This window comes from Oncorhynchus masou, chromosome 24, assembly GCF_036934945.1.
Source record: "Oncorhynchus masou masou isolate Uvic2021 chromosome 24, UVic_Omas_1.1, whole genome shotgun sequence".
NCBI classification, from domain to species: Eukaryota; Metazoa; Chordata; class Actinopteri; order Salmoniformes; family Salmonidae; genus Oncorhynchus; species Oncorhynchus masou.
Genome location: NC_088235.1, coordinates 91,759,154 through 91,831,242, shown reverse-complemented (window position 1 = coordinate 91,831,242; position 72,089 = coordinate 91,759,154). Strand labels below are relative to the sequence as shown.

Genomic DNA, 72,089 nt, shown 5'->3' with positions numbered 1-72,089 from the left:
TGCATATAATGAGGAGATGTTCATGTCTCCGCCCTAACAATGGGAGTTGTTGTCCCAAATGTTGGAAGGCAAGCGACAAGTTTAGTTCTGCATATTTGGGTGAGAATGATCCCTCTCAATTCGCCTCTTCCTCTCTTCTGAAACTATTCAATTCAATTCAAGGGCTTTATTGACATGGGAAACATATGTTAACATTGCCAAAGCAAATAAAGTAGATAATATACAAAAGTGAAATAAACAATAAAAATGAAGTTCCAAAAGAATAAAGAAATTTCAAATGTCATTATGTCTATATAGAGGGTTTTAACAATGTGATAGTAGTTAAAATACAAAAGAGAAAATAAATAAACATACATATGGGTTGTATTTACAATGGTGTTAGTTCTTCCCTGGTTGCCCTTTTCTTGTGGCAACAGTTCAAATTGTGCTGCTGTTATAGCACACTGGTATTTCACCCAGTAGATATGGGAGTTCATCAATATTGGGTTTGTTTTCAAATTCTTTGTGGATCTGTGTAATCTGATGGAAATATGCATCTCTAATATGGTCATACATTTGGCAGGAGGTTAGGAAGTGCAGCTCAGTTTCCACCTAATTTTTGGTCACTATTGGTTAGAGCCTGTAAGTAAGCATTTCACTGTAAGGTCTACATCTGTTGTATTCGGGGGCGCACGTGAAAAATAAACTTTGGTTTGATTTGATAAAGCATCAGAGCGAGGAAAACAGCGCCCCTCTGTCTTACTATATGTAACCCATGTATCTGATGCTGTCTGGACAGAAATAGTATGACAGGACACACTATTTTTGTCCAGACAGATCAGATACATCGTCTTGTCTACCCATACGGAGACAGAGGGGCACTGTTTTCCTCGCTCTGATACTTTATCTGAGATTGATGCATCTTTCTGTCTTTCTATCACGCCTCGGTCAAACCAATGATCAATATTTCAATATTTTATTTGGACGGGCAAGGAGATACGCTAGGGTGGGCCAGGCCCCTAACTCCCACAGATAATTCCAGCCATGCTCACAACTATTGCTCCAAAGCTTTAGCACCTGAGACTTCACAACATGTAAACATTATGGAGTAAAGTACATTTGGGCAAAGTATATTTCAGATGTTCAAAAGTTAACCAAAAATACTTTAACATTTATTTTTTGGGGTAAACAATGTGTACCACACACATTAAACACACAACAAACATATGTGTGACTTAAAGTCATTTTATGAATTGTAGGTTTAAAAACTGAGCAAATATATAAATGATCCCCGTTTCTCAAGCATAAAACTGTAAGTGCTTTTTGTATCTAAGAATGACTTATGCAATACCTCCCTCTGGTGGATTTACTTATTCACACATTCTAAAAAAAACAATTCATACCCATTGTTGAAACTATAATTTTGACAGCTAAACAATAATCAAAATTAAAAATGTGCATTTATAATGACAGATACATCATCTGAATGAACTTACCTACTGGATGTTATCCTTGTATGGGGAAACTATCATGCTCCCTAGAGGCCTTATCTGAGACTGTATTCAGTGTATTCTGTTTATGAAATTGTGTCATGGGGGTTATATGAAGTGGAGTGACAACACTACATCCATAACCAATGTCAGATACAACAGCATTATGTTCAAATATTTGAGACTTGGTTGTACAAAGTGAATAGGGGTATTTTTTATTTTTATGTTTTGCGGCAAGGTTCATGTAGTATGGTTTGGTAGGTCGTAGTATGGTTTGGTTGGTCGTCATGTTGTGTAAGCTGGTCTGTAGTTTGTTTTTTTGTAGTCCACTGAATTTGTAAACTATAGGGCACTGTTGGGTCATGAGTCACTGGTCATTTGTACAAGGCAGACAGGTAAGGTGGAAGCGAACCACTCTATTTCGTCCCTTTGTTATATCAGCATCGAGGGGGTGACCTTGACAATGTATTGTTAAAATGAGAGGCTGCCTGGATCTCGAATTTAAAGACCCTTGCTGCCTTCGGTCTAAACATAGCAGTGTTTGTCATTATATCCTGATGAAGACAGCTTGTCTGTCGAAACGTTGATTATTAGGTTATTCAATAATTACCTTTGAGCTCCAAGAATGTGCGGCTCTCCTTCTTTTTCAAGTGTTCTACTCAGCTCGCCTAAACATGTGTGTGTTTCTTTCGCCTACAGACAGGTGAGGTGACCAGGAAGTAGCATGCACAGGTATGGAGAGCATCATAGAGATAGATAGAGGACTCATCTTTATATCTGTGCCATTATAGCATCTGTGACAGCATGGGCAGCGTCATTGAGGCTTCAACCCATAGGAATCCCACCCAGGCGACTACTTTTACTACTTTAAAATGGTGTTGCCCATGCTAAAACAAACTTTAGGCCACTAGAGACATCTATCATTCTCTATTGGAACGCATACAGTTCTTACCTTTGTAGTCGCTAACTATATACCTCAATGTGGCTAACCTAGTCAAAAGTTTCTGATAGCCATCCTAGCACAGTTGGGATTGCAAATGTTCATAAATGCGTGTAAATGCTTATTAGCAAAGATTAAAACATAGCAATAATTCCATACAGGCAGCTGTAGGCCTAATTACCGCTGCAAGAAAATGGTTCCATCCAATGTCCATGTTCTAATGATTCAATCTCCTCGAGTGGTAAGATCTTACACTACATGTAAGAGTATGTGGACACCTGCTCATCGAACATCTCATTACAAAATCATGGGCATTAATATGGAGTTGGTCCCCCCTTTGTTTTTCTAACAGCCTCCACTCTTCTGGGAAGGCTTTACACAAGATGTTGGAACATTTCTGCAGGGACTAGCATTAGTGAGGTTGGGCTCTGATGTTAGACCTGGCTCACAGTCGGTGTTCCAATTCATCCTGAAGGTGTTCGATGGCGTTGAGGTCAGGGCTCTGTGCAGCCCAGTCAAGTTCTTCCACACCGATCTTGACAAACAATTTCTTTATGGACCTCACTTTGTGCACGGGGGCATTGTCATGCTGAAACAAGAAAGGGCCTTCCCCAAACTGTCGCCATAGAGTTGGAAGTACAAAATAGTCTAGAACGTCATTGTATGCTTTAGCATTAAGATTTCCCTTCAGTGGAACTAAAGGGCCTAGCCCGAACCATGAAAAACAACCCCAGACCATTAATCCTCTTCCACCAAACTTTACAGTTGGTACTATGCATTTGGAAAAGTAGCTTCTCCAGGCATCCGCCAAACCCGCATTCGTCCATCGGACAGCTACGTGGTGAAGCGTGATTCATCACTCCAGAGTCCAATGGCAGAAAGCTTTACACCACTCCAGCGGCTTGTGTGCGGCTGCTCAGCCATTAAAACCCATTTCATGAAAATCCCAGTGAAATATTATTTTGCTGAAGAACAGTTCTTGTGCTGACATTGCTTCCAGTGGCAGTTTGGAAAACAGTAGTGAGTGTTGCAAGATCAAATCAAATCAAATTTATTTATATAGCCCTTCGTACATCAGCTGATATCTCAAAGTGCTGTACAGAAACCCAGCCTAAAACCCCAAACAGCAAGCAATGCAGGTGTAGAAGCACGGTGGTTATGAAAAACTCCCTAGAAAGGCCAACACCTAGGAAGAAACCTAGAGAGGAACCAGGCTATATGGGGTGGCCAGTCCTCTTCTGGCTGTGCCGGGTAGAGATTATAACAGAACATGGCCAAGATGTTCAAATGTTCATAAATGACCAGCATGGTCGAATAATAATAAGGCAGAACAGTTGAAACTGGAGCAGCAGCACGGCCAGGTGGACTGGGGACAGCAAGGAGTCATCATCTCAGGTAGTCCTGGGGCATGGTCCTAGGGCTCAGGTCCTCCGAGAGAGAGAAAGAAAGAGAAGTAGAGAGAGTATATGTGGGGTGGCCAGTCCTCTTCAGGCTGTGCCGGGTGGAGATTATAACAGAACATGGCCAAGATGTTAAAATGTTCATAAATGACCATTATGGTCGAATAATAATAAGGCAGAACAGTTGAAACTGGAGCAGCAGCACGGCCAGGTGGACTGGGGACAGCAAGGAGTCATCATGTCAGGTAATTCTGGGGCATGGTCCTAGGGCTCAGGTCCTCCGAGAGAGAGAAAGAGAGAGAGAAGGAGAGAATTAGAGAACGCACACTTAGATTCACACAGGACACCGAATTGGACAAGAGAAGTACTCCAGATATAACAAACTGACCCTACAGCACTCTGCTCTCCTGTTCTGTGAGGTTGTGTGGCCTACCACTTAGCAGGCTGAGCCATTGTTTCTCCTAGACCAGTGGTTCTTAACCTGGGTTCGATCGAAGGGTTTCGGCAGAGGTCTAGACACACATCCGATTCATATGATTCGTGATGACACGCTCCGCTTGGCCATCATTGGCTGCAGGTGATCACGCTACATCCCTTGGCCTATCTGTGCTGCAGGGAATTTGGTGTGCTCAGTAGTCGACTTGTGACTATCGTGATGGTACGTCTTGTGAGTTCTTTCTTAATATTTTAATCCCTTCATACTTACTATGTCGAGCAAAAAAAGAAAGTGGTCGGACGAATATGTACAATATGGATTCACATGTATAACGGAACGTGATGGGAGTCAGTGTCCTAACTGCATGATTTGCAATGCCAAGTTGAGAAATTCTAGTCTAGCACCGGCAAAACTAAGAGAACACTTCCTTAAGCTGCATGGAGATGGAAAATACAAGAACACAACGCTCGCTGAATTCAAGGTGAAGAGAGCCAGATTCGATGAAAAGGCTACTCTGCCTGTTCTCGGCTTTGTACCCATCAACAAACCGATCCTCACAGCATCGTACGAAGTTGCTTACCTGATCGCAAAGCAGGGCAAACCACCCACCATTGGTGAAACACTCATAAAACCAGCTGTGTTGAAGATGGCGAATATGATGCTGGGAAAAGAGGCTGAAGTTAAGTTATCCCAAATTCCTCTTTCAAATGACACCATCAGCGACAGAATAGAGGATATGAGCAAAGACATCTTGGCTCAAGTAGTTGCAGATCTGATTTCAAGCCCGGCAAAATTCAGCCTTCAACTCAACGAGACCACAGACGTTTCCAATCTAAGCCAGCTTGCTGTATTTGTGCGCTATGTGAAAGACGACGTGATAAAGGAAGATTTTTTATTTTGTAAGCCTCTTACAACAACAACTAAGGCAGCCGATGTGAAGAAACTTGTGGATGACTTCTTCAAAGACAACAATCTTTCGTGGGATATGGTTTCTGCAGTTTGTTCGGACGGAGCTCCAGTCATGCTGGGAAGAAAGTCTGGTTTTGGTGCGCTAGTGAAAGCCGATGCACCACACATAATTGTTACGCATTGTATTCTGCGCAGGCATGCGTTGGCAACAAAAACCTAGCCTCCAAAACTGGCAGAAGTATTACAAATTGTAGTGGAATGTGTGAACTATGTGCGAACTAGTGCTCTGAGGCACCGCATCTTCAGTGAACTGTGTATAGAAATGGACTCTGAATTCGAGGTACTTCTGTACCATTCGAACGTTCGGTGGTTATCCCGGGGACAGGTGCTGAATCGTGTTTTTGCCGTGCGTGTGGAATTAGCCCTGTTTTTGCAAGAGCACCAACATTGTCATGCAGATTGCTTTAAAAATTCATTCTCATTTTAGCGTACTTGGCCGATATCTTCGCAGCTCTCAATCATCTCAATCAAAAGATGCAGGGCGGTGGAGTCAACACCATCGTAGCGGAGGAAAACCTGAAGGCTTTTCAAAAAAAGCTACTGTTATGGAAACAACGAAAAGAGAACAATAACTTTGCAAAGTTTCCCCTGCTGAACGACTGTGTAAGTAAGATCGAAGATGTATCTGGAATTGGAGACATTTCTGTACCTGCGGAACTGAAGCAAGCAATTGCTACGCACTTAGATGAGCTTGCAAAGTCTCTCGACGGATACTTCCCTACAAGAGAGTCATATCCAGCATGGGTGAGACAGCCGTTCACATTTAGTGTTGAGACAACAGATGTCAATGATGAATACCTCGATGAAATCATTGAAATTCAGCAGAGCCAGGTTCAACAGCAACTCCTCAGAACAACAACGCTTTCAACGTTTTGGTGTCAACAAATGGTAACGTACGCTGTTAATGCTAAGAAAGCTCTGGAGATTTTCATACCGTTTCTTACAACATATCTTTGCGAGCAATCCTTTTTGAGGATGCTGGACATAAAAACGAAGAAAAGGAACAGACTTTGTTGCGAAAATGACATGAGAGTGGCACTTGCCAAGGTGAAGCCGCGCATTTCTGAACTGGTCTCTGAAAGACAACTGCAGAAGTCACACTGATTTGCAGTAAATATTCATTATTATGTTTTTGTTTTTGTGTGAAAATCAAGTTTTGATGATTTTGTTCTTTGAACACAGTGATGTTGATGCACAGTTCATTTTGTGCCCCAGTCAAATATATACCTATGTTTTGAATTTGAAAAAATCATTTTATTTTTCCAATTAAGAAGGGTTCGGTGAATGCGCATATGAAACTGGTGGGGTTCAGTACTTCCAACAAGGTTAAGAACCACTGTCTTAGACTTTCCACTTCACAATAACAGCACTTATAGTTGACCTGGGCAGCTCTAGCAGGGTAGAAATTTACAAACTGACTTATTGGAAAGGTGTTATCCTAAGACGGTGCCTCGTTGAAAGTCAATGAGATCTTCAGTAAGGCCATTCTACTGCCAATGTTTATTTATTGTTTATGGAGATTGCATGACTGTATGGTCGATGTTATACACTTTTTGCAACGACTGTGGCTGAAATAGCCAAATAGACTAATTTGAAGGGGTTTCCACATAATTTTGTATATATACAGTGCATTAGGAAAGTAGTCAGACCCCTTGACCTTTTCCACATTTTGTTACGTTACAGCCTTATTCTAAAATGTAATAAATAAAACATTTTCCTCATTAATCTACACACAATACCCCATAATGACAAAGCAAAAACAGGTTTTTCGTTTTTTATTACTGCAATATCACATTTACATAAGTATTCAGACCCTTTACTCAGTACGTTGTTGAAGCACCTTTGGCAGCGATTACAGCCTTGAGTCTTCTTGGTATGACACTACAAGCTTGTCACACCTGTTTTTGGGGAGTTTCTCCCATTCTTCTCTGCAGATCATCTCAAGCTCTGTCAGGTTGGATGGGGAGTGTTGCTGCACAGCTATTTTCAGGTCTCTCCAGAGATGTTTGATCGGGATCAAGTCCGGGCTCTGGCTGGGCCACTCAAGGACATTCAAAGACTTGTCCCGAAGCCACTCCTGCATTGTCTTGGCTGTGTGCTTAGTGTCATTGTCATGTTGGAAGGTGAACCTTTGCCCCAGTCTGAGGTCCTGAGCACTCTGGAGCAGGTTTTCATCAAGGATCTCTCTGTATTTTACTTCGTTCATCTTTCCCTCGATCTTGACTAGTCTCCCAGTCCCAACATGATGCTACCACCACCATGCTTCAACGTACAGACGGTGCCAGGTATCCACCAGATGTGACACTTGGCATTCAGGCCAAAGAGTTCAATCTTGGTTTCATCAGACCAGAGAATATTGTTTCTCATGGTCCGAGAGTCCTTTAGGTGCCTTTTGGCAAACTCCAAGTGGGAATTGTCATGTACCTTATACTGAGGAGCAGCTTCCGTTTAACCACTCTATCATAAAGGCCTGATTGGTGGAGTGCTGCATAGATGGTTGTCCTTCTGGAAGGTTCTCCCATTTCCACAGATAAACTTGGGAGCTCTGTCAGAGTGACCATCAGGTTCTTGGTCACCTACCTGACCAAGGCTCTTCTCCCCTGATTGCTCAGTTTGGCTGGGCGATCAGCTCTAGGAAGAGTCTTGGTGATTCCATAATCAGACATTTTTTGGTACCCTTCCCAAGATCTGTGCCTCGACACAATCCTGTCTCAGAGCTCTACGGACAATTTCCTTCAACCTCATGGCTTTGTTTTTGCTCTGCCATGCGCTGTCAACTGTGGGACCTTATATAGACAGGTGTGTGCCTTTCCAAATCATGTCCAGTCAATTGAATTTACCACAGGTGGACTCCAATCAAGTTGTAGAAACAGCTCAAGGATGATGAATGGAAACAGCATGCACCTGAGCTCAATTTAGAGTCTTATCGCATAGGGTCTGAATACTTATGTAAATAAGATATTTCTGTTTTACAGTTTTAATACATTTGAAAAGATTTCTAAAAACCTGTTTTCACTTTGTCATTACTGGGTAGTGTGTGTAGATTCATGAGGATTTTTATTTGTTTAATCCGTTTTAGAATAAAGCTGGAAGGGAAGGGGTGTGAATACTTTCCAAATGCACTGTAGTGTACTTTTGTAGGCTAAACGCGACAATGCAAGTTTACAAACTGACAGTAGATGAAGCGAGGCATTTCCTGATAAAAACTAAATAAAATTCAAAGTTGAGTTAGAAAACAAAGAATAAGTAGCTGGTAAATGAAAAAGTCTATGTGGGATCCTTGGGATGTCATCCCATTGAAGTAGAAATGTAAAACGGTGATATGTTTTGACACGTGCACACTAGGGGCAGCATCGCAACGTGAAACATCGCTTCCCATTTTAGTGTACATTAGCAGGGGACACCTTTAATTTTCAATAGAAGGAAAGCAGTGCGAAGCGGAGTGGGCAGGGACCGTTGGGCGGTGCGAACGTGGCGTGGGAGGCTCTGATAAAGTACAGCATTTCCAAACTTTATGCAAATCACCAGTGCCGAACGCTGGGCAATGTCCAATCATATCGAGTGGATCCTATGACGAATTTGACGCTCTGCGACCCAACAAGGGAGACTTTCTTCAGCAAAGATGGCTGAGAAAAATACTAGGATGGTAACATATGTAAGTAATTGTAATGTCATAATGAATCATGCAAAAAACTGTAAAGTTGAGAGGAATATGTTAGTTAATGTAGAGACAAACGATTATACATACAGTACATTTAAATTTATGAAAAGCGCTATTTAGAAAGCTAGCTGACTAGCTAACATTAGCTAGCTTAATGGGTGTTTCAACATGAGTAGGAAATTGTAATTTGTGTTATTTAATGTTTTGGGACTCCTGAGAAAAGGCTATCATCTTCTGTGGAGTTTGGAGTGTGACTGTTTGAGGTTGTGGACAGGTGTCTTTTATACTGATAACAAGTTCAAACAGGTGGCATTAATACAGGTAACGAGTGGAGGACAGAGGAGCCTCTTAAAGGTCTGTGAGAGCCAGAAATCTTGCCTGTGTCACGTTCTGACCTTTATTTCCTTTGTTTTGTCATTATTTAGTATGGTCAGGGCATGAGTTGGGGTGGGCAGTCTATGTTTGTTTTTCAATGATTTGGGTATTTCTATGTTTCGGCCTAGTATGGTTCTCAATCAGAGGCAGGTGTCATTAGCCTGGGTTTCACTGTGTGTTTGTGGGTGATTGTTCCTGTCTCTGTGTTTGCACCAGATAGGGCTGTTTAGGTTTTCTCACGTTTATTGTTTTGTTAGTCTATTCATGTATAGTCTTCTTTATAAAAGAACCATGAATAGAAACCACTCTGCATTTTGGTCCGCCTCTCCTTCAACTCAAGAAAACCGTTACAGCCTGTTTGTAGGTGACCAAATACTAATTTGCAAATAAATTCATAAAAAATCCTACAATGTGATTTCTGGATTTTTTTTTTCTCATTTTGTCTGTCATAGTTGAAGTGTACCTATGATGAAAATTACAGGCCTCTCTCATCTTTTTAAGTGGGAGAACTTGCACAATTGGTGGCTTACTAAATACTTTTTTGCCCCACTATAGATGCATGTGCACGCATATGTGAATGTGTAGGTTGTGACATTAGCAAGGATTGCATCACAAACAAATACATGAATACCACCTGAAGCTTGATGATGTGTATCTGATCACTTGAATCAGATGTGTAGTGCTAAGGCAAAAAATAAAATGTACACCCCTTTGAGTCCCCATGACCAGTACTTAAAGCCACTGCTCTTCATTGGGACCTCTTCATCTGCAGACAGGCTGTCACATCTCTTTGTATTTGAGGACAGAAAATATCACAAGATACAGGCTTAATTATAATTAAACAGCACTGAATGTGTTGCTATTATCTCTGTCCTCAGTTTTTCTTTCTAAGGACTGGAACACTAACTACACTATATATGACACCAGAGGAAATGGCTGCCGTTTTACGGGCTCTTAACCAATTGTGCTATTGTGTGGGGATTTTCGCGTTATTTGTAACTTATTTTGTACATAATGTTTCTGCCGCCATCTCTTATGACCAAAAAGAGCTTCTGAATATCAGGACAGCGATTACTCACCTCACACTGTACAAAGATTTTTTTTCTTTCGTCAAATGCAAAATATTTACTTCAGACACCCGGCAATGCCCAAATCGCATGAAAAAGAGACGGAGATATCGGGGATGTAAGTCGTGGTGCTTTGTAAGGATCCAATGGCGAGTGAGTAATCCCCCTCTACCATCAGTCCTATTAGCGAACAAGCAATCATTGTATAACAAAATGGATGGGCTCTAATCAAGACTATCCTACCAACGGGACATTATAAACTGTAATGTCTTATGTTTCACCGAGTCGTGGCTGATTGACGACATGGCTAACATACAGCTGGCAGGGTTTTTGGCCCATCGGCAAGATAGAACAGCTGCCTCCGGTAAGACAAGTAGTGGCGGTCTGTGTCTATTGTTAAATAACAGCTGGTGAATGAAATCATATATTAAGGAAGTCTCAAGGTTTTGCTCGCCTGAGGTAGAGTAGCTCATGATAAGCTGAAGACCACACTATTTACCAAGAGTTTTAATTTATATTTTTCGTAGCTTTCTATTCACCACCACAAACCGCCGCGCTCCTGGTGGCAACGGACTTTATTGCAGGTAAACTTAAATCTGTTTTACCTCATTTCTACTAGCATGTTAAATGTGCAACCAGAAGAAAAAAACTCTAGAACACCTTTACTCCACACACAGAGACATGTACAAAGCTCTCCCTCGACCCTCCCTTTGGCAAATTCGACAATAACTATATTCTCCTTATTCCTGCTTACAAGCAAAAACTAAAGCTGAAGCTACAGGACTAGTTTTGCTAGCACAGACTGAAATATGTTCCGGGATTCTTCCGATGGCATTGAGGTGTACACCACATCAGTCACTGGCTTCATCAATAAGTCCATCAGGGCATGACAATGCCTAGTCACCCTCAGCAGACTGAAAAAATTTGGCATGGGTCCTCAGATCCTCAAAAAATTATACAGCTGCACCATCGAGAGCATCACTGCCTGGTAAGGCAACTGCTCAGCCTCCGACCACAAGGCACTACAGAGCGTAGTGCTTACGGCCCAGTACATCACTGGGGCCAATTTTCGTGCCATCCAGGAACTCTATACCAGGCGGTGTCAGAGGAAGGCCCTAAAAATTGTCATTGACTTTCCTCCCTGCTACAGCATGGCAAGTGGTACCGGAGAACCAAGTCTAGATCCAAAATGCTTCTTAACAGCTTCTACCCCCAAGCCATAAGACTCCTGAACAGCTAGTCAAATGGTTTCCCAGACTATTTGCAATATCCCCCCCCATTCTTACTCTACTGCTGCTCTCCATTTATTAACCATGCATAGTCACTTTACCTCGACATACATGTACATATTACCTCAATTACCTCGACTAACCGGTGCCCCCGCACATTGACTCTGTACCGGTACCCCCTGTATATAGCCTAGCTATTGTTATTTTATTGCTCCTTAATTATTTGTTATTTTCTATTTTTCTTATTTTTATTTGATTTATTTTTTACTTCAGTTATTTAGTAAATACTTTAACACTTTTTTTCTTAATAAATCCTCTTGATACTACCCATCCCGTATCCGGGATCGTGAATACAGCCTCAGGCTCATTACCATAACGCAACGTTAACGATTTCTGAAAATCACAAATGAAATGAAATAAATATGCCTGCTCTCAAGCTTAGCCTTTTCTTAACAACACTGTCATCTCAGATTTTCAAAATATGCTTTTGAACCATAGCAAATCAAGCATTTGTGTAAGAGTATTGCTAGCTAGCTTAGCATTTAGCGTAGCATTTAGCACGCAACATTTTCACAAAAACCAGAAAACCAAATAAATAAAATAATTTACCTTTGAAGAATCAAATCATCAAATCAAATTTATTTATATAGCCCTTCGTACATCAGCTGATATCTCAAAGTGCTGTACAGAAACCCAGCCTAAAACCCCAAACAGCAAGCAATGCAGGTGTAGAAGCACGGTGGCTAGGAAATCTCCCTAGAAAAGCCAAAACCTAGGAAGAAACCTAGAGAGGAACCAGGCTATGTGGGGTGGCCAGTCCTCTTCTGGCTGTGCCGGGTAGAGATTATAACAGAACATGGCCAAGATGTTCAAATGTTCATAAATGACCAGCATGGTCGAATAATAATAAGGCAGAACAGTTGAAACTGGAGCAGCAGCACGGCCAGGTGGACTGGGGACAGCAAGGAGTCATCATGTCAAGTAGTCCTGGGGCATGGTCCTAGGGCTCAGGTCAGTTGAAACTGGAGCAGCAGCACGGCCAGGTGGACTGGGGACAGCAAGGAGTCATCATGTCAGGTAGTCCTGGGGCATGGTCCTAGGGCTCAGGTCCTCCGAGAGAGAGAAGGAGAGAATTAGAGAACGCACACTTAGATTCACACAGGACACCGAATTGGACAGGAGAAGTACTCCAGATATAACAAACTGACCCCAGCCCCCGACACATAAACTACTGCAGCATAAATACTGGAGGCTGAGACAGGAGGGGTCAGGAGACACTGTGGCCCCACCCGAGGACACCCCCGGACAGGGCCAAACAGGAAGGATATAACCCCACCCACTTTGCCAAAGCACAGCCCCCACACCACAAGAACTTCGGATGTTTTCAATGAGGAGACTCTCAGTTACATAGCAAATGTTCAGTTTTTCCTGAAAGAATCTTTGTGTAGGAGAAATCGCTCCGTTTTGTACATCAAATTTGGCTACCGAAAAGAACCGAAAATTCAGTCACCAAAACGTCAAACTTTTTCCAAATTAACTCCATAATATCGACCGAAATATGGCAAACGTTGTTTAGAATCAATCCTCAAGGTGTTTTTTCACATATCTCTTCATTGATATGCCGTTCGTGGAAGCCTGCTTTCGTCTCAGAATCCCATGGAAAAATACCAGCAGCTGAAAATGACGCAACAATTTCGACGGAGGACACCGGGCGGACACCTGGCAAATGTAGTCTCTTATGGTCAATCTTCCAATGATATGCCTACAAATACGTCACGATGCTGCAGACACCTTGGGGAAACAATAGATAGGGCAGGCTCATTCCTGTCGCATTCACAGCCATATAAGGAGACAATGAAAAACAGAGCCTCAAAAATCCTGCTCATTTCCTGGTTGCAGTTTCATCTTGGTTTTGCCTGTAGCTCCTGTTCTGGGGCACTCACAGACAATATCTTTGCAGTTCTGGAAACCTCAGAGTGTTTTCTTTCCAGAGCTATCAATTATATGCATAGTCGAGCATCTTTTTGTGACAAAATATTGCGCTTAAAACGGGCACGTCTTTTTATCCAAAAATGAAATAGCGCCCCCATAGATTTAACTGCATTGGGCTTGTAAGTAAGCTTTTCACTGTAGGTCTACACCTCTAGTATCCGGTCATGAGACATATAACACTTATGTTGATTTAATTTGATTTTGAACTACACAAAAGTACCTGCCATGTCAGAATAGCTTACTCTCTTCCTTCTTTAACAGCTGGGGCTACTATCCTTTCACCCGTTTACATGGTTGTTCGCTAGCTACCTACACATGCATTTTGAGTTTGTGTTTAGCTAGTTAATATTTACTTAGGTTGCTGGTCATATTTAATTCACTTAGCTAACTAGCTATACAGTATGTAAAGTTGGCTACATAGCTAGCTACAGTTGAAGTCGGAAGTTTACATACACTTAGGTTGGAGTCATTAAAACTCGTTTTTCAACTACTCCACACATTTCTTGTTAACAAACTATAATTTTGGCAAGTCAGTTAGGACATCTACTTTGTGCATGACACAACTGATTTTTACAACAATTGTTTACAGACAGATTTTTTCACTTATCATTCACCCTATCACAATTCCAGTGGGTCAGATGTTTACATACACTAAGTTGACTGTGCCTTTAAACAGCTTAGAAAATTCCAGAAAATGATGTCATAGCTTTAGAAGCTTCTGATAGGCTAATTGACACCATTTGAGTCAATTGGAGGTGTACCTGTGGATGTGTTTCATGCCAACCTTCAAACTCAGTACCTCTTTGCTTGACATCATGGGAAAATCAAAAGAAATCAGTCAAGACCTCAGAAAAAAAATTGAAGACCTCCACAAGTCTGGTTCATTCTTGGGAGCAATTTCCAAACGCCTGAAGGTACCACGTTCATATGTACTAACAATAGTACGCACGTATAAACACCACGCAGCCGTCATACCGCTCAGAAAGGATTAACGTACTTTTGTGAGAAAAGTGTAAATCAATCCCAGATCAACAGCAAAGGACCTTGTGAAGATGCTGGAGGAAACAGGTAGAAAAGTGTCTATATCCACAATAAAACGAGTCCCATATCGACATGACCTGAAAGGCTGCTCAGCAAGGAAGAAGACACTGCTCCAAAACCATCATAAAAAAAGCCAGACTACGGTTTGCAACTGCACATTACGACAAAGATCAACCTTTTTGGAGAAATGTCCTCTGGTCTGATTAAACAAAAACAGAACTGTTTGGCCATATTGACCATATTTATCTTTGGAGGAAATAGGGTGAGGCTTGCAAGCCGAAGAACACCATCCCAACCATGAAGCAAGGGGGTGGCAACATCATGTTGTGGGGGTGCTTCGCTGCAGGAGGGACTGGCATCATGAAGTAGAAAAACAATGTGGATATATTGAAACAACATCTCAAGGCATCAGTCAGGAAGTTAAAGCTTGGTCGCAAACGGGTATTCCAAACTGACAATGACCCCAAGCACACTTCCAAAGTTGTGGCAAAATGGCTTAAAGGACAACCAAGTCAAGGTATGGGAGTATCCATCGCAAAGCCCTGACCTCAATCCCATAAAACATTTGTGGGCTGAACTGAAAAAGCGCGTGCGAGCAAGGAGGCCTACCCACCTGACTCAGTTACACCCGCTCTGTCATGAGGGATTAGCCAAAATTCACCCAACTTACTGTGGGAAGCTTGTGGAAGGCTAACTGTAACGTTTTAAAGGCAATGATACAATTTAAAGGCAATGATACCAAATACTAATTGAGTGTACGTAAACTTCTGACCCACTGGGAATGTGATGCAAGAAATAAAAGCTGAAATAAATCATTTTCTTTACTATTTTTCTGACATTTCACATTCTTAAAATGAAGTGGTGATCCTAACTGACCTAAAACAGGGAATTTTAATTGGATTAAATGTCAGGAATTGTGAAAAACTGAGTTCAAATGTATTTGCCTAAGGTGTATGGGAAGGGTAGCTTAGTGGTTAGAGCATTGGACTAGTAACCGAAAGGTTGCAAGTTCAAATCCCCGAGCCGACAAGGTACAAAATCTGTCGTCCTGAACAGGCAGTTAACCCAATGTTCCTCGGCCGTCATTGAAAATAAGAATTTGTTCTTAACTGACTTGCCTAGTAAAATAAAGGTAAAACATTTTAAAAAATTACCTTTGCAGCTCATTTGAGTTAGCCTGCGCTAGCTAGCTAATAATGCATTGTTTTTTTTACATTTTCAAAATGTTTTTACTTAGTTGAATGGATATTCCCAGGCATGTGGACGGTTGTAGACAGGGCAACAATATTTGTTTGTCACCAGAGGGGTTTAGAGCATATACCTATTTGCCTGTGAATAAATTCATGAAATGGAGAATGTGTTAAACTATTTACCCATTTAATAACCAGACCTACATACACACTTGCTATGCTGAATTATTGATGCACAACTGAACTTGTTGCTATATACTGCGAGTAGGGACATCCCAAGAATCCGGGATAGCACTAACCCTGGTCAAAGCCTTCGAAAAACAGAAGTGATGTCTTCCAGGGAAACTAACCTCTGACCCCTTCTCTCACCTACCAAACTATAATACCAATCACTCTATTAAAATGTTTAGTTTAACCACCATTTTTACCATGGAATTTATTTATTTTTTACATTTATTTCACCTTTATTTAACCAGGTAAGCTAGCTGAGAACAAGTTCTCATTTGCAACTGCAACCTGGCCAAGATAAAGCGTAGCAATTCGACACATACAACAACACAGAGTTACACATGGAATAAACAAAACATACAGTCAATAATACAGTAGAACAAAAGAAAACAAAAAGTCTATATACAGTGAGTGCAAATGAGGTAAGTTAAAAGGAAATAAATAGGCCATGGTGGCGAAGTAATTACAATATAGCAATTAAACACTGGAATGGTAGATAGGCAGAAGATGAACTTAAAGCTAGTGAGGGAGATGTGAGTCTCCAAGCTTCAGAGATTTTTGCAATTCGTTCCAGTCATGGGCAGCAGAGAACTGGAAGGAAAGACGACCAAAGAAGGAATTGACTTTGATTAACTGTGTGTGTGTGACAAACAGATACTAAAGGAAAGAAAGGAAAACAGATTTCCAGACAAGAGACACTATTAAATCATTTATTGAAATATAAATCATCTGACTGTACATAATGCATATTGAAACATGAGGATAACTTCTGAGTATTAGGGCTAACTAACTATATTTACTGTAGCATGGATTATACTTCAAGAGCCAAAATAAGCCCTTCCTCTCACATCAAATACAAGGACAATAGAAAAAAGTGCAACAGTTTTAAGTGATGGCAGAGAAAGTCTAAGTCCTGCCTGGTCTCATAGAGTAGACGTAACATAGTAGATGTAAATCCGGGATACCCAAATTAGTATGATATGTTAAGTTTGGTATGGTTACATATGACAGAAGGTTACGTATGAAAGTAGGGTGGTTGGTCTGGGTGGATGGTCGGGCGTTGCAAATGAATAGCATGTTAGCTAACCTTAACCCTTTAACCTAACTACTAACCCCTTGTCTAGCTAATGTTAGCCACCTTGCTAACATTAGCCACAACAAATTGGAATTCGTAATACGTACAAACTGCATATTCGTAACGTATCGTACGAATACGAATTGTACTTCTTAACATGTCATATGAATTGGATAATGGACATCCACAAATTACCACATACCGTATACGAAACATAACATATCATACTAATCAAGTGTTTTGTAATAGCATTTACTATGTTACGTTTACCCCTGAGTCCAGGTTGCACAGTCAACCATAAAGACAGACAGAGAGGCAGTGAGGACCGTTAGTAGAAGATACTGCAAGATTAAACATTAAACATACACATAATGATGTATGATATCACGTTATATATCTCAACTAGTGTATTTTACATGGATAGAACACCCTACTGTTGTCTCTTTCCAGGATGGCAACATGGCTGTAGATATAACATTAGCTAAATCACAACAACACATACATAATGTCCTCTCTGATTTGGAAGATGATGTACTTCTTCCAGCTTCTTGGCTTTGAGAAGCACAGGAGCTGTCAAACAACCAAATCAGATGACTATGTGGTTTTTCTCTCTGGTTCTCTTCCATTATCTGCAGCAAATAATGCTCTGTGTTTATTATTAACATAAATGCATTATTATTATTACAATGGCATAATCTCAAAGCTTGAAAAATAAATGTTCTTGCATGCTGTACTAACACAAATGTATTTTCGCCCAGGTTCAATGTCACTCATACTTAGCTTGAGTTCATTTTACAATTTGAATAAAACATATTCCCATTTCAAAATGTACATAAATGACAGATTCCAAGATGTAACAGATATTATTATTATTATTATTTTTGTAATATCCTAATGGTTGTTGAAAGATGGGTTTCACATGTTCAAATGGAGCTGCACATAAGTTGCATATAATACTGGCATGTTACCTCCAGTTCTTCTCTCAAATATAAAAACACTCTACCACTATTTACATTACAATCCAACTGGGGCCTTTCCTAAACATACCTCTGTATGTGAAAGAGAGACAATGGTTTACATATTGGTGTACAAATGTTGTCTTTTGGAGAGTGGTAAAGTTACAAGCCAGGTGAAGATAGCTGTATTCTTCAATTAAAACCTACAGTGCCTTGCAAAAGTATTCGGCCCCCTTGAACTTTGCGACCTTTTGCCACATTTCAGGCTTCAAACATAAAGATATAAAACTGTATTTTTTTGTGAAGAACCTGAATCCAATCGAGAATCTGTGGAAAGAACAGAAAACTGCTGTTCACAAATGCTCTCCATCCAACCTCACTGAACTCGAGCTGTTTTGCAAGGAGGAATGGGAAAAAATTTCAGTCTCTCGATGTGCAAAACTGATAGAGACATACCCCAAGCGACTTACAGCTGTAATCGGAGCAAAAGGTGGCGCTACAAAGTATTAACTTAAGGGGGCTGAATAATTTTGCACGCCCAATGTTTCAGTTTTTGATTTGTTAAAAAAGTTTGAAATATCCAATAAATGTCGTTCCACTTCATGATTGTGTCCCACTTGCTGTTGATTCTTCACAAAAAAATACAGTTTTATATCTTTATGTTTGAAGCCTGAAATGTGGCAAAAGGTCGCAAAGTTCAAGGGGGCCGAATACTTTCGCAAGGCACTGTATATCATCACCTTCCTCAACCCATTATTCACGCATGCACACACACACACACACACACACACACACACACACACACGCACACACACACACACACACACACACACACACACAACACGACTTCAACACTATCAATAAGTTTGCCGATGACACAACAGTGGTAGGCCTGATCACCAATATTAATGAGACAGCCTATAGCAAGAAGGTCAAAGACCTGGCAGTGGTGCTAGGACAACAACCTCTTCCTCAATATGAGCAAGACAAAGGAGATGATTGTGGACTAAAGGAAAACGAGAACCGAGCACTCCCCCATTCTAATCGTCGGGGCTGTAGTGGAGCAGGTTGAGCGCTAGTGTGTACGGCCCAGTACATCACTGGGACCAAGCTTCCTGCCATCCAGGACCTCTATACCAGGTGTCAGAGGAAGGCCCTGAAAATTTTCAAAGACTTCCTCGCTCCCAAGTCATAGACTGTCTTCTGCTACCACACGGCAGGAGGTACCGGAGCGCCAAGTCTAGGTCCAAGACGCTTCTAAACAGCTTCTACCCCGAAGCCATAAGACTCCTGAACATCTACTCAAATGGCTACCCAGACTATTTGCATTGCCACCCCTCTTTTACGCTGCTGCTACTCTGTTATTATCTATGCATAGTCACTTTAATAATTCTACCTACATGTAAACTCAGCAAAAAAAGAAACATCCCTTTTTCAGGACCCTGCCTTTCAAAGATAATTCGTAAAATCCAATGTAAACGGTTTAAACACTGTTTCCCATGCTTGTTCAATAAACCATAAACAATTAATGAACATGCACCTGTGGAACGGTCATTAAGACACTAACAGCTTACAGACGGTAGGCAATTAAGGTCACAGTTATGAAAACTTAGGACACTAAAGAGGCCTTTCTACTGACTCTGAAAAACACCAAAAAAAGATGCCCAGGGTCCCTTCTCATCTGCGTGAACGTGCCTTAGGCATGCTGCAAGGAGGCATGAGGACTGCAGATGTGGCCAGTGCAATAAATTGCGATGTCTGTACTGTGAGTCGCCTAAGACAGCGCTACAGGGAGACAAGACAGACAGCTGATCATCCTCGCAGTTGTAGACCACGTGTAACAACACCTGCACAGGATCGGTACATCCGAACATCACACCTGCGAGACAGGTACATGATGGCAACAACAACTGCCTGAGTTACACCAGGAACGCACAATCCCTCCATCAGTGGTCAGAATGTCCGCAATAGGCTGATAGAGCCTGGACTGACAGAGGTAGGCAGGTCCTCACCAGACATTACTGGCAACAACGTTGCCTATGGGCACAAACCCACCATCGCTGGACCAGAGAGGACTGGCAAAAAGTGCTCTTCACTGACGAGTCTCGGTTTTGTCTCTCCAGGGGTGATGGTCGGATTCACGTTTATCGTCAAAGGAATGAGCGTTACACCAAGGCCTGTACTATGGAGCGGGATCGATTTGGAGGTGGAGGGTCTGTCATGGTCTGGGGCAGTGTGTCACAGCATCATCGGACTGAGCTTGTTGTCATTGCAGGCCATCTCAACGCTGTGAGTTACAGGGAAGAAATCCTCCTCCCTCATGTGGTACCCTTCCTGCAGGCTCATTCTGACATGACCCTCCGGCATGACAATGCCACCAGCCATACTGCTCGTTCTGAGCGTGATTTCCTGCAAGACAGGAATGTCAGTGTTCTGCCATGGCCAGCAAAGAGCCCGGATCTCAATCCAATTGCGCATGTCTGGGACATGTTGGATCGGAGGGTGAGGGCTAGGGCCATTCCCCCTTGAAATGTCTGGGAACTTGTAGGTGCCTTGGTGGAAGAGTGGGGTAACATCTCACAGCAAGAACTGGCAAATCTGGTGCAGTCCATGAGGAGGAGATGCACTGCAGTACTTAATGCAGCAGGTGGCCACACCAGATACTGACTGTTACTTTTGATTTTGACCCTCCCTTTGTTCAGGGACCCATTATTCAATTTCTGTTAGTCACATGTCTGTGGAACTTGTTCAGTTTCAGTTTATGTCTCAGTTGTTGAATCTTATGTTCATACAAATATTTTACACATTTGCTGAAAATAAACGTCAGGTTTGCTGAAAATAAACGCAGTTGACAGTGAGAGGACGTTTCTTTTTTTGCTGAGTTTACATATTACCTCAATTACATCGACTAACCGGTGCCCCCACACATTGACTCTGTACCCCCTATATATGGCCTCGCTATTGTTATTTTACTGCTGCACTTTAATTATTTGTTACTTTTATTTTTTAACTGCATTGTTGGTTTAGGGCTTGTAAGTAAGCATTTCACTGTAAGGTCTGTAAGGTCTACCTGTTGTATTCGGGCACGTGACAAATACAATTTTATTTATATAAATACACACACTACACTATTCACTACAAAAGTATGTGAATATCTCATTACAAAATAATGGGCATTAATATGGAGTTGGTCCCCCTTTCCTGCTATAACAGCCTCTACTCATCTGGGAAGGCTTTCCACTAGATGTTGGAGCATTGCTGCGGGGACTTGCTTCCATCCAGCCACGAGTATTAGTGAGGTCGGGCACTGATTTTGGGCGATTAGGCTTGGCTTTCAGTCTGTGTTTCAATTCATCCGAAAGCTGTTCGAGGGGATTGAGGTCAGGGCTCTGTGCAGGCCACTCAAGTTTTTCCACACCGATCTCAACAAACCATTTCTGTATGGACCTCGCTTTGTGCATGGGGTGTCGTCATGCTGAAACAGAAAAGGGCCTTCCCCAAACCTTGTCATTGTATGCTGTAGCGTTAAGAGTTCCCTTCACTGGAACTAAGAGCTTAGCCCGAACCATGAAAAACAGCCCCAGATCATTATTCCTCATCCAACGTTATAGTTGACACTACACATTGGGGTAGGTAGCATTCTCCAGGCATCCACCAAACCCAGATTCGCCCGTTGGACTGCCAGATGGTGAAGCGTGATTCACCATTCCAGAGAACGCGTTTCCACTGCTCCAGAGTCCAATGGCAACGAGCTTTACACCACTCCAGCCGATACTTGGCATTGCGCATGGTGATCTTAGGCTTGTGCGGCTGCTCGGCAATGGAAACCCATTTCATGAAGCTCCCGACGAACAATTCTTGTGCTGACGCTGCTTCCAGAGGCATTTTGGAACTCAGTAGTGAATGTGGCAACCGAGGACAGACGATTTTACGCGCTATGCGCTTCAGAACTCTGCAGTCCCATTCTGTAAGCTTGTGTGGCTTACCACTTCGCGGCTGAGCCGTTGTTGCTCCTACACGTTTCCACTTCACAATAGCAGCACTTACAATTACCGGGACAGCTATAACGGTGCCACGTTGAAAGTCACTGAGCTCTTCAGTAAGGCCACTCTACTGCCAATGTTTGTCTATGGAGATTACATGGCTGTGTACTAGATTTGATACCTGTCAGCAACTGGTGTGGCCGAAATAGCCGAATCCACGAATTTGAAGGGCTGTCCACATATTTTTGTATATATAGTGTGTACAAATATATAAATGCAACATGTAAAGTGTTGGTCCCATGTTTCATGAGCGGAAATAAAAAATCCCAGAAATGTTCCATACGCACAAAAAGGCTCTTTTTTCAAATGTTTGTGTACAAATTTGTTTACGCCACTGTTAGTGAGCATTTCTCCTTTGCCAAGATAATCCATCCACCTGAAAGGTGTGGCATATCAAGTAGCTGATTAAACAGCATGACCATTACACAGGTGCACCTTGTGCTGGGGCCAATAAAAGACCACTTTAAAATGCGCAGTTTTGTCACAACACAATGCCACAGATGTCTCAAGTTTTAAGGGAGCGTGCAATTGGCATTCTGACTGCAGGAATGTCCATCAGCACTGTTGCCAGAGAATTGAATGTTAATTTCTCTACCATAAACTGCCTCCAATGTTTTTTTGAGAATTTGGCAGTACGTTCAACCGGCCTCACAACCGCAGAACATGTGTAGCCACACCAGCTCAGGACCTCCACATCTGGCTTCTACAGGGGGGGGGGGGGGGGACGTTCTGATTGATTGGGATTGATTGGGCCTGGCTCCTATGCCCTCCAAGGCCCACCCATATGAAATCCATAGATTAAAGCCTAATCAACTCATTGAAATTGACAGATTTTCTTATATGAACTGTAATTCAGTGAAATCCTTGAAATGTTTTTTCCCCCCCAGTGTATGTATGTGTGTGTATATATATATACACACGCACACACACTTAGGCTCCCAAGTGGAGCAGCAGTCTAAGGCACTGCATCTCAGTGCAAGAGGTGTCCCTACAGTCCCTGGTTTGAATCCAGGCTGAATCACATTCGGCTGTGATTGGGAGTCCCATAGGGCAGCACACAATTGGCCCAGCATCGTCCGGGTTTGGCCGGGTTAGGCCATCATTGTAAGAATTTGTTATTTTAACTGACCAGGCAAGTCAGTTATATATACATATATAGCTGACTTGCCTGGTTATTCAACCAGGCAAAAAAAAAATTGTACTGCTATTGACAACATATGCCATATGGGCAAGTACAAAAACATGTTTTTTAATCAGTGTATTGCTACTGATTGTGCCAGCATCAGATATACTGTAGTACATATTCTGCAGGTAGGTGAGTTGTGAAGTACAGCTGTCTGTTGTGTAGCTGGCCTCATACTGGTCTGTTTGCTGGCACTGGTGTGATGTGGTTTAAATAGTGGGTCTGTCTGTAGTGGTTCTGCATGGCTGAGATAAACTGCCCGTCATTCTGGGTCTTTGACTTTCACGCCTGATGCATTCTGATCCCTCCATCCATCCTTGCTTATGATGCTGTTCGGAATGCCCATTACAATAAGGTTTTATACGTTTATATAAAAATCTTCCTCCATGTTTCTCCTCATGTGCTCTTATTCCCATCCAACACTACCGTTCCATAGAGACTCTGTAACCACATGGTAGTGATGAGTCATTAGTGTAGCATCCATCCATGCTGCTCGTCCCTCCAGCCCCACAAGGGGTGCTGTCAGTCTGGTGAGGAAAACGGCAGGCGTACCATGATCTGGCCACAGACTCGTCCAAGCCATGAAGTGGTTTTGCTCTGTCCTCCTGAGAGGAATGGAGGTGTATGGGCGGAGGATGAGGAGGGTTCGAGATAGGGGGTTGCGAGGAGGGGTCTTTGGGTGGTCTGAGAGTCTGTGTTCAGGTGTTTTTCTCCCCCCTCTCTCCCTCTCTTTAGCAGACTTTTGGCTTCTCCAGGCCTTTCACAGAAAACTGTCTTCCACCAGCTCTGAGTCCAAACACATCTCATCCAACAGGCTGATGTCCTCCAGGGTCTCTCCTTCTCTCTTGGCCAGCGTGAAGCTGGAGCCTGTCTCTATGGCACTCTCTTCAGATGTCTGAGAGCTTCACAGGACAGAGAGGAACAGGTCAGTGTTACTAAACAGTTAAGTGAGTGATAGGGTATAGTAAACAGGAGGCGACCATTAAATAAATATAAAGGATATCTACAGTGCCTTGCGAAAGTATTCGGCCCCCTAGAACTTTGCGACCTTTTGCCACTTTTCAGGCTTCAAACATAAAGATATAAAACTGTATTATTTTGTGAAGAATCAACAACAAGTGGGACACAATCATGAAGTGGAACGACATTTATTGGATATTTCAAACTTTTTTAACAAATCAAAAACTGAAAAATTGGGCGTGCAAAATTATTCAGCCCCCTTAAGTTAATACTTTGTAGCGCAACCTTTTGCTGCGATTACAGCTGTAAGTCGCTTGGGGTATGTCTCTATCAGTTTTGCACATCGAGAGACTGAAATTTTTTCCCATTCCTCCTTGCAAAACAGCTCGAGCTCAGTGAGGTTGGATGGAGAGCATTTGTGAACAGCAGTTTTCAGTTCTTTCCACAGATTCTCGATTGGATTCAGGTCTGGACTTTGACTTGGCCATTCTAACACCTGAATATGTTTATTTTTGAACCATTCCATTGTAGATTTTGCTTTATGTTTTGGATCATTGTCTTGTTGGAAGACAAATCTCCGTCCCAGTCTCAGGTCTTTTGCAGACTCCATCAGGTTTTCTTCCAGAATGGTCCTGTATTTGGCTCCATCCATCTTCCCATCAATTTTAACCATCTTCCCTGTCCCTGCTGAAGAAAAGCAGGCCCAAACCATGATGCTGCCACCACCATGTTGGACAGTGGGGATGGTGTGTTCAGGGTTATGAGCTGTGTTGCTTTTACGCCAAACATAACGTTTTGCATTGTTGCCAAAAAGTTCAATTTTGGTTTCATCTGACCAGAGCACCTTCTTCCACATGTTTGGTGTGTCTCCCAGGTGGCTTGTGGCAAACTTTAAACAACACTTTTTATGGATATCTTTAAGAAATGGCTTTCTTCTTGCCACTTCCATAAAGGCCAGATTTGTGCAATATACGACTGATTGTTGTCCTATGGACAGAGTCTCCCACCTCAGCTGCAGTTCATCCAGAGTGATCATGGGCCTCTTGGCTGCATCTCTGATCAGTCTTCTCCTTGTATGAGCTGAAAGTTTAGAGGGACGGCCAGGTCTTGGTAGATTTGCAGTGGTCTGATACTCCTTCCATTTCAATATTATCGCTTGCACAGTGCTCCTTGGGATGTTTAAAGCTTGGGAAATCTTTTTGTATCCAAATCCGGCTTTAAACTTCTTCACAACAGTATCTCGGACCTGCCGGGTGTGTTCCTTGTTCTTCATGATGCTCTCTGCGCTTTTAACGGACTTCTGAGACTATCACAGTGCAGGTGCATTTATACGGAGACTTGATTACACACAGGTGGATTGTATTTATCATCATTAGTCATTTAGGTCAACATTGGATCATTCAGAGATCCTCACTGAACTTCTGGAGAGAGTTTGCTGCACTGAAAGTAAAGGGACTGAATAATTTTGCACGCCCAATTTTTCAGTTTTTGATTTGTTAAAAAAGTTTGTTAAATGTTGTTCCACTTCATGATTGTGTCCCAGTTGTTGTTGATTCTTCACAAAAAAAATACAGTTTTATATCTTTATGTTTGAAGCCTGAAATGTGGCAAAAGGTTGCAAAGTTCAAGGGGGCCGAATACTTTCGCAAGGCACTATATCTTGTTTGCCGGATGTTTGCATTTGATAAACAGAACTAGCACATGTTAGGTTGTAAAACAGTGTTATCAACCAATACCACATATAAGAATCTGAGATTGAAGATACACATATCTGAGATTAAGGTGGTAGCCTACCTGTGGCGGTTCCTCTTGACATACTCATCATCAGACAGAGGGTCCAGGTCGGGGAGGGGGATAATGTAACCGCTGTCAGAGCTGAGGCGCTGCTCGTCGAAGCCACTCTCCCTGTCCTTCAACTTGTCCTGACTCTTATAGGTGATCCCAATGTAGGTGTCATCACTCTCCACCTGGACCCTGGTCACTGCTGGATGGTCGCTCTTCAGGAACTCATGGCTTGCCCTCTCGAAGCACTGCACAACAGAGCAAAATCCCAAAGAACATTAACCTACAGTATCGAGGAGCATTGAATCATGTCTACAGTACCATGCAGAAAACTTAGCTATATGTCTAACATTTAAAAAGAACAGAGTGATGTGCATGTAAATAAACCTGGTACCTCCCATACAGTAGCATCCCCTTCATAATCACAAAACATACATCACTTCAACTCATAAATCAACCCTAAAACAGATGTATCAGTTGAACCAGTTAAACCAGCTGTCAGTGGTGTGTGTTCTCACTCGGTCAGCCTGGTGGTGATCTCCCGTCCCACCCCACCCTAGCCCAGCCAACCCAACCCCAGCCTGAGGTACTAAAACAGGAGCTAACTCCTCCACTCTCGTGGACCAGCAAAGCAGAATAGTGGGGGAGGAGGAGGTTTGATGTGCCATGTGTGTCGTGCTATTTAATAGGCTCATTATAGTTAGCCTAGCCAGTGAAGTGGAGGTGGAGGGGAGACCTGGGGCTGCTGCTGCTGACTGCGTCATTACTGTGGTTGGGGCTGGTCACTGAACGCCAGCTGGAGCATTAGCACTCTAATCATCGCCAGAGCTGGGCTTTAATACGGAAATGCACAGTACTCAGCGCCCACATAAACAGCCTCAACTGGCAGAGCACACAGAAACACACTACACTGGCAGCGTTGGGGAAAGTGGTTGGAGTTTGTGAGCCTGGTTTTAGATGAACTTCACTTTGTTAGTACTGTAGAACTAAAACAAGCCCCAAGGCTAGGGGGAGCGCACTGGCTAGGAAAAGTGTGAGAAAGGTATGGAGAAAGAGTATGGTTGAAGCACTTACTCCCTTTCTGTGTAAAAATAGAATAGGTCAGGTAAGGTAAGGTAAAAGGGGGATGAAACTGATTAGAAAGGACAAGAAACATTAAGAGGGAGGAGTAGGTCCAAACGTTGGAGGTCAGGGTCAGGAATTAAAGAGAGAGGGACATTAGAAAGCAGGGGTGAGGAACCCTGGGAGAGATTGTAAGGTCAGAGCTCATACTGAAGAGACGCTCACCCTCTTGTAGCCGGAGGGCAGCAGTGAAGCCACACTCTCACTCAGGCTGAGGAAGGAAGGCCTCTTCTCAGGCTCACTGTTCCAACACTTTATCATCATCTCATACCTGGAGGAAGGAAAACACCCTAGTTAAACAGAGAGAACGGGACAGACAATACAGGGAGTGAAATGCCATGGTATAACAGTCATATAATTGTATTGTATATCACAGTTTAGTACTGTGCATTCACAACAGTAGTAGCGTTCCATAGTATTTGCATGACATATGGGACAATGTTATCTGATCCAGTGTATTAAAAATTGTTTTGGCATAAAAAGTGTTTCAACATAATGTACACAACACAATGTAGAATTATATAAAAAATATATGTACATACACATCAGCGGGGGCGTGCTCAGGTTTGGCCATCCTGTAGCCACTCTTGATCTTGTTGTAGAAGCTGGAGTCCACTACCATCCCTGGGTATGGGGTGCCACCTTCAACACAAACACACTGCCATCAGTACACCAGCAAACAGCAGTAACACTGCCAACACTGTATCTACACTTGGATCTGGAGTCAGATGTCTCCTTAACATGCTTCTCAAGATGTGTCTTTGTCACAGATTTGGGGTCAGCTTCACCTAGAGAGAAAATCTCCCAGAGGAGGATGCCGTAGGACCAGACATCACTGAGGGTGGTGTACATGTTGTCAAAGATACTCTCAGGAGCCATCCACTTCACTGGCAGGAAGGTCTATGGTCAACACACACAGCAGATGGATCAAACACACAGCACTCATATAACGGACACTACAATAGTGGAACATAATGGAGTGCTAACATGAACAAGCAGGATACATGTCTATGCTTAGGGGACACAAACAGCCAGTATGGTCATAGAGAAATACTAACACTGCCTTTGGAGACATAGTTGTTGTCATGCATGATGTCTCTGGCCAGGCCAAAGTCACAGATCTTCACTATCTTCCCCTGAGAGAGCAGGACGTTCCTAGCAGCCAGGTCCCGATGCACACACTGTACAGCAAAACAGACACAGAGAGAATTCATTTCATCTCAATTCAAAGAAACTATTTGTATGTTCTCCCTTTCCATTTATTCATTCTTTCCTCCTCATGTTTTACAGGGTGGCTTTATATCAACAGGCCAGCCTAAGAGACAGCCTTGACTGACCACTCCTGGCCAGGGGATATTCAGGGATAATAACTAGGAGGCTGTATGAGGAGCTTATAGCTTCTTTTTACCCAGTGTAATTCCAGCCTACTGGGTGTTCTATATAAAGACCTGGCCTGTCTCCTGAGCAGGGAGCTCAGCCTTCGCAGGGCCGCTTATCACACAACCCCTGATTTAGCCAACCTCTTGGCTTTCACAGCTGTCATCAAGCACAACAGCAGCCCACAACCTGCCTGCCATCATTACTGTGGTTACCACTGGAACATACAGACGGCAGGGTTGACGTGGCAACCGACCCACTCCCTGTTGTGTACCAACAGAGAGGTCAGAACAAGCTTGCCAGTGACACGAGCTTCTGCTAAGCCAAAGGAATCATGTGACCATCACTTCCTTCCTTCGTTGCAAAGTCAGGCCAATAAAAGATGGCTATGGCATCCTAGGCTCACTTCTGAATCTCTTGTTGATATATTCTGGAAATTCCCTAGGTCTCTCCTGAGTTAGGTAAATCAGCTTCTAGTTTTCTTGCACCTTATTTGAGTAATAATCTAATAAATGTTGTTATAGTGGATGTTTGTTTTGATTCTTTTTACCTTTATTTTAATAGGGAATACATATTGAGACCTAGCTCTCCTTTACACATGCGCCCTTTATATACACAACATAAATATACACATTATACCCAACCTACATATATACATTAAAATACAAAAACACAGTCATGGGAAGCACAAATAAAACATCACAAATGACAAATAAAAAAGTTACATTCCTCCACAAATAAGTCCCCAATCAATACTTTAAATTGCCCGAACGGCACCAGAACATCAAGACGAAATGTACAGCCTGTTTTGGTGCCTCTGGGGCAATTCACAAAGCTGATTGAGGACCTTATTACTGATGAATGCATTTTGTTTTTTATGACTGTGTTTTTCTTTCTGCTTACATTTTGTATTTATATTTTGATGTGTGTAATTTCTGTAATTCAGGGCTCATCTGTAAAAGAGACCTTGGTCTCAGTATAGCTATTGTATTGTATGACATTGGCCTGTTATCCCCAGCCCACTGCACTGACCTAACATCATGTCCCACTGATCTCCAGTCATTCCCAGCCCTTGGTCCCACTCACGTTCTTAGAGGACAGGAACTCCATGCCTCTGGCCACCTGGTAGGTAAAGCTGAGCAGGTCTGTGGTGCTGAGGCCCTCGTTGCCGTCTTCTGACAGCAGGCTGTCCATCTCATTATCTGGATCAGAAAAACACACATATACAGACATTTAGCTTCAGTCGGTCTATGAGTGAGTGAATAAAGTGTGTGTTTGTATGTTTACGTGCATGTAAATATAGAACTGGCTGCTGTAACCTGGCTTTTCCTAATGGGAGGGAGAAATACAACTGCTACAATTACCCTCTCTATATAATTACAGGCTGGACCCCTCAACCAACCCAACCAGCGCTGACTAAAACCCTGCACCGAGAGAGAGAGAGAGAGAGAGAGAGAGAGAGAGAGAGAGAGAGAGAGAGAGAGAGAGAGAGAGAGAGAGAGAGAGAGAGAGAGAGAGAGAGAGAGAGAGAGAGAGAGAGAGAGAGAGAGAGAGGGAGAGAGAGAGAGAGAAGAGAAAGAGAGAGAGAGAGAGAGAGAGAGAGAGAGAGAGAGAGGGAGAGAGAGAGAGAGAGAGAGAGAGAAAGAGAGAGAGAGAGAGAGAGAGAGAGAGAGAGAGAAAGAGAGAGAGAGAGAGAGAGAGAGAGACTGTCAGACTATGTACTCACCACCCTTCTGTGATGGTGGGTGGTCATATTCAGACCTCTGGATGTCAGAGTACTTGGAGGCATCACTCATCTCCAGCATGGGCACGTACTGCGTGGTGTCTGCCTGCTTCATTTCCATGTAGTCCCCTTTACCACTTTCAAAGGACAGGATCACATAGCTGCAGGGAAGGAGGGAGGGAGAAGGTTGGTAGAAAGACAACAACCATGGTAGAATCACCATTCTCAAAGAACACCCAATGTATATACTGAGGTTCCCCCTACAAAGGGTGCAGTTGATGGTGTGGTCATTTTGAGATGTGGTCATTGTAAGTAATCTGTCAACACAGATCAGCAGAGCAGACAGGAACAGGCAGGCCTCTCCCACTGTTTCCCCCATGCTCGTGTGCGCGCCTGTGCCTGTGTGCGTCCGTGCCTGTGTGCGTCCATGCCTGTGTGCGTCCATGCCTGTGTGCGTCCGTGTGTGTTTCTGCAGCTAATTCTGTCTCTTTACCTCCTGCTGCTCTCGTCTGCAGGGTTTATGCCAAATATGTCCAGGTCTTTCTTGGTCTTCTCTGAGTGCAAGCTGAGGAAGTTCTCTCTGTTCTTGTGCAGGTAGTTGACCAGGTCTCCATAGAAGCAGTACTCAGTGATGATGTAGGTGGGGCCTGCATGGGAAGAGAGGAGAGAGAAAGAGACACAAGTGTCAGTTTGCTGGCTTAACTTCTCAGAGGCTCATGAAGGTTATAAGCTACGCCAAGACGGCAAGCCTTTACACTCATAAAAACACTATTAAAATACCACACCCACCAACGGCCCAGAGAGTAATGGCAACTGCCTTTCTTGACTGTCAAAACCATATGTGTGTGTGTGAGCATATCTGCAGCGGCGGAAAAAGTACCTAATGGTTACACTTGAATAAAAGTAACGATACCTTAATAGAAAATGACTCAAGTAAAAGTGAAAGTCACCCAGTAAAATAAAAGTATCAAAAAGTAAAAGTATAAATCATTTCAAATCCCTTATATTAAGCAAACCAAATGGCACCATTTAAATAAATAAAAATGACTGATAGCACACTCCAACACTCAGACATAATTGACAAACGAAGCATTTGTGTTTAGTGAGTCTGCCAGAGGCAGTAGGGATGACCAGGGATGTAGGCATTGGACCATTTTGCAGTCCAGCTAAGCATTCAAAATGTAAAGAGTACTTTGTAAAAGTAATAGTAGTCAAAAATATAAATAGTAAAGTACCCAGAATAGTCAAGTAAAGCACCCAAAAAAATGACTTAAGCAGTACTTTAAAGTATTTTCACTTAGGCACTTTACACCACTGCATCTGTAAGTGTGTGTGTGTGTGTGTGTGTGTGTGTGTGTGTGTAGTACCTGACTTGGTGCAGGCCCCCAGCAGGTTGACGATGTTGAGGTGAGGGCCCAGGTGAGTCATGATCTTCAGCTCTGACATCAGGGCCTGTTTCTCACTGGAGCGGGCCGTGGCTGCAACGCCAAACAGACAAACAATAAATCAACCTTCAATCAATCACACAGCACGTATCGGTCAATCACACACAATCAATTCATCATCAACAAGATCCATCAATGACTGCCATTGTTTCATCAATCACAAAGTAAGCTGTCTGTGTTCAACTCTATAGCTGTCTGTATAGCTGTCTGTGGTCAACTCTATAGGTGTCTATGGTCAACTCTATAGCTGTCTGTGGTCACCTCTATAGCTGTCTGTGGTCAACTCTATAGCTGTCTGTGGTCAACTCTATAGCTGTCTGTATAGCTGTCTGTGGTCAACTCTATAGCTCTCTGTGGTCAGCTCTATAGCTGTCTGTGGTCAACTCTATAGCTGTCTGTGGTCAACTCTATAGCTGTCTGTGGTCAACTCTATAGCTGTCTATGATCAACTCTATAGCTGTCTATGGTCAACTCTATAGCTGTCTGTATAGCTGTCTATGGTCAACTCTATAGCTGTCTGTGGTCAACTCTATAGCTGTCTGTGGTCAACTCTATAGCTGTCTGTGGTCAACTCTATAGCTGTCTGTGGTCAACTCTATAGCTGTCTATGATCAACTCTATAGCTGTCTATGGTCAACTCTATAGCTGTCTGTGACCAACTCTATAGTTGTCTGTATAGCTGTCTATGGTCAACTCTATAGCTGTCTGTGGTCAACTCTATAGCTGTCTGTGGTCAACTCTATAGCTGTCTGTGGTCAACTCTATAGCTGTCTGTGGTCAACTCTATAGCTGTCTATGATCAACTCTATAGCTGTCTGTGGTCAACTCTATAGCTGTCTGTGGTCAACTCTATAGCTGTCTGTGGTCAACTCTATAGCTGTCTATGATCAACTCTATAGCTGTCTATGGTCAACTCTATAGCTGTCTGTATAGCTGTCTATGGTCAACTCTATAGCTGTCTGTGGTCAACTCTATAGCTGTCTGTGGTCAACTCTATAGCTGTCTGTGGTCAACTCTATAGCTGTCTGTGGTCAACTCTATAGCTGTCTATGATCAACTCTATAGCTGTCTATGGTCAACTCTATAGCTGTCTGTGGTCAACTCTATAGCTGTCTATGGTCAATTCTATAGCTGTCTGTGGTCAACTCTATAGCTGTCTGTGGTCAACTCTATAGCTGTATATGGTCAACTCTATAGCTGTCTGTGGTCAACTCTATAGCTGTATATGGTCAACTCTATAGCTGTCTGTGGTCAACTCTATAGCTGTATATGGTCAACTCTATAGCTGTCTGTGGTCAACTCTATAACTGTATATGGTCAACTCTATAGCTGTCTGTGGTCAACTCTATAGCTGTATATGGTCAACTCTATAGCTGTATATGGTCAACTCTATAGCTGTCTGTATAGCTGTCTATGGTCAACTCTATAGCTGTATATGGTCAACTCTATAGCTGTCTGTGGTCAACTCTATAGCTGTCTGTATAGCTGTCTGTGGTCAACTCTATAGCTGTCTGTGGTCAACTATATAGCTGTCTGTATAGCTGTCTATGGTCAACTCTATAGCTGTCTATGGTCAACTCTATGACTGTCTGTGGTCAACTCTATAGCTCTCTGTGGTCAACTCTATAGCGGTCTATGTTCAACTCTATAGCTGTCTGTGGTCAACTCTATAGTTGTCTGGGGTCACCTATAGATGTATGTGGTCACCTATAGATTTCTGTGGTCACCTATAGATGTCTGTGGTCAACTATAGCTGTCTGTGGTCAACTATTGCTGTCTGTGGTCAACTCTATAGCCGTCTGTGGTCAACTATAGCTGTATGTGGTCAACTCCATAGCTGTATGTGGTCAACTATAGCTGTCTGTGGTCAACTTTATAGCTGTATGTGGTCAACTATAGCTGTCTGTGGTCAACTCACGTTTCAGCATCTTCACAGCCACCTTCATGACGGGCTGGGAGCGGCTGAGTCCATATGCAGTTCCCTCCACCACCTTCCCAAACGCCCCAGAGCCCAGAACTCGACCTGCAGACACACCAGACATGGCACACGATCAGTTAACATGGAGGGTAAACAAATACACAAACATAGACAGACAGGCAAACACACACACACACACACACTCTCAAGCACTGACTCTATGCACACACACTGGACTCTGCCCAGAGACTCACACTCCAACACACAGATACCTACACACAGTACATATGCCCACACAAACACATAACATGCGCACACATGCATACTGACGCCACACACACACACTTTCACACTCACCACATACTCTGCTGCTACTGTCTATCTATCCTGTTGCCTAGTCACCTTACTCCTATCTATATCTACAGTACACAGTTACCTCAATTACCTCGTAACCCTGCACATTATCTCAGTACTGGTACTCCCTGTATATAGCCATGTTTACTTGTTATTGTTATTCACTGTGTATTTATTCCTTGTGTCACTATTTCTATTTCCATTTTATATTTTGTATATTTATCTTTTACTCTGTATTGTTGGAAAAGGACCCATAAGTAAGCATTTCACTGTTAGTCTACATCTGTTGTTTACGAACCATGTGACAAATAAAATAAAATGTTACTTGACACACACGTCTGCCTCTGCCCTCTCATCTGTGACTTCCCCAGTTACCCAGTGAGTGAGATTCCCTTTGGTCAGTGAGTCACAACCCATACCCAGGCAGCACGCCCCAACCTCCCCTTTCTGCCAGGCCAGATGGCCTTATCACATCCTCACTTCAAAGACCAGAGGGAGACATCCAGACCAAAGCCTGACTAGAACACGACCACCCAACCATGATGATGTGACACTCTGACCGGAACATGACCACAGTAAGACCACAGAGAGAGGAAGCAGTGCAGTCGGTTCTTACCCAGTACGAGCCCATCGCGAGAGAACTCCCATCTGGAGTCATAGGGCAGTTGCATGGGGTCAACGTAGATGTACTCATGGCCATCAGGGCTCACTGACTCTATCACCCTCCAGCGGATCTCATAGCGAGGCTTCTGTAAGATAGAGGACATAGATGAACAAATCCATGCATAGGCTCTAGAGCAGCGTTTCCCAACTCCGGTCCTCTAGTCCCCCAAGAGTACACATTTTGGTTGTATCCCAGGGCAAACATACCTGACTGAACTCATCGAGGGCTTGATGATTAGTTGACAAGTTGAATCAGGTGTGCTTGTCCGGGGCTACAATTAAAATGTGTACTGTTGGTGGTACTGGAGGAGCAGAGTTGGGAAACACTGCTCGAAGACAAATTGTAGGTGACTGATTTAATGAGTCATTGAGAGAATGAGTCAGTGAGTGAGTGAGTGAGTGAGTGAGTGAGTGAGTGAGTGAGTGAGTGAGTGAGTGAGTGAGTGAGTGAGTGAGTGAGTGAGTGAGTGAGCGAGTTTGTGCGTGTGTGAGGGGCAGTGGTGATCTGTTGTACCTGTTTCCAGATAATGACCAGGACAATGAGTGAGATGATGACAATGACCAGCAGCACCAAAACAGCAGCAGTTACAGGCAGCTCAGAGTGGGGGCCTGTTCAGGAGGAGAACCACCACACACACATGAGATGGAGAGCAAAACATGGAGAATGCCACAGAGAGAAAACAACATGGAGAATGCCACAGAGAGAAAACAACATGGAGAATGCCACAGAGAGAAAACAACATGGAGAATGCCACAGAGAGAAAACCACATGGAGAATGCCACAGAGAGAAAACAACATGGAGAAGTCAATGTAAGTCAATATGGGAATGTTAGTTTGATGAATTATTTGAAGAACCCAACATGAGGTAAAATATAAAGAACTTCAACATGGCAATCCAAATACCCTATTTAAATGGCATAGTTCAGCATGGTGACTCACACCCAATAAACCAAGCCAGTGGGGTCTCCAGATTATCAGGACCAAAAGGTCTGCTGAAGGGTTTAGGGAGAGGTGCGGGGTAGGGGGGCACAGCTTGAGGGGACAAATGTACTAAGCTACCTGGGCTTTACTTTTCACAGTAAAAGTATCCCAGGCTAACACACATCTACACAATAAAAGTCTGTGATCAGCTGCCCTACCACAGACAATTTACCAGACAGCTACCTCAACACTGACAGCCCAGCCCAGTCTCTTCAATGCCTATCACACATCAAGTGTCACAAAGGGGCGCAACTACAGGAAGAAACTAGCTATTAAAAGAGGAGACTATGGCAGGAAGAAAATATATGGAAGCAGGCAAACTAAGACACTGTGAATCTAGTCACCACACTATACCAACCATGTATGTTGAACAGGGCCTATAGAAAGTCTACACCTCCTTGGATTTCTCCACATTTTATTATGTTACAAAGCAGGATTAAAATGGATTTAATTGTCATTTTTTTGTCAACGATCAACAGAAAATACTCTAATGTCAAAGTGGAAAAAATGTCTAACATTTTTTTAAAGATGAATGAAACATAAAACAATAATATACCTTGATTATATAAGTATTCACCCCCCTGAGTTAATACATGTTACTAACACAGTTGGCAGCGATTACAGCTGCGAGTCTTCTTGGGTAAGTCTCATGAGCGCTTTGCACACCTGGATTGTCCATTATTCTTTGCAAAATTCTTCAAGCTCTGTCAAGATGTTGGGGATCATGACTAGACAGCAATTTTCAAGTCTTGCCATAGACTTTCAAGCAGATTTAAGTCAAAACTGATAACTTGGCCACTCAGGAAGATTCACTGTCTTCTTGGTAAGCAACTCCAGTGTAGATTTGGCTTTGTGTTGTGGGTTATTGTTCTGCTGAAAAGTGAATTCCTCTCTGTGTCTGGTGGAAAGCAGACTGATTTTGCCTGTGCTTAGCTCCATCCGGTCACTTTTTATCCTGAAAAACTCCCCAGTCTTTGTCGATGTCAAGCATACCCATACCATGATGCATCCAACACCATGCTTGAAAACAAGGAGGCAGTTACTTAGTGATGTGTTGTGTTGGATTTTCCCCAAACATAAAGCTTTGCATTTAGGCCAAAAAGTGTATTTCTTTGCAGTGTTTTTTTGCAGTATTACTTCAGTTACCTGTTGCATACATATGCATGTTTTGGAATATTTTTATTCTGTATATTTGTATTCTTCTTTTCACTGTCATATAGATCATTATTGTCACCACCATGTTGTTGATCCATCCTCCATCCATTACAGCCATTGAAATCTGTAGCTGTTTTAAAATGACCAATGTCCTCATGGTGACATCCCTAAGCAGTTTTCTTCCTGTCCTGCAGCTCAGTTCAGAAGGACGACTGCATCTTTGACATGTCTGGTGGTTTAATACATCATCCACAACATAATTATTAACCAGACCATGCTTAAAGATATATTCAATGTCTGATGTGATATTTTTACCTATCTACCGATCACTGATCTTCTTTATGAGACTTTCAAAAATCTCCATGGTCTTTATAGTTGAATCTGTGCTTGAAATGCAATACTTGACAGCTGTTATATGTATGGAAGACAGAGGACGGTGTAGTCATTACAAAATCAAGTCAACCCCTATTTTTTCACACAGAGTGAGTCCATATAACTTGTCAAGCCAGATTTGACTTCTGAACTAATTTAGGCTTGCCTAAACAAAGGGGGTGATGACTACTTATGCAACAACTATTTAGTTGTTTAATTTTGATTCATTTGTAAAAAATGTGTAGAATTGTCTTTTCATTTTGACATTATGGAGTATTTTGTGTAGATAACATATATTTATATTTTTTTACAATGAAATCAATTTCAATCCCAGTTTGTAATGCTCAACCATTTGAAAAAAAAGTGAATGGTGTGTAAACTTTCTATAGGCCCTGTAACTGAGAGAGGAGGTGTGTAAACTTTCTATAGGCCCTGTAACTGAGAGAGGAGGTGTGTAAACATTCTATAGGCCCTGTAACTGAGAGAGGAGGTGTGTAAACTTTCTATAGGCCCTGTAATTGAGAGAGGAGGTGTGTAAACATTCTATAGGCCCTGTAACTGAGAGAGAAGGTGTGTAAACATTCTATAGGCCCTGTAACTGAGAGAGGAGGTGTGTAAACATTCTATAGGCCCTGTAACTGAGAGAGGAGGTGTGTAAACTTTCTATAGGCCCTGTAACTGAGAGAGGAGGTGTGTAAACATTCTATAGGGCCTGTAACTGAGAGAGGAGGTGTGTAAACATTCTATAGGCCCTGTAACTGAGAGAGGAGGTGTGTAAACTTTCTATAGGCCCTGTAACTAAGAGAGGAGGTGTGTAAACTTTCTATAGGCCCTGTAATTGAGAGAGGAGGTGTGTAAACATTTTATAGGCCCTGTAACTGAGAGAGGAGGTGTGTAAACTTTCTATAGGCCCTGTAATTGAGAGAGGAGGTGCGTAAACATTCTATAGGCCCTGTAACTGAGAGAGGAGGTGTGTAAACATTCTATAGGCCCTGTAACTGAGAGAGGAGGTGTGTAAACTTTCTATAGGCTCTGTAACTGAGAGAGGAGGTGTGTAAACTTTCTATAGGCCCTGTAACTGAGAGAGGAGGTGTGTAAACATTCTATAGGCCCTGTAACTGAGAGAGGAGGTGTGTAAACATTCTATAGGCCCTGTAACTGAGAGAGGAGGTGTGTAAACATTCTATAGGCCCTGTAACTGAGAGAGGAGGTGTGTAAACATTCTATAGGCCCTGTAACTGAGAGAGGAGGTGTGTAAACTTTCTATAGGCCCTGTAACTGAGAGAGGAGGTGTGTAAACATTCTATAGGCCCTGTAACTGAGAGAGGAGGTGTGTAAACTTTCTATAGGCCCTGTAACTGAGAGAGGAGGTGTGTAAACATTCTATAGGCCCTGTAACTGAGAGAGGAGGTGTGTAAACATTCTATAGGCCCTGTAACTGAGAGAGGAGGTGTGTAAACTTTCTATAGGCCCTGTAACTGAGAGAGGAGGTGTGTAAGTGTGACTTTGTGAGTGTATGTCTCACCTTGTGACACCAGCTTCACCTCCCTGCTGACGGCGGCCATCTCGTTCCTGGCCAGGCAGCGGACGGCCAGAGTGTTCTCAAGACGCACGAAGATCACCTGGCTCTCCAGCTGGTTGTCCTGATCAAAATGTGATTCCACAGTGATATCTGTGTCGTTTGTTGGCAGGGGCACCCACTGAGATGAGTCATTGGCGCAGCTGGACAGGGGAGGAAGGAAGAGTAAAGACACGAGAACTGATAGCATGACATTGTCACATTGGGCATAGTAGCATATGAAGTGGCCAGGGAGGTAAACAATGTACAGTAGGTGAATTTTAAGGAAGAAAACTGGCTATTGTTGGAGTGAAAGTGAGAGAACAGGGGGAAGGAGGAAGAACGTGGGGTTGTGAGAGGGTAATCTTACTGTTTGATGTTCTTGCAGATGAACCACTCCACCTCAGGAGTGGGCATGCCTCCAGCGATACACACTACAGACTGGCCTGAGGCTGAGCCATGGTGGAGGTCCATCAGGTCCACAATGACTGCAGGTACTGGACACAGACAGAGAAAGAACAGGGGGTCAGACCACAATACAGACAGTAACAGAAGAAGCGAGGAAGAGAGGGGGAAAAAAAGAGAAATAGAGAAAGGGGGTCAAAGAGAGATGGTTAGGAAGTTATGGGAGTTTGGGACCACAGGTGTCAGTGAGATAAAGGTAAATGAAAATTGAGGAGTTGGAGCATTCCTCTGCCTCACCTTTGACCTGCAGGCTGAAGCTGTGGCTGTGCGTCTGGTTCCCGTTCTGCACTCTGATGGTGTAGTTCCCACTGTCCTCCTCCTTGGCCCGGATCAGGGTCAGAACACTCAGGTACCTACAGAGACAAAACACCATGTATGGTTACACTCTAATCTCATGTGATCGCTGTTAAATCTGTCATGAGAGACTAGTTCCAATCTCACATCTCACCACACCACACCTTAATAATAGACATCTGAACATCCTAGGTGAACTGGGGAACCTGTTATTAGCCACAGAGTTTAGTGTGCAGGACAGTGGTTTATCATATCTCTTCAGTCAGTGTTGAGTCATGTTAGAGGAAGGTTCACCTGGTCTCGCTGAGCTGCTGGAGGCTGTTGGTTATCTCAGCCGCCACATAGTTGAGGGGGAGGCCATCTTTGAGCCATGTGATCTGGGCGCTGGGGAATGAGTCGATGTCGGCCCGGAACTCTCTGCTCTCATCCAGGTCTGCTGACTCCTGAGAACTGAACACAGGGCGCAGCGACACAAATGGGCTCTCTGTCAGGACAGAAAATGGAGAGAGAACCTTTAATTAAATATGTACAGGTCACAGCTAGTTAAAACAATCTACCAGTTCAAGCAAGATGATAGACCAAGATTATTGCCTTGTTACTAGGTTAATAAACAGTGACAAAAACGTACCATAGACAGTGATGGCCAGCTCCTTGGTCTGGCTCTCGTTGCTGATGATGTCAGTAATGGAGCAGGCGTAGATGCCGCTGTCTTTGGCTGAGGCCTGGGGGACAGTCATGATGTACTGGATCTCCTGGTCCCTCTTATTCTCATGCACCGACTTCAAGCCACGGTTCACCTGACACACACACAGGGGACACACACAAGTTAGACCCATTTATAATCAAACAAACAAATGTATTTTAAAGTGAATCAATGAATATGCTCTCCAAGAAGAGAGTAATAACTATGTACAGTATGTGCTGTTGTTTACCAGTTTTCCAGGGTACTTCCAGTGGTCTTCCAGTATCTCAGACCCCCGGGCCACACAGGTGACAGTGATGGTGTCTCCCACCAAGAGAGCAGTCTTCAGGGCCTTCAGCTCCACACGCAGCTCCGACCCCCCTGCCCAGCCGTGGACGATGTACTCCTCACTGAGGTGCTCCTCTCCATTGACGAGGGCCTTGCAGACATAGGTTCCTGCGCTGAAGAAGCCCACGGCACCCCTCTTGCTGTCGTAGACAGTCATGGGCACGGCCTGCTGGGTATCCGTGTTGACCAGGGTCACATTGGCACCGGGGTCTGACACGCGACACTGGATCTCCATCTCATCATGACCATTCAGGACGTGGTTTCCAAAGGGCACCAGAGAGGGGACAAAGGGCACCTCTGGATCTGACGGGTGAGAAGAGGGCATGGTAAGTTTCTAATCATTCAAACGTCTTACATAGATTTAACTCCAACACCACAGTGATGTCTTCCCTATACCTGGCACATATATGTAGATGCTGCTGTCCTCTCCCTCCTCAGTGGAGTTCCCTCCGTTGTAGAAGCAGGTGTAGAAACCAGTGTTTGCCGCAGTGGCGTTCTCTACGGTAACCGTGGTGACGAACAGGCCACTGTTGTCCTCCTCTGTCTGCTCTGATAGGTAGACGGGTGTGTCCCAGGCCAGTTCGGCCTCGCCCTTGCAAGTCAGAGTGAAGGGGGTGTGGAGGGGAACAACCATCTCCTCTCTCTGGGGGATCAGCACCGGAGCTGAGGCTGGTTGGAACAGCACTGGGGCTGAGGCTGGAAGGCACACACACAGGCAGACATATGGTCAGATTTAGGATTATTCAGAGACAATACACGCACACTGACACATTCACAATTCCTAACACATTTGAACACATAAATGCATGTTGACACACATGTAAAAGTGCATTTTCACTTGGCTTGAAGTTATTCTCACCTTTCACTTTGAGGGTGAATGAGAACTGGGCAGTGTGAGGGATGCTGAGGACCATGATGGTGTAGTTACCACTGTCCTCCTCTAGTGGCTGCCGAAGAGTCAGAGTGCTCTGATGCCTGAGAGATGGGCAGAGAACCACTTAGCTCAGTCCAGCACACACCACACAGACAAGGTCCACAGACACACAAAAAAATAGCTTTGCTATAAACAGCTCTTGGGATCTTACTTGTTCCCCTCCAGACGACTGGTCTTGGTGAGGAAGTAGCTGTTCTCAGTGATGGCGATGCCATCTTTCAGCCAGGTGACTTTAGGAGCAGGGAAGGCTTCAATACTGATGGTGAACTCTGTCTCCTCCATCATACTGACAAACTCCACCACTCCAATCCCACTGTGGTCCAACATCACAAAGGTGTTCTCTTCTACAGAGAGAAGGGGTGGAAAAGAGAGGGGAGCAGAGGGAGAGGTAGTGATGAAGAGTGGGGTAAAGTGAGAGTGAGAGAAAAAAGAAAGAGAGAGTGATAGAGAGGGGACACAGAAGGAAGGATGAGAAGCAGAAAAAGATACATTAAATTCTGGCACACATCTGTTGAAGCCATCCCATAAAGCATTGGGGCTGTTGAAGCCATCCCATAAAGCATCCCTTCCCTCTAGCACGTCAAATTGACACTGATAGGCAGGATGAATTAACTCTATGCTTTTATGTGAATTCAAGGGGACTACTTTTAAAGACTTATTCCAAGACGTATGATGGACCCCAAGTCGTTTCTGTTTAATACATCTACAGCTAAGTGGTACTGGTAGTAAAGAGTAATGCTGTTGAAGGATAAGCAATGTCTTGAGTGATATTCACTAGTGATAGACATTGTGCATATGTTTTCAAAATGAGTTTATGATTGGCCATAAGGAGGTGAGAGTGTACCAAAGACAGTGACAGCCACCCTGTTGGCTCTGATCTCTCCACTGAAGTTGTTGGTGATGGAACACTCATACACCCCACTGTCCTGAGAGGTGGCTGCTGGGATACTGAGGGTGTAGACCACTCTATCAGGCAGAGTCTGTTTCATCTGGACTGCATCCACAGCCTAGATAGAGGAACAAAAGGAAGGAAGATGAAATACACTATAGACACACTCACACACACATACACCGTCTATAACCATCTCTCGGGAATAAAAAATCTTGTCTCTATGCTCTTCTCCACCTTTTTACCGGTTTAGAGATGAATTCTGTATGTCAGAGCAGTATGTCTCTCTATCGGTCTGTGAGCTGATGGGGAAAACATGTGATGGTCCACGGGAGATAAATCAGGACCCCAGGGCCTTTAAATGCCTGTAATTGCAGCTGAGACCAAAGCCAGGAATAAGGAGTCCGGTGCTCTTCTTACCCTAACTGTCTCTGGAAAAGGGCTTAGGAATCCCACCTCTAAAACAGACGCTCTGTCACAACGTGCTGCAGAGATTACTGAACAGAGCACACAAAGACAGAGGTGCACACACACACCAAGACTATCACTTCAGACAATCCACTATCTACACTACCATCTACACTGACACACAAACTTAAATTAACTACATTTATATTATATTGGTTATATCTGCGGGCGGGCAGGTTTAGGGTCATTAAATATTGTGTGGATGAAGGGCAGGTTTAGGGTCATTAAATATTGTGTGGATGAAGGGCAGGTTTAGGGTCATTAAATATTGTGTGGATGAAGGGCAGGTTTTGGGTCATTAAATGTTGTGTGGATGAAGGGCAGGTTTTGGGTCATTAAATGTTGTGTGGATGAAGGGCAGGTTTAGGGTCATTAAATATTGTGTGGATGAAGGGCAGGTTTTGGGTCATTAAATATTGTGTGGATTAAGGGCAGGTTTAGGGTCATTAAATGTTGTGTGGATGAAGGGCAGGTTTAGGGTCATTAAATGTTGTGTGGATGAAGGGCAGGTTTAGGGGCATTAAATGTTGTGTGGATGAAGGGCAGGTTTAGGGTCATTAAATGTTGTGTGGATGAAGGGCAGGTTTAGGGTCATTAAATGTTGTGTGGATGAAGGGCAGGTTTAGGGTCATTAAATGTTGTGTGGATGAAGGGCAGGTGGGTTGAATAAAGAGAAAACAATACCTTAAAAAAATCCTTAAATGTATCATTCTTGTGCACTTTATATCTATAGGCAACATTGAGGTTTTACTTTCATTATTTTAGACATTAGTGCATAAGTATAAACTTTAGGACCTAACTGTATTCGTGCCAAATAGCATACATGCCAATCGCCAAATGCTTTTGGGGATGGGCAGAAAAGGTTCATGTCGATCTAAGGAGGCAAATAGGATAATGTCTGAGGTTTATTCAAGAAGAGGAAAGCTGTGAAATGGAGAGTGGAAAATAAAGAGAAGGGAGGGACAGAAAAGTAATGTTTGGGAAAGATTTGGGGAAGTGTTTAAAGAGGATGATGGCAGTGCTGGCAGTGTTATGTGTAACGATTGTGAGATGCTATACAAATTCATCAGTCACAAAATGTGGCTTCAAATAGGTCTATGGCACGTCAAGGGAACTATAGCCTATTGTTCAGAAGGGTGAATGGAAACGGAAATCTGGACACTGACTGTAGGTCTATAACGTCTCACATAGACTTAATATTAACCCCTGCACAATTAAGCATTTAATGCAGTAAAATGATACAACAAATGTAAGCAACATTTTTACTTGGGAACAGGAGTGGAGAAATGTGATTTATTTATTTCAGCATCTTGAGAGAATGTGATTTATTTATTTCAGCATCTTGAGAGAATGTGATTTATTTATTTCAGCATCTTGAGAGAATGTGATTTATTTATTTCAGCATCTTGAGAGAATGTGATTTATTTATTTCAGCATCTTGAGAGAATGTGAATATGCAGTTAGATACCGTCTGTAGAGGTGCTTTCTTTATCAGCATCATAGTATGACAACCACATCAAATATTCATCCAGGCCGAACTGAACACTTATCAGAAACATGTTGGGTCATTTTCACAGCTTCTTTTATTTCATTTGGAAATTTTGCACAAAACATCTTTCAATTGTTTTATTTTTTTGTGCATTTTCTCGTTTTGAGTTATTGCATTTTCTCGATTTGAGTTATTACATTTTTAGTTATTGCATTTTCTCTAATTGAGGTTGTTCTGATGGAAAAGGAGGGAGGGGGTGGTGGACAAATGTTTTTGCCTGCACTAGACGTTTTTATTCTGATTTGACAAGGGGTGCTGCAGCACCACTACTTCGCACGGCTATGGGGGTGAGGCCTTGCCTGTTTCCTGGGGTGGAGCCACTGCTGCTGGTTGGGCAGTCCTGGAGGTGCCACACAGGTGATGTTGAAGGGTTCCCCCAATCTCACTGCCTCTTCGCTGGCCTTCACCTCCACATGGACGTTCTCTATCTCTGTACAGACCACCAGGGGAGGGAGGAGCAATACGGTCAACAGGGACAATATGGTCATCTACAGGCCTCTGCATGGTATCCCCCTCTCTGAGTTCACTGCAGGCTGATGGCATCACATTCTCTCTGTCTGACTACAACTTTGTGAAGTCATATCCCCAGTAATAATGACATGATGTCATCTCATCTCTCTCTATCACATACACACTCTCTCTCTCACACTCTCTCTCTCTCTCTCTCACACACACTCTCTCTCACTCTCTCTCTCACACACTCTCTCTCTCTCACTCTCTCTCTCTCTCTCAGTAGTAAACAAGTCCAGGGTGTTAATAGCTGGCCTCAATATCATCCCCTTTCTGGGCCTAATGCTTATTCAATCATGTCTCTGCTCTAAGGCACGAAAGAAAGATGACCGCTTTTTTTAACCAATGTGATATTAAAACTAAGCAGCATTTGTCATCAAACAAATCATGCACATCTGGACTCCTTACGTTTGTTGACCTCCACGGTGTAAGTGTCACTCGTAATTGTCATGCTGTTCACGGTGGTCTCACAGATGTACAATCCAGCGTCCAGGTTGCCAATGAAGCCGATCTTGTTCTTATAAACTGCGTCCACCTCTACTCCATTGGGAGCGCTCTTTAGGACCACCTGGGATTGAGGGTCTGACACCCTGCATGGGATGATGGTTCTATTGGGATAGACTGGGACTAGCATGCGATCTGGCTCCTCAGGCACAAATGGAATCTCAGGATCTGAGGAACAAGGCAAGAACATGGTTGTTTGGTCAAAAAGCTATCAATATGGGAATTCATATAATAGAATAGAATCACAGAGCACGGATATGACAAACAATTTCACTATATTTACCTGGGACGAAAACGTATATGAAAGCATCATTGGCTACGCCATCCACCTCATCATCGCCCTCTTTGTCTTGGTATTTGCAGGAGTAATATCCGGTGTGTGTCACAGAAGCGTTGTAGATGAAGAGCGTGGAGGTGTAATATCCAGGCAAAACGAATGTGTCGTCCGGTAGGGGCTCGACCCAAGCAACGTTCCTTTTACCAGTGCAGCTGATGTTGAACACAGAGAGCGGCTCGAGAACAAACTCATCTTCAGTTGATACAATGGTCGGGGTGGCCAGCCCGCGGGTAACTAATGGAAAACACAAGTTCACTGAATGTCGATAGTGTTTTCAATACAAAATATTGGACAGGTTTGTTTATTTAACAGTGATAAAAACACATGTTGAAAGGAAAAGGCAAGTTGGGTGCGATGGCAGAATATTTTCAGGTTATAAGAACCAAGAAACATTTTGACTTACATAAATTAGTTTCTTACCTGATAACAACCCAAACAAGAAAACCCCAATGATGAGACATGTCTTCATTTCATCCATGGTCACGGATGGTTAATTCTGCTGGAAGAGTTTAAATACTTGCACGTCAGACATGGTTCCACCAGATGTTGCAAAAACAACACTAGTATCTGTCTAAGCTTAGAGAAAATGTGTTGATTTATGGGAGAAGATACCCCTGTCTCCACTACCTAAGCCTTTTGGAAAATATTGCAATTTAATCAATTAAAATCAATAGAGGGACTTTTACTGCTCCAGCACGGCAGTAAAACTGACTGGCTCTATCCTGTCTCCAACTACAGCCTACTGTGGCACACCAGGTCTTGTAAAGCGCACACTGAGTAATCTTGTTGAGCCGGGGTGATGATTACACTGGTTTGGTCTCAGAATATGTTTATAAAAACCTTGGACATGGTTGAATCAGCAAAGTGGCGCCAACGTCTATTTTTTGCCAAGAGCTGGAATTCAATTCAGGCTCTGAAGTCGCTAGGGGGCGACATAGTTCACGTTTCGCCTGCATCAAGCAGTCATCTGTGGACTGTAACTTCTTTCTCCAGCAGGAAAGTTACATTATTGTTTGTCATTTCGCCGGAAATAGAATAGCCTATTTATGTGGCAATGGCCAGGTATAGGCCTAGACAAAAACCATGCCAACTGTATTAGGCTACTGTATAAGCCTATAGAGCTATAGGAAGTGTGCGGTCTAACAGCATCAATTAACACAAATTGTAAGTACTACAAAAGTCGAAACAGAATTTCAGGATTGATTCTAATGTTCCAGTTATTAAATATGTTTGCATCTTGACTTATTCACTGCAACATAAATCTAGACATGGCTACCATAGGCTTGTAAACCAAGTAACTCGACCCAACTAACGTTAGGCTGTTAAAGAACTCGTCCATCCAGGTTTAATCGTGCTTGCTGTCATGGGTCTTTGGTCAACAGACATTCCCCTGGTACGAGCGTTACCTCTCTGTCTGGTGCGCGGGACCCAGGATTCCATCAACGCACGAGCTGGGAGAGACGCAACTCCAAACACAGGCGCGCTTCACTCTGAAACGTTTATATACCTACCAGTTTTACTCTAATCTATTCAATAGAAACACTTACTTTAAAACTAATTTGTGACTATAGGATAATTATTTTACATTTTCTTCTAATTGTTATCTCCCATTGGCTCGATTAAAATACATTATTTCAATCCATAATCAAAATCCCCTTTGTCTGAAAACGTTTGCTGCTACTTTTAACAGTGTAGGGCTAAGTGATTAATTTGAGGTAGTCAGCTCTATCTCACCCGGGACTGGCTAATTATCCCTGGCAAACCAAACCCAGGGTTAGAGAGGGACTATAATTAAGAGACCCCTCTCTTGAAGAGAAGTCTGTATGACAAATATTCGCGTGGGAATCCTGATTTATACACTTTGACACGTTTGCGCATATTTTCTATTCCAGCCGAATGTGCAAATGTAGGGCTTGTCAGTCTTCTCCTTTTCTCGCCCGAACAAAACACTACAGTCTCAGTAAATGTGCAGCCTGCCAAAACCCCCTTCTGCTGCGCTTGACACTTTGGAGCAACAGCTGAGAGATGGTTGATCAGCTCTCTGTCCTCCACAGACACTTAAACTGTTAAATTCAAACCCCCATGTGCAGAATTGATTTCCATGGGAATATAGCAGAGAGATGTCTAAATATAGCATTTTGAAATGAAGAGGATGGTAAGGGCATTGGGGCAAGCAATAGCCTACACTCAAAAATGTCCAAGGCAGTGAGTTTCACTGATGGAAAACTTAAAGATTTGTATCTAACTTGACTGTTACAGTCGTGCAGCGCGCAACTCTTTTCTATTGCAATCTTAACAAATATGCATACATATTTTCTGCATGTTATATTAGCCATCATTAAATTGTAGGCTAATTATGAAGAATTATCTTGGGGGCAAATGTAGGCTATTTGTATGTTGTTGTCTGGTGCACTGAAATTACATCCAACCAGGAATGGGTTCCACTCTATAGGCTACTATACTTGTTTTAGTGGGTTAAAAAAAACAACTTTCTATCTACTTTTGAATTCCGTTCGGCTACAGCTTGCGTCCAATCTCAGAAAGCAAATGGCAAGGTACAATATTCAATTTAATTCCACACATTCCAAGCGCAATAACGAAAACAACTTGAAATCCAATTTCCAATGTGTTTTCCATTAGACGTCAAGGCAGGCAGCAGCATCCCACAATGGACCCTCAGTCCTAGAGGTGACACCTCCAGCTGTGAGGCCGAAATTGAGCGCTTTTATCCAGCCGAGTCAGCGACATCTTTCCGCTTGGCATCCGGAGGTGAGACCATATGTTTCATGGAAAACTGAATCCCGTTCAAAGCATAATTCATTATGCATAACGCATAGCCTGCAAACTAATGCATCTTCAAAGTTTCAAGAAGTTTACTGGAACGTTTCCTCGTAGCGAAATTAGGCTAATGAAAGCCCCCAAAGTGTGATGGATGGATCAGGTCAGATTAATAATTTCTTCTTGATAAAGTTTTCACAATATGGTGCTATCCTAATAAGAAGCTAGGCTATTTCGTGAATATTCACTAAGGAGGACAAATTGAACTAGTCTAAAAGTGTCCAGTTGGATAACCTTTTTATTTTCGCAGATTTGAAATTCTTTCAATTGATAGCCTTGTTGAGAAAATAACAGTTAGCAAAAACAAAAAATATTTGCTAATTTCTTTTAAATACAAACCTCTTAAATTCCCTTGGATTATGTGTCTTGGTTTTAAATCCCAATAGAATGAAATCAGGAGCATAAAAGCGCTCCGGTCGCCTCAGTGAAGGCTCCTCTACTCAATTGTGTTGCAGTGGTAGTAATCCTATGGCCACGATCCTTCACTGTGAGAGCTAGCATATGTGCGCCCCTCCGTCTGCGTTCACTGCCGCGCTCACAATGTGCTTGAGCTACAGCGACCAGTAATTGATTCAATGTTACAGCCCGTCCTTCCCAAAAAAACTAATCATCTGGCTCAAAGTAAATAACTCTCAGGAAATGACCCCCCTCTCCTCCCCTACAGGAGGCTCCAGCTCTGGGATTCCTTTCAAAATAAGAGTCCTGTTTTCTCCGTGAGACTGGAGCTGGACTCTGCTGGGCAATGATGTAGGAAAGAGGGACGCGAAATAAATATGCACAAAAATCCGGTGTCGAGCTTATTTTCGAAGAAAAGCAAACGATATAACTTATCAAGCGACATTGACGGATGTTTTCAAATAGATAAATAAATGTCACCATTCCGCAAATACGCAAAAGTAACATTAAAATGTACAAAAAACATGCTGTTTCATGAGTTATTAAGATATAATGTATTTGCCTTCTTATAAACAGGCTATTGTTCTAATACACATATAATTATATGGTAGCAATACTTGAATGGAGTTTTGTTCGAACATTAGTGCTCAGTTCATTGGCACTTTTCAAAACCTGAAACTTGCTAACATGAACGCCCAAGCCTCCATTGCCCACAGGGGGCGCTCCAACACCAGGCACTACACACACAACTCAACTCTCTCTTCCTCTCTCAAGTCAACCACATATTGACTTCATTATATTCCCCAAGAGGGAGGTATTTCCAGTTATTCTTATTTTTTGGGCAATTTCTTATGAAAAAAACTGAGAGATCTTCGTTGTGTTTTTTGTTTGTTGCCCGTTTGGCCGTTTCCTCTGTTGTTCGCCGACTCTGTGAAGGTGTTTTGTGACCCCAGCCCCTTCTCTCTCCCCCGGCCCTGAGGCTGGCCTAATAGCTGGAATAAAGGGTCATTATGAATTACCTATCTCACTGCACTCAGGGATGTGGAGCCAAGTCAGCCGACCAGGCCGTTTTCCATGGAGTGGAGCCCCGGGGCTGACCACCTCCAACCCCTCTCTCAGCGGCACTTCCAGTGGTGCCCGGCCCGTCCCGCAGCGCTCCCCTTGCAGAGAAACACATATCTCCAGCCGCTCAGCGCGATGACTTCCACATGTTCCCTCAGCCGAAGCGCGCAAAAGAACAGTATTCCTTGTTCTCCAAACAAAATAAAATCACATTTTAGTGCCTCAAACTGGTAGAGTTCCTTACTGAAGGCTCTCCTCTTATTTTACCCTCTACAACAACACATTCATGACGTCAGTCCATTAAAATAGTACGCTTATTTACTTAAAGTTCATTGTTTTTTTGTAATTGTGATTTGTAGTAAGCCTCGACATACAGTGGGCTATAAAAAACTGTTCCAATGCTTTGGTGCAAAATCAGTTGTATACCTATTAAGGTTAGTGTGTAGCCAATTTCTTTCAGACATTTTCCAACTCTGTAAAAGGTCATGCAAGCTGGCTTTTGAGGACGTTGTTTGTGATAACTGGCTCATCTAAGGCACTTCCCATGTTTCTCGTGTTAACTAATTTCTATCACATTGCGCGCTTGTAAAACAAGTACAATGGCGTTTTGTGGATGTGATATGATTACATTTGGACGTTAATTCAGCATTCCACATCTTTAAACAGAGTGGAATGTAATCTATGGCAAAAAATGCGCAACCAAGAGTGACTGTTGAGTATAAATCAAATCAAAGCTAATTGTATTTGTCACGTGCATCGAATACTACAATTGGTGTAGACCTTACAGTGAAATGCTTACGTACAAGCCCTTAACCAACAATGTAGTTCAAGAAAATATAATTTACTAAATATTTACTGAATAAACTAAAGTTTGTTTTTTTATTTAAAAGTGACACAAGAAAATTACATAACAATAACGAGGCTATATACAGGGTCAATTTGCGGGGGTACAGGTTAGTCGAGGTAATTTGTACATGTAAGTAGGGGTAAAGTGACTATGTATAGAAAGTGACTATAGACTATGCATATAGCACACATGTACACGTGCACAAACAAACACACACACACACACACACACATTTCCTAGCATTACTTAATACATCATTAGGCCTATTACAGTCTACAGTAACAATCCAGAAATATAATTCATGAATTGTGTAGCCCAGTTACGAACTGTTGATCAGGATGGCCACATGTATTGACTGCCAATAAGAAAAGATGACCTGTGGAAATTACATACTTCTACTTAGAAGCAAACATCCACAAGGGGGCATTCAAATGTTTATGGTTTCAACTGGAGGAATTTTGATATATGAGCCTAAACAGTGTTTTTTCCCAGACCGGTTTATTGTTTGAACCCAGTATCATTCAAAATGAAGTAGTTTCAGTAGCCTATAATACACCCATAGAAATGAATTAGAATAGGCTATCTATGGTTATGCCACTGCTCCTGCTTTTCTACTGTAACATTGTTACACTAGTGCACCCATGTGTTATACTAGGGAAATTGTGTTTCCATAGCTATAAGGCTGACAATGAGGACTTGTGAAGAGAAAAATCAACAAACTCTGCATAATCAACAAAGTTGCTTTGTGAGAAGGTGTTAAAGTTCACAGACAGTCATTGTTATGTAAATGAGTGCTGAAAAGTACCAGTGACCTGGCTTTGGCCCCGTGAGAGCAGATCCAAGCATGGCCCGACAACGCCTAGATCACACCTACAAAGTCATTGCATAATGGTACACCAGAAGTACATTCATTTCCAATGGAACTGCATTTGCCTTGCAGAATCGCATTGCAGAGGCAGTTGTTGTGCGTTCTGTATGGTGCATACATTGAATAAATCAAATCAAACTGATTTGTCACGTGCGCCGAATATTACAGGTGTAGACCTTACAGTGAAATGCTTACTTACAACTGCATTGTTGGGTTGTAAGAAAAATAAGAGTTAAGAAAATGTTTACTAAATAAACAAACTTTTTTTTAAAGTAACACAATAAACTAACAATAACAGGGCTATATATAAAGGGGGTACCGGTACAGAGTACAGGTTAGCCTCGGTAATTGAGGTAATATATGCACATGTTGTAAGGGCTTTCGTCATCAGATGAGGAAGAGTAGTCGGACCAAAGCGCAGCGTGGTAAGTGTTCATGTTTGTTTATTGAACTGAACACTAATACAAAATAACAAGAGAATAAAGAAACCGAAACAGTCCCGTAAGGTGCAAACACTAAACAGAAAATAACTACCCACAAAACCCATGTGGGAAAAGAGCTACCTACGTATGGTTCCCAATCAGAAGCAATGATAGACAGCTGTCCCTGATTGAGAACCATACCCATCCAAAACAAAGAAATACAAAACATAGAAAAAGGACATGCCCACCCAAATCACACCCTGACCAAACCAAAATAGAGACATAAAAGTTCTCTACGGTCAGGCCGTGACACATGTGGGTAGGGGTAAAGTGATTATGCATAGATGTAAAAATATTTTTAAAAATTAAAAAACAGCGAGTATGAGCAGCGTTAATAAAGTGGGGAGGGGGGGGGTCAATGCAAATATGGTTTTTATGGCTTGTGGGTAGAAGCTGTTAAGGAGCCTTTTGGACCTAGACCTGGAGCTCTGGTACTGCTTCCTGTGCAGTAGCAGAGAAAACCGTCTATGACTAAGGTGGCTGGAGTCTTTGGCAATTTTTAGGGCTTTCCTCTGACTCCACCTGGTATAGAGATTCAGGATGGCAGGAAGCTTTGCCCCAGTGATGTACTGGGCCATACACACTACCCTCTGTAGTGCCTTACAGTTGGATGCCCGAGCAGTTGCCATACCAAGCTGTGATGCAACAAGTCAGGATGCTCTCGATGGTGCAGTCATATATAACTGTAGTCCATGATCATCTTCTTCGTCTTGATTACATTGTGGGAGAGGTTGTTGTCATAGAAGCGCATAGAAGTAATTTAGCTCATCTGAAAGGCTTGTCACTGGGCAGCTCGTGTCTGGGGATTCCTTTGTAGTCTGTAATAGTTTGCAAGCCCTGCTACATCTGACGAGTGTCAGAGCCGGTGTAGTAAGTTTAAATCTTAGTCCTGTATTAATGCTTTGCCTGTTTGATGGTTCGTCGAAGAGCATAGCGGGATTGAAAGCGGCAGCTCTACCCTTAAGCTCAGTGCTGATGTTGCCTGTAATCCATGGCTTCTGTTTGGGGTTTGTACGTACAGTCACTGTGGGGACGACGTCATCGATGCACTTCTTGATGAAGCCGGTGACCGACCAGATGAATCCTGGAACATTTTCCAGTCTGTGCTAGCAAAAAAGTCTTTTCATGCCGTTCTCGGTTCCGTTATTTCCGCTGAGGGCATTAAGATGGATTGATGATTTCGGTCAGGTCCCTCACAGTTACCAAGACCTAAGCGGTCCGTTTCCGCCCAGGGAGCTTTTGATCTTCTTGAGTGGTAGTCAGTTTGTTGTTGAGCTTAGCATCTGCATAATCTGACAACTTGCGTATTGAGCGAGTCACTGGTACTTCCTGCTTTATTTTTTTTCAAATTGTATGCAGAGAATGCTTGACAGAAATGGTAACAGAAATGATAGCGTAAATCCTCGATCACACCTACAGCGTCATTGCACAAAATGGTAAGTAGAATCATCTGGATATGTGTTCAACGAAAGTTCAATATTCACCTTCTGCTACCATTTCTGTCAATCCTTTTATGCATACAATTTGATGCATACATTCAATAGCAGCGTTCCATTGAAAATGTATGTACTTTTGGTGTACCAAAACGCAATGACGCTATCGATGTGATAGAGGCGTAAGACTCGGGTGCCGGCCTGTGTAGATGGAAACAGAAATGTCTGAGCCTTTTGGGTAAAACACCGGAAATGAACCAACCTATAGAAATGCACCATGGTGAGACTTCTAAACAGCAGTTTAGGAGAGCTCTCCAAGTTCCAAACAGACTGCATTACTGACATGCTGACCACACCGCTCGCGTTGCGTGCGCGAGCGTTGCAAAATAAATGTACACATACATGTTATTCAATCATTGCACCCACACGCTCACTCTTCTCAGCGAGCGTCTGCATGGCCAAGCGCTAAAATAGAAATAAGTTGTATTTGTGACACTCAACGCGCTGCAAGTTTGGCCTCTCCCATCTCCTCATTGGTTTTTAGGAGCATATACCCACGTGGGTGATTGAAAGATGAACTGACATCCACATTCCAGTCGGTTGTAGTAATGCACTGTAAAGTTCGTTGCCAACCACCATATAAAGTCCAAAGAAGAAGAAAAAGAAGCCTGAGGAAGGAGGAGAGATGATGAGAAAGGAATTTGGTTTCCCCATTTTATCTGTGGATTAATTGTCAGAGGACCTTGTGCATTTCAGGTAAATAACAATCCAATGTTTATATCCCAGGACAAATTAGCTAGCAACAGCAAGCTAGCTAGCTAAATTGCCATAAATGTTAAATTATTTTCGACCTGTCCTCAAATTAATATAATTGGTTCAGAGTTTGTTTTGATATTTCAACCTGGTGTCCTAATTGTGTCTGGTGTGGGGGTTCAAAATCAACATGCGCGTGATGGAGCATGCAGGCGCACGGTTTGGTCAGCATGATAGGCTATACGAAGAAAAAAACATTGTTTTATACACAAAAGTATGTGGACACCCCTTCAAATGAGTGGATTCAGCTATTTCATCCACCCCCTTTGCTGACAGGTGTATAAAATCGAGCACACAACCATGCGATCTCAATAGACAAACATTGGCAGCAGAATGGCCTGTACTGAAGAGCTCAGTGACTTTCAATGTGGCGCCCTATAGGATGCCACCTTTCCAACAAGTCAGTTCTTCAAATTTCTGCCCTGCTAAGAGCTGCCCCTGTCAACTGTAAGTGCTGTTATTGTGAAGTGGAAACATCTAGGAGCAACAAATGGTAGGCCACACATTATTAATGCTGCAGCATACAATGCAATTCTAGACAATACTGTGCTTCCAACTTTGTGGCACCAGTTTGGGAAAGGCTCTTTATTGTTTCAGCATGACAGTGCCCCAGTGCACAAAGCGAAGTCCATACAGAAATGATTTGTTGAGATCTGTGTGGAAAAACTTGACTGCCCTGCACAATGCCCTGACCTCAACCCCCTCAAACACCTTTGGAATGAATTGGAACGCCGACTACGAGCTAGGCCTAATCGCCCAACATCAGTGCCTGACCTCACTAATGCTCTTGTGGCTGAATGGAAGCAAGTCCCCGTAGCAGTATTCCAACATCTAGTGGAAAGCCTTCCCAGAAGAGTGAAGGCTGTTATAGCAACCAACTCCATATTAATGCCCATGATTTTGTAATGAGATGTTCGATGAGTAGGTGTCCACATACTTTTGGCTTTTACGTAAGGTTTTACAGGGATTAGCAGCTCTGGTCAAGATGGGGGCCACAAAAATCTGAACTCATCATGGGGTGACACAGTTGCTTGCTAGTCTGTCTACCCACATGTGCATATTGCAATTTTATAACAAATTTCATACAATTCTACCAATTTTTCCATGGGACTGAGAGGAAAATTTGCAGTTTTAAAGCTAATTTCCCGCAACTCTATAAAACAAATTTTTGCCATAGGGTGGAGAGAAATGTTTACAGTTTTTAAAAGGATATCTGAGGGCCTTCAAAAGGAGGGCCGGGATCCGCATGCAGCCGCAGGCTGCCATTTGCCTATCCCTGCTCTACCCAGTGGTCAATGCATGGTATAGGGCTATCTGTCCCCTCTAGCCTGTCCAGCGTGCTGAAACGTGGTCTCCCAACTTGGCAAAAACTGATTGAATCGAAGTTGTTGTTGCCACGTCATTTCAACAACAGAAATCAATGTTACAACGTTGATTCAACGTTGAAAACTAATTGGATTTGCAAAACATCATCAACATAAGGGAATTTTGTATTTTTTTCATCCAACTTTTAATATAACTCCAATGACGTGAGGACATTTTTTTATTGATTTCATGTTGAATTGACGTTAGTTGACAACTCAACCAAATGTAAATCAAAACTAGACGTTGAAATTAAGTATATATTTGTTTCGCAGTGCGCAAAAGCTGCAGCCCATGCAAACACAAATGTCCTTATCTTAGTATTCTAACGTGAAAATATATCGTGTATACATCTTTCTTTGGCTTAAAAGTTTCGCCCAGATGACTGAGTACTCAACCTGTAGAGATCTGAATAACTGATATTAATTTACAAGGAAACTTGGGCTTGTAGTTACAACCCCCAGTCTGTTCTAAAAAATAGACTTAAATGGACCTCAATACATCAACAAATGACTTGTTCATATCAGCCAACATTGATGTTTCACAAACAACACAGACTTTGCAAAAAGTACCATGTAGGCTATTTATCCGAGGCCTATAGGTCTAACTTCACCTGGCTCAGTTGTGTTGATGTCTGTTGATGAGTGTTGCTGGGCGGGCGACCTGCATTTGCACGACCAGCGGAAATGACACAGTGACTTAATTGTTTGCTCAAACCTGGGGGGCAAAAGTCATTCTAGTTCTGGGTATTTGCCATCATCCCTTTTTCTTATTTTTACTTTCTCTGAGTTAGGTAACCAACTGAAAGAGAACATGTTGCCATATGCATTGTTCCTCATTTTCAAAAGGTATTTTGTTATCTTTAAGTTTTGTAAACGTTGGCCTGCAATTGTAAAGCGAAATCATATCTTCACCACTCATAAATCATTTGTCCACAAATTACGGGTCGTGACGCCCATAAGATAAACCCTTTGCAAGTGCCTTTTAGACTTATGAGACCAACCATTCTGCTGGCAAAATGCCTCTTGTGTTAGTTATAGCCTATATGTGGAACAAGGAGGAAAATTATAAGCATTGTTAATTAATCTGCATATTAAGTAGGCTAAAGGTAAGACATGTCTTAATCGTATTACTTTAGCGTATTGGTTCTAGCGTATTGGTATATTTTCTGTCATTCGACACGGTCATTCATTGATACATAGTCTGCATGTAGGCCTCCAATTAATGAATGTATGCTCTGTTATCCTAACATGCGTTTAAAACGCAGAGAACAGGTAAATCATTTCCAGTGGGCTGTTAACAATGGCAACTAATTGTGTATCTAAAATAAATTAGACAATACATTCTGAAGTAAATGGATACTCTTATCCATTTTAATTAAAATTCCAGATATATTCAGTCATTTAAAATGGAGCAATTTTTTAACAAAATGTTAGCTTATGCACATGACAAATAAATGAATTACTCGCAAATTTAGCAACATTATATATACGCACAAGACAAAGAATTGAATAGCTCTCAAATTCAAATTGGAAAATGTCCCTCTAGCCACATCATAGGCCTAACGTAGGCTATAAAGTTTAAGCACATATAGGCCTATCATGTTATAGACAAGTGCAACAGATAATATTGATGTCAACCCCAGGGTCATATGCTGCTATCCTAACGTTTTATCAATCCTTATTGGAAGACTCCGGTTCATGGTGGTCAGAGGGGCTTCGTTTCTTCGTTTCTTCTTTTTTCCACTTCATCCGCCGGTTCTGGAACCAGATTTTGATGTGTCTCTCTGTCAGTTTAAGTGTGGTGGCTAGTTCATATCTGCGGGGCCTGGAGATATACTTGTTAAAGAGGAACTCCTTCTCCAGCTCCAATAACTGAGCCCGGCTGTACGCGGTGCGGCTCCGCTTGTATTCGTCCCCGTTCTGGGAATAACCACCTTAAATGAAAAGATACATGCATATAAAAGGTGTGTCGTTGTTCAGTTCATCTATCTAGACTGTGTTTGCATTTTTACGCTAATGCTATAACCTTGTTTATTTCAGGTTAGGCCAAGTTTTGAGGCCTTGTGAAACCTTTTCTCCCATCTAATCATTTTACCTGTCAGACAAAATTGCGTCACAACTATGTATGTTATAAAATTGCACCTATAAAGTATTCTGCTCACCTGGGAGTGATTGGTATGAGTGAACTCTGGAGCTCCTCATCCAGGGGAATGGCACTTGTGCCGGGGACTCTACCTCCACCACTAGGCTGTCTCCTGGATGGTAGTCGTTCGGTACACGACCCTGACCTGTCAGGTACTCCTGTTCCTGGGTCTGAACAGGCCTCGAGTACTGACAGGGAGGTAGATCGTAGGGCAGTAAAGTTCCTTTGCTCCGGTGCTCGACAGAGGCACAAGGGGGCATGGGGATCCGTACCTGCTCGGTGTCACCGCTGTAGCGGCAGGAGGGCGGGTTATAGTCATACTCTTCCGGTGACTGAAGTTGGAAGCGCTCACCGTCATAGTAAATATCCGAGGTATCCATTATTGAGCAGAATTTCCCAGCGATAATATTTACAGGATGTCCATGTACGTCCCTGCAATATATCCTTCAAGTGAGGCCACAACTTGGAGTGCACCTATGAGTGAATACCTATCCCTAGTCACGTGACTGACACAACTCATAACTGGCTATGGGCCAGATAAGTTTGCACTGGTGCAAAGTTGAACCTGTTATTTCCAGAGGGGAATGAATCACAAACAAAAGAGAACACGAAACATACTTTATCCTCATCTTTAACCTGAAACATGAAAACTTTCGATCTTTTAACCAATTTCTTAGGTAACAGGTGCACACTTTGGAGCACTACAATCGCTTATGGTTACTTAAACCCACCATGTTCCATATTTACTGAATGAAATAATATTTATATTTACATAAATATTATTTCGACAAGGACAGATTCTTGGAGGCACACAACGTTTCTATTGTGTCAGGTGGAATTACACAGAAGCATATTCAAATTACTTGTGGCATGGCATGTACTTCGGCCACCTTTCGTAATCAAATGGGTGTATAATTGATTTCCTTTGTAAATATGTAAAGCTGTCATTCTGGCTTAGCTGATTAAATAACACTGGCTGCTTTTATGGAACTACTTGAAACATATGTAAGTAGCGCAGTGATTAGTAATGCTGTTACACACACAAACACACAGACACTCAAACACACACACACAGACACTCAAACACACACAAACACATGCACACACGTGCCATTATGATAGTGACACAACTGAATCGAATAATTGGCCTATAACATCTCTATACTGTGGTGGTATAGTTATTCATAAGTCACTTGGGCTAAGCCTACATTACTCTCCATAAAAAAAATGTGTTTAAGATATAATTATTATTTTGCATGGGTGTCCAATTTGGGCTTTGTGAAATGTATGTATATTTCAAGGTAATATATCGTCATATTCAGTTCGTTGTCCTCTGTTTCGGAGAGCCATATTCATTAATTCAGCGACTAAATGCAGTTGATGATTTAAGAGGCACGCTCTAACCCAACAAAATAATGGATTTTAAAGTGGTTGACATTTTAGAAAAGGACTATTCTGAAGAGCATGACAAAAGCTCATGGCACATATTGTGTGGTGACCGGGCTCCCACTAGATTAAGTCACCAAAGACGGCATTGATGGGGCACGTGTCCAGAATTCACAGTTTCATCATCATTTGAAACAAGCAACTCACTGGACACTCCTGGACCCCTGCCTTTACCAGGGCGGGATGATTCATCGCCACTCGAAGCACTTGGACTCAGAAGAGAGGGTTGTCACATTTATCGAGGGCCAAAATTGTACTTGCAGATTCATGACCAAAGCAGAGGTCTCCGCAGGCAAAGACACAACTTTTTCTCTCCTTTTCTCATTGACACTTGAGTTTGCTCTTATATCTCCACACGAGACAGCAGCTGCACACTGGTGAAAAGCAGTCGTATTAATTGCCTTTTGTAATGCGTAATTGCCACATTTTCAATAGTAATTATATCGTCTTTGGAGTGCTGGTTTTGGTGGCTATTGTATTTGAACAGGCCTCATACCTCATCCAAAGTAACAATGTCTCAATTTTACATTCCACAATATTTTGGGCTGAGTGACGGTTTAGACTTTAGACCTATAATTGCATTACTTTGCTATTAAGACGTTTTATAAATCGACCATGCAAATTAAAAGTATGAAAGTCATGCCACACGAATTGGGGCAACTGCTTCATGCTATTGCTTTTCTTCTGATTTTAGCCAAAAACGCGACTGTCCTACACGCCTACTATGATAGTGTTTTTGAGAGTTTACTTTGTCTCTCCAGCTCGTCTTGCCATGGCCTGAAGGTATAATACACAAGAGCTTCAGGCTATTATAGCGGACTGACAGTTCGAGGTCAGGGCCCATCGGTCTGAAAAGGGGGAGACTTTCCCAAAACTGCAGTTAGCTTCATTGTCAATCGGTTTTAATGGGCCGGTGGTCTTTCACTTTCACACCTGCGAGGGGTAAAATCTAATTCGATTAATAGGAACTTCAATATATATTCATTAGGTGGCTTTCGCTCAATAATATATGATCACCAGCGGGATGTGAAAAGAGACCATTTATTCCCGGTCTGAATGGGCCTGCGTGGGACCAAAACTTCACCTGCTTCCCCTCTCAATTAGGAATGTATCCCAAACTCCGACTGAAACGAGTTAAATTAACCGTTAGCTAATTTCCTATCGCCCTTCTTACGCAGTCTTTCTATTTCAGCATGCCCCCTCAATTTACCATAAGTTGAAAGGTTCAACTAGTGCTTAATGAAACAGTGACTAAATCGTTCTCTCGCGCTCAGAGGAACCCTGTAGCTGTCTCTTCAAAGGCCGCAGAGTCTGCAGCCGTCGGGGGTCCACTGCTAAATGCGAGTCCCAAGACAGGACAATCTAACCTGTCAAAGCCTTTGCCCAGTTCTATATATCCTTGTTCTGTGGTTTCGAAGGAATTGCAGCATAATCAGCCAACGTGGGACTGAAACTGCAATTAAACTCATTTTGGACAAGCAAAATCTCTTCAAAAGCGAACATAACATGGATGATCGAGGCTATTACCCCGGTTTAGCTCTGGGCTTAATCCGATAGGGCTTTGTGGGCAGGATACATTATGGGCCTAGTACTTCATATAGCCTCTAAATCAAGTCCAGGTATCAATAATAACGTCATAACAATGAGGGTGTTAATAAAAAAGAACAATACTACTACTAATAATAATAATATCATCATCATTATAATAACTAATGAAGGCTACTTAACACAAATGGAAATATAAAAAATGATTAGGCTCTATTTCATTTCAGAACACCATTTTTTTTATTCGAGTCTTTTATTCGAGTCTGAGTTTAAATATGGTCAGTATAGGTTAGGGCTACATGTTCGTCTCTAATGCTATAATGTGTTAGAACTTTGAATAATTACCCATTTTGGCTATTGTCAGGCTATACGAATATATTAACATGTAAATACTGTTTTTTAAATGCACCAGAGAATAAATTGGCAATAATTCAACTGAAACTCAGATCTAATATAATAATCTAAAACTGACCCCTAAAGTTATGCTTGTAGCCATTAGGGATACCATAGGAACCATAGGCCACAGCTTTTATATTCGGACTGTTTTTCTTTTCTGCTTATGATTGGGGGGAAAGTGTGTGTGTGTGTGTGTGTGTGTGTGTGTGTGTGTGTGTGTGTGTGTGTGTGTGTGTGTGTGTGTGTGTGTGTGTGTGTGTGTGTGTGTGTGTGTGTGTGTGTGTGTGTGTGTGTGTGTGTGTGAGAGAGAGAGAGAGTCAGAGAGTTGTTAAGTATAGACAACATCAACTTAACTCTTTAATTAAGTGCCAGTATAGTTCATTAACAGGTAATGCACTCCTTGATGACATCTTTTATCAACCTGTTACCTAATCAGAGAGGGACTCAATATAACATGTAACATGGTTAACCCGAGCAGGGCACTGCCAAAACCAGCTCTAAGAACAGACAGAAAATGTCAAGATTTATAAAACTATCAATCTATTCTTGATCATCTTAAAAAGAGTACAGTACATGCATTTGGCTGTAAATGACGGTGAACGTGAATGTAAATTTAATACTGTTTATATTAGTGTCTCTGATCACCTGCATATGATGACATTAATGTGTCCCTTGAAATGGTCTCATGAGAAAATTCGTGCAATTATTATATTAAATTGACTATTTACTCAAAATACAGACTCAACGTTGATCTTGACAATTATATCATTCAAACACAAAAGCTCAAACAATAGCCTTTAAGGGCCGAATCAAAGATACACCTGCCAAACGGTCAAAAAACATAGCACAACCATTTGTCTGAGATACAACTCACCAAAGTTTTATTAAAATAAATACAAATATACATATTATTTACATAATAGTCTACTAAGCACATACAAATTCACGTGGATAAATCAGATGTGAAACAGAATAGATCAACGGCTGTCATAGCCACATCGGATAAATATGATATTTATCTAATCACATGGAAGAGGAAAGATACCAAGCATTGTATGACAACTACTGAGGATGTACAACTTTGACGTTGGTTGAACCCTGAATGATTTAACATTACATTTATGTTTCTAAATGTTTTAACAAATAAAACATGTATTCACAATTTTTTCATATTGGACAGTTAACATAAAACGAATGACAAATAGGCCTACACGATTTAACCAGAGGGAACCAAAGTTATTCCCAATAGTTCTTCTCAGACTGCAAGTAGCATATCATGGCCATGAGGTCGTCTGGTATTGCTGAATCCGTGTTGAACAAGGGTAGACTATGCCAGTAGTGTAATGGAAGTATGTATAGTGTGAGATGGCCTCAGATTGGGGAGATCTCTTTCTCCTCTGACGCTGATGCAGGGGATAAAGATTCCTCGTCCTCAGACCTCGGGTAGTCCGTGTGACCACTTGCGCACTTGCAACCGCTGTGCGCGCTCCTCTGTGTGCCCTTGCCCTCCTTCTTGTGTTTCACCCTCCGGTTCTGGAACCAGATTTTCACCTGCTTCTCCGAGAGGTTTAGATACGTCGCAATTTCGATTCTTCTGAGCCGGGATAGATACATGTTGGAGGAGAACTCTCTCTCCAGTTCCAATAGTTGCGTGCTGGTGAAAGCCGTACGCATCCTTTTGCCATTCTGGATGTGATTGCTCTCAGAGGCGGCTGATGGAGACAGCACAACGATTTAGCCATATCATTGTTCTATTCACAGTTCTAACAGTGCACTACATACTTTATGCAATAAATGGCATTGGTTGTACTGTGTGTAATTGCGCGTAATTGGATAGACTAATACGAAATGTGTGTTTCGTTATTTCGTAGTTGTTATTTCGTACTAGTCTATTCAATTACGCATAATATATGTGGTGCAATTAAGATATGTTGCTCTAATTTCAAAGGTTGAATTGACAGGTTGTTACATTGCGTTGAATTGCAGATATGCAGATATGCACAACATATTCTTACCTATGGAGAGACAGTGGTACCTCCTGGGGTCAGTGACGCTGTACGTAGGCGTGCAGACAGGTGCGTGTCCCAGCGCCGGAGACTGTTGGTGGTGTGATATCCTCTGACAATATTGGGGCTCCGCTCCCGGGAACTGACTCTTCAGCATCGAAATGCCGCCGCGGGGAGAGTGGAGATGGGACGTGACGCAAACCGGGCAGACGCAGAAAGTTCCAGTCTTCCTGGATGGGCACACCGGCGCGTTGACCGTCATCATGGTGGGCGAATGCATGTTGATGGGTATGAAGAAGTCTTGTCCGGGATGCTCGTTTAGAGGTGCGGGTCGCACGGTGTCCTTAATAATCAAAGAGTCGACATAAAAGGATCTAGACATGGCTGCAGAACGATAAGCGATCAGTCAGTATTGGTGCTTGCACAAGATGTTGACTGTTTCTCTTCTGAAGCCCTCAGGATCTCGGAAGGTCCTTATGTTTGATGGTTAAACAAAAGGGACCCCGGAGAGGGCTGGCCCTAGCGTCACCCACGTGCGCAGCCGGCTCCAAGGGCTTCAGTATGCTGCAAGTGGCTCAAACCACGTGATTTCTCAGAGACCTTCCAATCAAAATCTCCATATTCGCTCGTTTTACCCCCAATATAGTGAAAAGTCGTGTTAATTACAAGTCACTCAAAAAAAACATAATATGAGTAGTTAACAAAGTTTATCTATAGCATCATCAGCTGCCTGAGACAATAGTGTCCACATCTCAAGCAATATGTTGTTTCTGTGCCGTAATGTAATTTGATGAAGAAAATTATATTTCAAACATAAAAATCCATATTTTATCTAAACAACAATCCGATTTTAAATTAATTTCAACGGTTTCATTGATTAAGGAATAGCAACAGAACAAACAGCCTAAATTCGTCGGGCGATGGAGTCTCCAAGGTATCGAAGTGTTCGATAGGGATTCTGGCCCACGTTGACTCCAATGCTTCCCACAGTTGTGTCAAGTTGGCTGGATGTCCTTTGGGTGGTGGACCATTGTTGATACACATGGAAAACTGTTAAGAGTGAAAAACTCAGCAGCATTGCCGTTCTTGACACAAACCAGTGCGCCTGGCACCTACTACCATACTTCCTTAAAAGACACTTAAACCTTTTGTCTTGCCCATTCATCTTCTGAATGTCACACGAACACAATCCATGTCTCAATTGTCTCAAGGCTTAAAAAAATCCTTCTTTAACCGGTCTACTCTCCTTCATCTACATTGATTGAAATGGATTTAACAAGTGACACCAATAAGGGATCATAAAGCTTTCACCTGGATTCACCTGGTCAGTCGTGGGAAGAGCAGGTGTCCTTAATGTTTTGTACAGTCAGTGTATATGGTCAATTCAGAGGTAACATTGATGTGTCCCAAAAATTGTCTGTGCACCTGTTCATGATCGATTCAAATGTGAACTTTGACCGATAGGCTACATATATTCATATAACAGTAGATCAACAGTAATTGATCACAAACATCTGCAATAGCCTATTGGAGTTGAAAAGCCCCATGCCCCCAACCTCTAATATCATATCAATTCATCTCCAGCCTCTGAATATACTGTAGCTCTCAGCAAACTCACATACAACACACACGCATTATCTACAATGTGAGCAGTTGCCTTGGGTAGCCTATGGGTGATGATTCCAGTACTGTTTGTTACCAGACTTAATCGCCCATAACACTGTTGGCCTAAAAAATGAGCTCTCTATTAGCAGGGATTCAAACCAGCGTAATGCCTCCAGTTGGTTATTCGTTTTGTTCAAATCCATATTAATTAGAAAACTATGCTTAGATAATTACTTTATAATTGACATAATTGTATGGCCCAAGCATTGTACATTGTGACAATGAGAGTCAATCTACTTTTCTGTGTGAGAGTTTATTTGTGGAAATGCGATTTGAATTGTAAATCTCGTGACTACCTGGACTAAATATAATTGCAGTATAATCATACCCTGGATGCGTCCATTTGGTAAAGATTTCAGGTCCAGCAATTAAATAATTATGAATGCCTCTGTCTGGGTTGTGACTATTTGATAGCGATTAGAATTAAATTAGAAAGTGTTCATTACGCTGGGTTTCTGCCGGGTAAACAGGCAGCTATTTCAGAAATGCATTAATCCCTTATCTTGTGACAATAATTAGCGAGTTTGATCTCCAGGCGGGTCACCAGTGGGTTTACCTTCTACTTTCATCTGCGGAATAACGCCTCGAACCTCCAGACAGAGCGCATGGAAGCGAGCGGCGTGCGCGGTTTCCGAAGTTTAATTGTGCAAACACTACAAGCGTAAACATCCATTCAGACTCTTGAGCAAAGGACAAGTACGCATACAAGAGTTCAGTTTAAGGATTGCAATATTGAGGTAAAACTGGACTATAAACCGCACTACGTTGTCTATACATTTTCCAATGAAACTAGGCCCATATATCCAATATCATACAATTATATTTTTGTGGAGTTTACAACTGTTTGCTCTATGGGTAAATTAGCCGTATAAGAGAGGGGAACATGGTAAATTCGTTGTCTGTTTTTCTGCTTAATTTGGGGAAGCAACCAGTGGGTGACCAGTGCTCATACGATTTTAATTGGCATCTTTAAACGAATTAGAATATGACTTAATACAGGTATACATTACAGAAAACAATCACGTCTGTCACGCAGACTGTAATTGCTATAATAAAGTTAACACGGTGTATGACATGAGAAGCGCAATGGGTTGTTATGGTACGGAGAACAGTGAACAGTTTCCAGAGAGAGAGAGAGAGAGAGAGAGAGAGAGAGAGAGAGATAGAGAGAGAGAACAAACCAGGCGGAATGATGTGTGGCGCGCGCCCTCATCACACTATCCTAGCTCCAATATTATTTTTCCATAATTCTGCACGATAAAATTTCATTGTCTATTAAGTAATCCCACAAATGAGATCCTTTATGAGGCTATAATGAGCTCTAATTGCCACGACCAGTCGAGCCACGTGGAAGGGTTTAGCAGGCATTAAGCCGTCGGGTACAAAGCACAGGCTGTTACCTAGCCATTACTTTCATAATTCAAGAAGAAAATTAGTCCATTTAAGGTAAAAATCCTTTGATTCTTTTTATTCTGCTTGGGGTGACAGGACTACAGCTTTGTCCGCTTCAGTTAAAAAGCGGCTGCAGCAAATGGGACCGTTACCAAATTACCCCCTTAAAAACGAAACGTCTGAGTTTGAAAGAATGTCAGAAATCCATAAAGCTCAGAGGGCCCCACTGCAATGAGTTCCCTCTCCCATGTTGTGTGCAAACGATATAATCATTCAGCAGTTACTCCATTCAGCCCTATTCAAGTCATGTTGATGTGGCAATTAATCATGTGCCCATTAATTATAATGAAGATCAAATTAGTAATAAATCACACTTTAGGAATTAATGCACACTGCTTAGTCCTCCACATATTAGCTGTTGATATTTTCCTTGTTAGTGGGAAGATAAACCAGGCCTTTGCTTGTTTGTGATCAACACACTGTTAGGCTGTTCGTTATTAGGGATACCATAAGAACCATATGCCACGGGTTTCTATTCTGACAATAATGTTCTTATCTTATGGTGGGGTGGGGTGGACACACTGCTTTGAGTTTCTCAGAAACAAAAACACATAAACGTGTTAATGTGCTTTGCTGAGGCAGCCCCCTCTCATTCACAGTCCATATTATACCGTGAAGAAGTCCATTAATGTTTTGTTGAACAAGCGTCATTAACTTGTTGTATCAACGCCTTTTTACAAAAGTTGCATTGTTGCACAGGGCCGGCTTGCGGCCCATCTTGGCCAATACAGTGGGTGATTTCCTCCTTTATTAGTAACCAGGCAACAGATCCTGAATACCAAAACTGAATAGAAACACTCGGGTTCTCAATATAGTTTTCAATGGTGATGGAAAAATGAACAATGATCCTGCAGACAACATAATGCTACGCAGTGACTTTTCATTTACAATTATCTCGTTCATGTGAATAGCAGCTGCAGTGGCTACTCTCCATCTCATGGGTTTCAGTGAAAAGAGAGAGTGAGAGAAAGAGCCAGTAGGAGAAGTTGAATAGGATTCTGCAGGAGTCATGGTCCCACTCAGTGTGGAATCTAATTTATATCTCAATTAATAATTTGATCTCTATACAAAAATGAGTTAGAAATAAAAACGTTTTCTTTAAGTGCATCAAACCATCCATCAGTTCATGCTATGAGAGAGAATTTGGGATATTTCTGTGCACAGAACATCAGATAATTGTTAAATGTGGAACTAAACCCTGAATAACAATTTTACATCTGCATTGCTTGCTGTTTGGCGTTTTAGGCTGTGTTTCTGTACAGCACTTAGTGACATAGGCTGATGTAGAAAGCGCTTTATGAATACATTTGATTGAAAAACAAAATAAGGGTTTTGCTCCTCATTCAGAATTGTTAAACCTGGAACTGAGCAGGCCTACTCTGGCAAACCATTTCTAATAGGCGATTTAAGGCTTTATTCACTGTTTTACCCTACGTTTAAATAGAAAACACCATTCCAGGCAATCCTCCTCAGGACAGTGACACCCACAACACTGGGTGAGCCTTGTGAACCAAGCCACTTACAGGCCCTCATTGTCGACCGAAGAGATGCGCTTGGCTCCCACTAATTAAAGCAACGTTTCTAGCTCTCGCCGAGCTGCTTAGCCGAGACACTCGAGACTGAAGTGTGTCCGTCAGGCAAGAAGTGTCTGGACGTCCACACAAACAAACACAGAAATATGTCTGCGTTTCAATACCATGCTCAATTAAGGAGAGTCTAGAAAACGAGATAAATACCAACCGATGGTTGCCTCCTCTCTTCCCCTTATTAGGGCCCAGTCCCCCTCTCTGCCTTGTCTCTTCCTTCTAAAAGACTAAGCAAATAGTCATTACTGAGCCAAAACGAACTACAGAAAATAAAATAGCCCTTATAGCAATCTCCTCTTGCTTGAGTTGCTAAAGAAAAGACCTGAATATTCACCCTCATTTTGATCAGAAGATATTTCAGACGTTGCCCTGTGATGCATCTCTGTTCTGTCATCACTGTTGCTGTTAATGGTTATTGTTGTCTGCCTTTGGGAACTTATTATTGGGGACATGCACTCGCTTACTGGTCACTCTGGACATCAAGACCCTGTTTTTTAATGGGTGGTCTTTTACCATAACAGCAACATTGTTGAAGCCTGCCTCTGTACACCATACACCAAACATTTCATTTTTAAATCGTGGTCTCCCCTATTTCCCGCCACCAAAACACACAATCACAGAATATGCACAATTTGTGTAATAGAGACAAACTTTGTCTTTCCATCATGGAGAGCAAAAATAATAGTGGAACAATCAATGTATAGCAGTGATGATCAGTTTTAATTTTCTCTATTATTTATAGTTATGACAATTTCTTGGCCTATATGGTATTATTGATGCTCGGCATGCTCGGAGTATTCTACAGTGGGTTGTTCACAAGTTCAACATAGATGCATATCTGAATTTCATCCTTACAGGTTCTCAGCCATTCACCCTCTTGTCAAGCACCTGCCCCACAACAAGAGGATGATTCTGACTTCCTGCTTGGCTTTGAACCAGGAAATGTATCCCAGAGTGAGTGAAGGCTCTCCTATCCATCTAGTTACCCCACCCATCTATCCCAGAACATAAAAGAGGTGATATTGTAACCGTTTTCTGCTTCTGAAAGGGGAAATCCCTAGGATTGAGCTTGTGTGCTGGAGCGGAAGCAGTCTGGAATGTGTGGCTAGGCCATGTCTTTTGTCACCAGGCCTCGGCTGAATAGGCATGGGGTACAATCTGCTCCTGTGGGCTCAGGAAAAGCCTATAGCCAGCTGATGGAAGCCTTCACTCTTACACCTTTTATAGCATCCTACACCTGTCAATCATTTAGTCCTGTCATATACAAAGGTTTCCTTAATTATCAGTCAGTTGTTATGCTGGGGGATTGTACAAATAAAAAGACAAAGGATTAGCACAAAATGATTGATGATAATATGTCAAATCTTCTAGATATTTCAATGTGTGGCCCGTGCACTGTCAGCTAAATACAGATTTTCATCGCATATCGCAGTGAATAGAACGCCCATTACTGGGATTTAGAGGATGTTTTAAAGGGCAGGCGAATGCTCTGGTGATTCAGGCTCTTGTGATGTTTAGCAAATTGACACAATAGGCTTTGATGAGGAGGAAGTTTTATTTCTTTCTAAATAAATAATTTATCTTTCTGATTTATTTTTCTTTCAGTGCAGTTTCCCATCCTCAGACGAACTATTGATTGGATAACATGTCAGCCTCATCCAGAGAAGTGTTTGTCGTTATGCTGATGTTCATCATTGCCAGTTAGTGTCCGCTACCATGTCCCTTCAACCACATCCCAGGCCTTCACACAGGCAGGCAACACAACTATATCTGAGGCAAATGAGAGGAGAGGCCAAACATCCCTAGTCTCCTAACGACCCTTCACCCATCTGGATGGGCAAAGTCACACATCTCTTCATTGAGATTGTGCCTGCATTTTTCCACCTATTATCCACTGTATTATTCTAATGCGACACTTAGCAAGATGTGCTGAGCAGAATAGGAGGAAGAGAGGGGGGTTAGCGGTCAAGATCCAGCCCCACACTGGGCCTATGCCATACTGTACTCATTTAAACAATTGAGTGCATCAATTTGTTTTTTTGTCTGTATCTTTCTTAAAGCTATTGCCACTTCACTGCTCGTTTGTATTCATTTCACAGAGCTGCTAGCACAATCAGACATAATTGAAATGGCCTTTGTTTTATAAAACAAAGCTCAGTTCTTCTGTTACATCTAGAAAGTGCTTTTTCGCCATGTAGAATTTAGAGGGAAATTATTCTCTCTCTATTTGTAAGAGATGACTATCAGCCAAGCTCAGCTCCAATGATGCATTTACATCTGTTTGCATATTTAAAAAAATTAATTTTATGGCCCAATGTGAGGTCTAAAAGATACAGTACTCTCTGCTTTTAAGATAAAGTGATATTTAACAGCTGATAGTTGCCAAAAAACTGCTTGATTAGAATCCTTCCTATGTCATAATACTTTGCTTATACGAATTAAGCAAACAGTTATTAGAATCAAATTGCTACAGATGTAGGATCTTAATTTGAGCCAGTTTGCTACAGCAACAAGAAATGTAAATTATTATGTGGATTATAATTAATAGGCATTTTTTTGTAGGAGTTGATACATTTTTCGTTAGGGTAAATCAAGTCTGACGTTTGAAGTGGGAATTGCAAACTTTAGAAGCCTTTTAAAACCTTGAATACACTACAAGTTTGCATTTCCTGCCGTGTAGGATCAAATTAAGATCCTACATCTGTATCAACTTTTTTATTAGAGGATTGGACTGTATTTAGTTTTCAGACCTAAAAATACATGACATTTATTTTGTCCATCATCAGTTAATGTGAATAATATAGTTAATTTACTTGCAGTAAAGCTAATTCCTTAGTTGGTGGATTAAAGAAGTGTGTGTGTGTGTGTGGGGGGGGGGGTGCTTAGTGTGTACGTCATCAGGTCTTATTGTTCCTAAAGTCATCCGAGGTTTTATATGTCTACATGAATTTCAGCTAATACATGCTCTTTGTGTGTTCCCAGGCTCCCCTTTGAATCTTATTTGAGTTCTGTTAAGTAGTCTTTGAGTAAACAGAGTGGTATAGGATAATGTGTGAACACATTGGAAATGTAGTGGATTAGAGTGTTTCAACAGGATATGCTTAATACATTTAGATTATGTCCAATGATAAGAAGCATACTGCGGTCCAGATTATAATTTAAACTAACAAGTCGTAAGGTCCTGATGTTTTCCCCCCACCTCCATTCCCTGAGAATAAAATTACAGTAGGGGAGGGTATTGTAGAAGCGAGTTGGATTGAGTACATCAAGGTTGATGGCATACAAAGTCATAAGTGTTTCAAACCCAGCAGAGCCTATTATACAACAGGCGCTTAATTGTGCGGTAGGTAGATTGGTACATCACATGAACTGGCTGGGTTTCTTTTGCACAGCTGCATCACACTTCCAGCTCTGCGTGCTCTGGAGTGTTTCATTTGGGAGGTGTAATTCTCCGGGGGGAAGAGCTGCTCTCCTTTAGTGGGCTAGCTGGTTCCGACTAGAGGGCCCGTCTCAGCCACTTTCCTGGCTGTGAGTGAGGACAGTAGGTCTACACTCATCTGAGGGCAAGGACAGTTATTCTTTAGTGTTTTAACCCATCATCTATCGTAGTAATAGGGTGAATGTAGGGCAGATACGCTGAAATTATCTCACACTCTATGATACAATTTTAGTAGTCTAATACAATAAAGATATGTGGAAATATTGTAGCATACTTTGCCTGAATTGAATTGCTTTTAATTCTTTATTTAGTTAGGTTTCCCCCAGTTTATCAGTAACAATCCACTTATATAGTGTTCACCACTAGCTGTATCCAGTCGGTGCCAGTATTGAGTGCTCCTATTGTGGGGTTAGTTTCAGTAGACAGGGGCACAGAGCTGAGGTCAGGGACAGGAGGCTGCATCATCTCCCTGCTCTGTGCCAGGCTGATAAATGGAGAGGGGTTTCTAAGCCGCCTGAGCTTTGTGTTTGCACAGAGTGTCAAAACTCCAAGTGTTTGTGTCCATGAAGGAGGTTTGGGGGGGATGACATTTGTATGCAGACTGCATACAGTGCCTATACCCCCCGCACCCCTACACCCGCTCTATGTCCTCTCACCTGCCTG

The 72,089-nt window shown here is 42.4% G+C and overlaps 3 protein-coding genes and 1 long non-coding RNA gene across 5 annotated transcripts; 1 reads left to right on the top strand and 3 right to left on the bottom strand.

Annotated features, from left to right (window-relative positions):
* Positions 1 to 16,693: 16,693 nt before the first annotated feature.
* Positions 16,694 to 49,081, bottom strand: LOC135513010 (platelet-derived growth factor receptor alpha-like). Of its 2 annotated transcripts, none has more exons than XM_064935634.1 (28): positions 48,823 to 49,081; positions 46,066 to 46,144; positions 45,592 to 45,879; positions 45,213 to 45,476; positions 44,594 to 44,724; positions 42,233 to 42,395; positions 41,540 to 41,732; positions 41,314 to 41,429; positions 40,851 to 41,150; positions 40,357 to 40,757; positions 40,053 to 40,221; positions 39,719 to 39,908; positions 39,368 to 39,483; positions 39,036 to 39,162; positions 38,633 to 38,829; positions 35,113 to 35,207; positions 34,552 to 34,684; positions 33,582 to 33,686; positions 31,586 to 31,696; positions 30,712 to 30,865; positions 30,222 to 30,379; positions 29,582 to 29,697; positions 28,177 to 28,299; positions 27,907 to 28,018; positions 27,661 to 27,760; positions 27,284 to 27,389; positions 26,009 to 26,244; positions 16,694 to 24,156 (listed from the first exon to the last, which is right to left on the bottom strand). In XM_064935634.1, exons 2-28 carry the CDS (start codon positions 46,121 to 46,123, stop codon positions 24,015 to 24,017), a joined length of 4,404 nt encoding a protein of 1,467 aa, XP_064791706.1. In that variant the 5' UTR covers positions 46,124 to 46,144; positions 48,823 to 49,081; the 3' UTR covers positions 16,694 to 24,014. The 2 variants fall into 2 exon arrangements, with proteins under 2 accessions (XP_064791706.1, XP_064791707.1); XM_064935635.1 differs by having other exon boundaries at positions 46,066 to 46,141.
* Positions 35,242 to 40,444, top strand: LOC135513018 (uncharacterized). Its single transcript, XR_010451477.1, has 4 exons — positions 35,242 to 35,409; positions 39,054 to 39,159; positions 39,381 to 39,479; positions 40,360 to 40,444. It is a non-coding gene; the product is annotated as an uncharacterized LOC135513018 (long non-coding RNA).
* Positions 49,082 to 57,355: 8,274 nt separating the features above from the next.
* Positions 57,356 to 58,271, bottom strand: LOC135513015 (pancreas/duodenum homeobox protein 1-like). The gene is made up of 2 exons (XM_064935641.1): positions 57,911 to 58,271; positions 57,356 to 57,682 (listed from the first exon to the last, which is right to left on the bottom strand). The coding sequence occupies exons 1-2, from the start codon at positions 58,269 to 58,271 to the stop codon at positions 57,420 to 57,422; spliced, it is 624 nt and encodes a 207-aa protein (XP_064791713.1). The 3' UTR covers positions 57,356 to 57,419.
* A 3,882-nt stretch (positions 58,272 to 62,153) lies between these two features.
* On the bottom strand, positions 62,154 to 63,666 carry LOC135513014 (GS homeobox 2-like). The gene is made up of 2 exons (XM_064935640.1): positions 63,294 to 63,666; positions 62,154 to 62,990 (listed from the first exon to the last, which is right to left on the bottom strand). Exons 1-2 carry the CDS (start codon positions 63,664 to 63,666, stop codon positions 62,650 to 62,652), a joined length of 714 nt encoding a protein of 237 aa, XP_064791712.1. The 3' UTR covers positions 62,154 to 62,649.
* Between the last annotated feature and the right edge of the window lie 8,423 nt (positions 63,667 to 72,089).

What these genes read in the sequence shown, in the direction of transcription:
- LOC135513010 (XM_064935634.1), bottom strand. Translation starts at nt 46,123, where the DNA reads ATGGATGAAATGAAGACATGTCTCATCATTGGGGTTTTCTTGTTTGGG. An exon ending in CATATACGTTTTCGTCCCAG is followed by an intron (nt 45,477 to 45,591) that starts GTAAATATAGTG and finishes CTTGTTCCTCAG; the next exon opens with ATCCTGAGATTCCATTTGTG. An exon ending in GCTGGCCATCACTGTCTATG is followed by an intron (nt 39,909 to 40,052) that starts GTACGTTTTTGT and finishes CTGTCCTGACAG; the next exon opens with AGAGCCCATTTGTGTCGCTG.
- LOC135513015 (XM_064935641.1), bottom strand. Translation starts at nt 58,271, where the DNA reads ATGGATACCTCGGATATTTACTATGACGGTGAGCGCTTCCAACTTCAG. An exon ending in CTCATACCAATCACTCCCAG is followed by an intron (nt 57,683 to 57,910) that starts GTGAGCAGAATA and finishes TTTTCATTTAAG; the next exon opens with GTGGTTATTCCCAGAACGGG.
- LOC135513014 (XM_064935640.1), bottom strand. Translation starts at nt 63,666, where the DNA reads ATGTCTAGATCCTTTTATGTCGACTCTTTGATTATTAAGGACACCGTG. An exon ending in GTACCACTGTCTCTCCATAG is followed by an intron (nt 62,991 to 63,293) that starts GTAAGAATATGT and finishes TGTCTCCATCAG; the next exon opens with CCGCCTCTGAGAGCAATCAC.